Source organism: Nelumbo lutea, chromosome 1, assembly GCF_056320005.1.
Source record: "Nelumbo lutea isolate HS-2025 chromosome 1, American lotus-T2T, whole genome shotgun sequence".
Classification (NCBI taxonomy): domain Eukaryota; kingdom Viridiplantae; phylum Streptophyta; class Magnoliopsida; order Proteales; family Nelumbonaceae; genus Nelumbo; species Nelumbo lutea.
Window position 1 is genome coordinate 191606529 of NC_142684.1, and position 72089 is coordinate 191678617.

At 38.8% G+C, this 72089-nt stretch overlaps 1 protein-coding gene across 6 annotated transcripts; it reads right to left on the bottom strand.

The window, feature by feature from the left end:
- Positions 1–21547: 21547 nt before the first annotated feature.
- On the bottom strand, positions 21548–59374 carry LOC148880051 (peroxisomal membrane protein 11C-like). 6 transcript variants are annotated; one of them, XM_088961859.1, is made up of 10 exons: positions 58764–58902; positions 58552–58683; positions 56954–56971; positions 23095–23304; positions 22801–22875; positions 22651–22725; positions 22493–22573; positions 22302–22376; positions 22007–22180; positions 21548–21813 (listed from the first exon to the last, which is right to left on the bottom strand). In XM_088961859.1, the coding sequence occupies exons 4-10, from the start codon at positions 23284–23286 to the stop codon at positions 21778–21780; spliced, it is 708 nt and encodes a 235-aa protein (XP_088817985.1). In that variant the 5' UTR covers positions 23287–23304; positions 56954–56971; positions 58552–58683; positions 58764–58902; the 3' UTR covers positions 21548–21777. The 6 variants fall into 6 exon arrangements, with proteins under 6 accessions (XP_088817985.1, XP_088817983.1, XP_088817984.1 ...); XM_088961857.1 differs by lacking the exon at positions 56954–56971 and having other exon boundaries at positions 58764–59374; XM_088961858.1 differs by lacking the exon at positions 56954–56971 and having other exon boundaries at positions 58749–59374.
- Between the last annotated feature and the right edge of the window lie 12715 nt (positions 59375–72089).

Consider the following 72089-nt stretch of genomic DNA (forward strand, 5'->3'; position numbering starts at 1 on the left):
GACCTGGGCTGATATGATCACCCACTTAAAGGGACGTATCTGGGATTAGGGTTAGCTAAAGGATTAGGGTTCTAAACCTATCCACTCTTGGAGACCAAATTCAAATGTGATTTGAATCTAGTAACCTCCAGATAAGATCAAGAGTGGACTGACCTAATCTGCAGATAGGATTAAGATTACCCCCTGTCCAAATGTGGATTTGGATTGGAATAATTCCTAATAGGATTAGGAGGTTTCTTAATCACTAAGAAAGAAGGAAATCCTAATCTTGAATTACAAGAATTCGGCCTAGGGTTTTGCAATAACAACTTCTGCAATCTAAGATAGGATCTCACCTTCCCTAGAGTGAAATCAGCATTCACGCCACTTTCAGCTCTAGGGTTCTTCTCCAGTCGCTACCGCCTTACTGCTTGGTTCGAACTCCTCTGAAGGGATGATCAAGAAGCTGGTTCTTTAGATCAGTCTTTGCTGAAAGATTGATTTGGTTCGATGCTCTAAGCCTCCAATGGATTCTTGTGAAGAGTTCGGTACGTGGGACATACACTGTTGGTTCTGCCCCACTATCGCTGTGTCATCTTCAGCTGGAGCAAATCTTGGATCTTTTTTTGGGTGTGAACATCGACGTTGAGAGATCTTGACTCTCCGTTTTAGGTATATTTCTTCCCTTTGTTTTTGGTTCAGATCTGGTTTGGTTTGGTCCGAGTATGATACTTGAATCTTGATTCTAAAATTAGGGAATACGATTCCCAATTGGAAGAAAAGTAGAAAATTTTTGAAATTCGCCCACCCATTCCGCAACCTTTTTGGCATCCATACGATGGATCCTACCATTCTTTCAGTTTTGTTATGGATTTCTGGAGTGAGATAAGAGATATAAATAACAGAGTTAAGAGAGAGATTTGGTGTTTTGGGCGCTAATGGGACTTGCTGCTATCAAGTTCTCTCACAAACGTCTAAACAGGTTAGTGTTTGTTGAACCCAAAAATCACTACAAAAGATGATAAAGGGTATTTTATGAATTTTTGAAAAATATATAAGCCATGTGATGCCACATGTGACAGAATGTAATGGAAAGTTAACAGCAAGGGAGGTTTTAGACAATTGTCAGAAAACTTAACGGAACTTTAAGACAATATGTAAACAGTAAGGGTAGAGTTAGTTAATTTCCTAAACGTTAGGGATACTTTAAGAAATTTGCCTAAATTAGTAAAATCTCTCGCCAAAATCTTTACCCGAATAAGTGTCGGTGCAACAAAACAGTGGCACCGCAATTTGTTGAATAACTCTTGCCTAGAAATCATTTGCCCAAGTAAGCATGTTATGCACGTAACAAAAAATGAACAAGGCTAGGTTTGATTTGGAAGGAGTACAAATACACATATGTAGAGTATAAAACCTTGCATTTTATATTATTTAGTATGTATTTACACTGTACGTATTTGTATATGTAGTCTTTCTAAATTGAGCCTTAGTCTTAGTTTGTTTTGGATTTTATTTTATTCTACTCCATGTCTTAATTTACTTCATTTACACTACAATCAAACAAAATAAACTAAAATGTGAAACAAAAATAGGTCAGAATTTACACTCGAATCATTTGCAATGCCATAGTTTTGCATCAATGCAAATAATTTATTTGCATTGCAACCAAACATAGCCTTAGGGCCAGTTTGAAAAGAGTACAAATACAAATATGTTCAGTGCAAATACATACTAAATAATTTAAAATGCATGGTTTAAAACTCTACATATTTATATTTATATTCCATCCAAATTGAGCTTTAAGTTGTATTTGGTTGCAATGCAAATTTATTTGCATTAATGCAAGCCATGGCAATGCAAATGATGATTTATTTTTATTTCAAAAATACCTTAGGGTAAATTACAGACCCCTAATACTATGTGTTCAATGACAAAGACCCCTTGCACTTTTTTTAGGGCAAAGACCCCCTATACTTCTGTTAGCCTTTTGTCAGTTATTTAAAAAAAATATATTTTCCTTTAATTATTTAAAAATTTAAATCCCTAAATTACCATTTGCTTATTTATTTGAACGGTGAGAAGATATTGGCACTAGAATAGCTTACCATAACTTTAGAAGGCCCGTTTTTCACCAAAGAAAATAGAGAAAGTTTAATGGGACATTTTAGTAATTTAACACCTTCCATTATCTAACTTAACGGCCGAGGGGGTATTTGTCACAATGTAGGAGGGCTTTTGTTGCAAAAAAAAGTGTAAGGGGGTCTTTGTCACTAACACCATAATATAAGGGGGGTTGGTATAATTTACCCTTTACCTTAAATTAAAACTCAAAACAAATTTAAACCAAAATTTGCATTGTTTTCATTTGCACTACCATGCATTTATACTAATGCAAATAAAATGGCACTTTAACCAAACACGGCCTGAATTTGATGTGAACCATCTTTTTACATGAATTCATCTTATTTAAGTGGTCTGTGGTGGACATTGAGGTATAGATGAAGTACAAATATTATCCAGGTTGTTGGTTTTCTTAGTCGACTTTTCAACGCCATGTGCTCCCTATTATTATTATTATTATTATTATTATTATTATTAATAAACGTGATAAATAGACTTTGTCAAGTCAAAAATAAGAAATAGTTGAGATTTTGAGACTGCACGAGTGATTTTGATTGGTCCTGCGTGTGGGACCAGGACTGCGACGCCAGGGCCAGCCGCGATGGATCCACAAATTCGACATCATCTACTTCCTCGTGTTTCTTACCATTTATTTTACCAATTTATTTTTTCTTTTTTTTTTGATTGTTTGAAACCAATTATTGATAAAATCACAAAATACGGCAGGATTCTCACGTTGTTATTCACAGAACGCGTTTATCCTAAGGCTGTGTTTGGTAAGAATATCAAACCAAATATGCTCAATACAAATGTAAAACTATTAAGTTCACCAAAACACAAATTTGGTTTGGTTCTGTATTAATAAATTCTGTAGTGTGTTGGATTGTGAAGTTACGAACACCAATTTTAACACTACATATAATCTTTTATACATTAACCAAATTTGAGTGCATTTCCATTTTTGGAAGTAAATTTTAATCCTATTTTTAAATGCCAAAATGTCAGAAAAGTTTATTATTATTATTATTATTATTTTCTATGCAAAAATAATAATTATGGGGAAGTGACATGATGCCTGGGAAGTTTGAGCTTGCGAAGGGCTCCCAGCCAAACAAGAAAGTAACATAATAAAGAAGATCTTCCTGATTATGGGGAATTCATTGGTCGGTTAGTTTTGAGGCAAGAAGTTCACGAGTAGGGTTTTGTCACATGTCTTTACGGGGATTTTTGGAGATGAAAAGCTTACACCTTCTCTCTCAAGGCCCACATGTGAGCATGAACTTAGGGCCAATTGTTTGCTCTGAAGCCTAACATCTGAAAATGTAATAATTACATTAAGAGGAAATGAACAACAATTTTTCTCTTAAAATTAAAAAATTCATCTTAAAAGATAAGAGTTAAGAGGAAACAAATAGGCCCTTAGCTACAACCCTACTTTTAGAATCTAAAAACCTTTTCCTGCCTTGGGTGTAGCCACATTTGTTTAGGCATGGTAAGTTACGTGACAGAATCTGCTCTCACAAATGGGCACCTCATAGGTACATCCACCATGCATTAGGAACATCTCCCATGAATAATAACTAATAAGTATGGGAGATATTCCCAATGCATGATAGGATGTGCCTATGAGGTGCTAGGTGTGAGGAGAAGATCCGGTCTCGTAAGTTAATACACTGCATTATTTCTAGTATTATCATAGGGAAATGTTCCCAATACACGACCGAGATGTGCTGTGGGACGTTATGGGAGGCAATCTTGTGGGGGTTGATTTGATCTTGCATTATTTGGACAATGTCGTGTTTGCAACTTATGCTGGCGCCATACAATTGCACAGAAATGCTGCAACAATATGGTGTGCAAGGTAGTTGTTGTGGTGCTGTGGATCACAATAAGATGATTGCACCAAGTAGTAGGGATGGATTCGAGCCGAGTCGAGCCGAGCTGAATAGTACGAGGCCCAAGCTCAGCTCAAGACTGTTCTACATGGCGCTCGATCTCGAGCTCAAGCTCAATTCGAGCCAGAACCTTGAGCTCGAGCTCAGCTCGGTTCAAGTTCGATTTTGAGAAAAAAATATTTTTTAATTATATATAAATAAATTATAATAATTTTATTATATATATTATTTTCTATAACATATATATATATATATATATATATATATATATATATATATATATATATATATATTCGAGCCAATTCACAAACTGAACTCAAACAGCTCGTAAAAAGCTCGACTGATTGCCACCCCTACCGAGTAGTATCTCCTCATTTCCGTTGTGGATTTCCCATGCATCATGCTTTTCGGGGTTGATATGAGAAATTGAGAATGCTACGGGGACTTGGGATTCTTCTTGGTCGTTGTGGATGTTATGTGCAATTTTCTTTTTCTTGTTTGCACAGCAATCCCAGTTTGGTTCTGTGGTGGGGATGCGTTGTACGCAATTGCCTCGATGCCTACCTCTATCGCATTAAATCTTCTATGGATTTTGAGTCCTTGTACTTACACACACCAATAACATGAAATCATTTTTCTATTAATCATCCCAAAATTTTTTAATATAAGATTACATAATACAGGAAAGAAGAATAAATTTATCAATATTCATCTCGCAATTGTGAATCTGTTGGTTTGCAATATAAATCTGAACCTGATACAGATTTTTCTTCTTTTGTTTGTTTTAACTATGAATTAAACTTCTACATAATACAATATTTGTATTTTTTTCGTTTCAATTGCACTTAATAGCAATGCAAATTTTGCATCCCAAACAAATAACCATCCTCCTACCTTCACTGTTTTTCATAAAGTTGGGATTACTTCATCTTACTTCTTATTTTACTTTAGAAAGACAAAGTCAACTTTGTACCAAAAGAAAACCAAAATTTACACTCAGCCTATTTGTAATCCCATTCACTTACTCCAGTATATATGAAATTTGCACTGCAAATAAATTTTGCCTTTTTTGTTTGTAAGAAATATTTCATTTGCACTAGTATAAATACATGGAGTGCAAATTAATAGGATGGATGTAAAATTTAGTTTTCTTTGCTTCAGATTTGGCTTTGCCTTATTTGTTTATGAGAAGTAAAATAGGAATCTAAAAAAATGTAGTCCTCATCTTATATGAAAGAGATTAGAGGTGTGAGCCTTAGTTTTCTTTTCATTTACTCATTTTTTTTTTATTGTAAGAGTGAGACAATTTCTTATATTCATGTTCTTTTGAACCAACCACATTTTCGGGCAGTTTAGTTGTTTTTCCTCTATTACCACTTTTAACCTTGGGCCAAAATCAATAATTTTGGTTTTTTTGTTGAATCTGGTTAAAGGGTCTAAAATGGCTCTACTATGAGTTTGCATATGATAGGGCTTACAAAAGAATGAGATCTGTGTAAGAAGCAAGATGATATATAGGGATGGTAATTTCTACCCCACCCGGTGGATACCTGCCCCAACCCTCCCAAATAGAGGTTTAAATCAGGCTGTGCCGCTCGCTGACCCGAATTTAGGCCGGACCGGCATGATGGCATGTGGGTCATGCTAGGCCCAACATGATGGCCTGGGCCATTCTAGGCTTGGGGTTCTAGGTCCATGGGTTGGTATGGTAACGGTATGACACGACATAACTATGCATGTCGTGCCACCTGCGACCCACGTACCAACACGACCCAGCCCACAACATGGCTTGTGGGCCCATAGTGGGTCGTGCTTAGCCCATCCAATGAACTAGCCATTGGTTTTTTTTTTTTTTTTTTTTTTTTTTTTTTTACAGAAATACTTCCAATAGCTATAAACAATTATATAGGGGGTATTTATGTATTTTGATTTTGGGGGAGAAAGAATGACACAAATGCCCCACAACAGCTATATAGCAACTAGTTTGGGGGCATTTTGGGTAAAGTGATTAATAACTTTACAATGAACAAAATACCCTTCCCAATAACTAAAATACAACTACTTTTTAAGGTATTTTTGGCAACTGAATTATTTTCAATTCTTATAAATAGCCCTATCCTTCACCATTCCCATCACACCGATTCAACAATTCTCTTAATTTCTTCTTTTATTCTCATACTCTCTCAAGTCTCAATCTTTCAATCTCTCATACATTCTTTGACTCTCCAATTCTCAACTTTATTAAAATTTCAACAAGAAAAAGGCTTGCTCAACAACTCAAGTATCTCAACTCTCAAATTAGCAATTTGGGAGGCTTGGACTATTTGATTTGAAAGGCTTCAACCATTGAAATCAAGTTGGGATTCCGAACTGACAATCCGAGTAAATGCAATCAAATTAAGTTTTATTTTTTTATAATTAAAAAAAAAATTGACGGCTCCTCCCAAAACCAATTCCCTAATATGTTCAATGTCAACGATATTCAGTCGTAACATGGTAGTATTAGCACCGATATAGATGCTATTGATATTGATGGAACTTCCACCCCTAGTACTGATACTAGGGGAAAGAAAAAGAAGGCCATTAAGTTGAACATGTTGAACAAAATAATCTCAATAAAAAATGAGGCAAAAATTAGCAAAATACATTATAATTGCTGAACAATCATTTTTGTTAGTTGAAGATACTAAATTTGAAAAGTGGTTACGTAATTCTGTAAATCCATAATTTAAAAAAGTTTCTAGGAATACTATTAGATTAGATGCTTTAAGAAAATTTTATTCATATAAATAAAATTTAATTTATACGTTTTCAAATCTTAATTCTAAAGTTGCAATTACTTTTGATATTTAGACTCCTAAATTTAACATAAGTTTTATTTGTGATACCGGTCATTTTATTGATGAAAATTGATTTTTAAATAAAAGAATTTTAAGTTTTACTAGGCTTGAATGGCCACATACTATTGGCTCAACTATTGCTACAAGTATTTAAATATTTTACATGCTTATGGAATTGACAATAAATTGTTTTTTATTAATTTTGATAATGCTAGTAATAATAATTCAATAATAAATATTTTAAAATCTCAATTAAAACCATGTTTAAATGATAAATTATTTCATATCAAATGTGCATGTCACATCTAAAATTTATGTATTCAGGATTTTAAATATTATTTCTACCCATATTTCTAAAATTAGAAATTATACTATTTATATATTAAAAGTTCTAGAGCAAGAAAACAAGAATTTAAATATTTATGTCAAAATTATGATTTAAAATATAAACATTTTATATTAAATGTTAAACATAGATGAAATTCTACCTATGCTATATGAGAAAGTTGTATTTGTCACAATCAAATTCTCAGTGATTTTTATAATGAAAAAAATGCCTACTAATATTACATTTGATGAAGAATGGGAAATGACAATTTGTAGAAGAGATTGTTTTGCAAAATATAAAAAGAATCCACAATGTAAAAGTATTGTTGAAATAATGGAAAATTAGTTTAAAAAATATTGGGAGAACATTTCTCCTCTTTATTGCTTATCTACAATATTAGATCCTATGATTAGGAAAAATGGTTCAGATACTTTACTTGAAATATATTGTGGAAATATGAATATTGAAATTGGAAACAAAAAAGAAGAAATTAATAGTTTTTTATTTGAAATGTATAGTTTATATGAATCTGAATTAACAGGGAATAATAAAAATTTTACAACTTATACAACTGCATCTTCCACTTTTGAACCTGAGACCAATAGTGGAAGAGAAAATCTTTTTTATTTAATAAGTAAGAGGCAGAAATCCATTTCCTCGACAATAAGTTCATTTACTGAACTTAATTTTTATTTACAAACAAATTTTTCTACTTTAGGTGATTCTTCCTTCACCTCAGAGGGAACAAATAATTTTGATATTTTAGCCTGGTGGACTGAACATGCAAAACCTTATCCAGTTCTCACTGTCATCGCACATAATTTAGGAATGGCAATTTCCGATGTCTACAGTTCCATTGGAATCTTGTTTTAGTGTAAGTACTAGGGATGACAATTTTCCCATTTCCTCGATCCCCGTGGGGATCTGCCCCGAATGGGAGATAATCAAAGTCACCTGAAGTAGATAAGCAAAGTCAAGAACAATAAGAGAAAATGATGAAGTTAATATTTTTTGTATACTCAATAGTTGTATCAAATTATTGTAAATCTTGTTTTAATTATATTTAATTTATTTTATATTTTTTAATAATATAATTTTTATTTTTAATTTGTAACTATATTGTATTTTTTATATTTTATTAATTTATTCCATTTTCCAATTTTCATCTAGCCATTGTATGCTTTGTATCATTCAAATTTAAATGAAATAAAATTGTTATTTTTATTTCAATTTATTATTCACTTTGAGTCTTTGTCTCTTTGACTTCTTATTTGGTTAAGTTTTTTTTTTTTTCATTTATTTGTTACATTCCTTATTTTTCAAATAGTTCCTAAAGGAAAGTTAAACACTTTAGTTTTACTTGGCAAAAAAAAATATAAAATATAAAATATAAAAAAAAGAACAATCTAGCCCGGTTCGACACATGCGCCCATGCCCAAGGCTCGGCCTGTGGCCCAACCCATGCCCACGACATGGCACAGGCCAACATGAGCTTGGGCCATGGGCCGGGCCGGGCCAACCCCAAAATTATCCTTGAAGTGGATAGCACGATTGGAATTTTTTATTGTTTATTTGTGTTATTTTACTTATTTATATTTATATATGACAAGAAATAATAGAAAATTAAATATAGGTTCTAAATCCAACCCGCCCCGACACTTCAATGCGAGGAGGGTAGAGTCATGGAGGGTTATCATACCTAACCGGATTTAAAAACAACCATTTAAATTGTATTTTAAAAAAGAAATTCATTTCAGTATAAGAAAAACGTTAGCGTCTTCACTATTAAACGTCACCCGAAAGCCGCTCTGGCGGATGGGGGAGCACGATGACCGGAAAAGCTCACTTTTGAAGGTGAAGAATGGCTGCCTCGAACGGCTGGTACAGGGGGCCTCTGACAAACAAAGACGGTCAGGAGCAAGAGAAATCGTCTACCGGATGGCGGCTAAAGGAGCACGGGGAAGAAGACAGTCGGGAGCAACATAGAAGTCGTCGTTTTCGAACAGAGTTCGTTTCTCCTTTTTTTTTAGAACGAGGAAGAAGATGACAAGGAGCAATCTACCGGATGGCTAATGGAGGAGCACAGGGATGAAGACTATCGTCGTTTACAAACAGAGGAATAGAGAAGGTGTCGATTTTTTAACAAAGTTCTTCTCCTGTTGTTGCGTTCAGGGGTATAGCGGTAATAACTTTATGACGGTGGGGAATAATCTACTGGACGACGAATGGAGGAGCACGGGGAAGAAGACAGTCGTTTTTGAATGGAAGAACTGAGAAATCATCGATTTTCGAACAGAGTTCTTCTTCTCCTTTTTTTGAGCATGGGGAAGAAGATAGTGGGGAATAATCTATCGGACGACAAATGGAGGAACACGAGAAAGAAGACAATCGTTGTTTTTGAACGGAAGAACTGAGAAGTCGTCGATTTTCGAACAGAGTTCTTCTCCTGTTTCGATTTTTTTTGAACTACCAAAAAGAGCCTTCATTTCATTATTATTTCATAGGTGGTGAGAAAAACTAGAAAGCAAAACCTCTCACTCATTTGTTTTCTTTCTACAAAAAGGATCGCAGTTGATGTTTACTCACTCTAGCCAGACTCTAGTACGTACAAAGTAGCAGCAACAGTAGTAGTAGGTCCATCTCCTACATCCTACAAATTACAGTTTATCTAAAACCGGCGGAATCCAAGATGGAGAACAGTCGTCCGCCATTATCGTGTTTGTGGCGCAACTTCTGCTTCAGGGGACAAGGAACAAAGAACGACTTCTCCCATGTCAAAAGCCAGCTCCTTTGCCTCGTTGTCTATCTGTTTCCTCACGTTGTGTTCTTTCCCAACGATGAAGTTCCTCTTGTTATCCTAGGTGTTTATCCTAAATACAATTATCTGTAGATTCTCTTTCTCAGAAGCAACGACGGTGAACACATGCCCCAGTGGAATTATGAAACCTGTATTTGAAGACACACAGGAACTGACCTTCTCATACTATACCCCATCACCTTCTCCTTCTCTTCCTCTCTGGTTCTGACCGGAGATGTGTGGGCACGCCATCTCCCACCATCCACTCCCTTTCACTACAAAAGCTATCTCGGTCGACCTCGAGTTGTACAAGGGAGCTAGAATTGTTCCGACTTCCTTGGCTGATGTTGCTAAATATGACAGAGACATCGAGATCTTTGAGCTACTGGTAGTCGTTAGGTTGTGTTAGATAGTTTTGTATGCCATTAGCTTCAATCAGAATGATGTACATTATGAGTTTATTGTAAATGAATAAAAAAATATATTTGATTCATGTTCCCTTAGTATGTTTCTGTGCAATACCCTTAAACTGAATACTTAGTGAAACTCGTGTTAGTTTAGAATGTTCACAGCCAGTGGGTCGGTATAGGGAGACATATCCTAATAATGCTAAGAGTGTTGTGCCACTAAGTCAATTGGGGTGGCCTGTCTCAACTACCAAGGTGAGACCCTAAGCACATACAGTGTATGATTAATTGAATTTTTGAACTGAACTAGATTTCCAGTATTGCCCTGGACCTTGGAGATTAATGGGCAAAACTGGAAATTTACACCCGATCCCTAAACTCGATTATGATACTGCACTAGGTGTCGGATTGGATTGTCTTTGATGTACCAATCAGTGAGATCCTTAGCGGGGGTCAAAACTTGGGTATGTTGGGATAGTTTGAGAATTCATCTGAGTGGGTGACCATAGTGACAAGATCAGCCCCTTTATCGGACAAAGGTAATGAACGGGGATGCAATCTCACTGATGGAAACCAAGACTGCCGGTAGCCGATTTCAAACGTTAAGATTTGTTTTGCAAAGTATTTATTATATGAGATATAAAAGTATATATATTATGGTTTCTAAAATGTTTGCAAAAGGTTTTAATTCCCGGGATCCATATAAGCAGAGAGTGCAACACTGTTCCTTGCAGTCGAGGGAGATGTAATCTCTTGTTGGGTAGTGTTTGATCATTATGGGCTGAGAGGTTGAGTGTAAAACCACTGAGGGCAATACTTGATGGGCAAATCTTGCATCTTCCCACAGTCATTGGGTGTTACAAGGTGGCTTGGCCCAGGGACCACTTAGGGTAAGTGTTGGGCCCATAAAGCCCATTTGATTGGTTTCAGGGGGTGCACTGTCCATAGCAGTGTATTCAGCCAGACCTTGTAACAAAGGCTAGGCCAAACCCATGTGGCTGATGCGTAGATCAATGTTTGGGTCTCATGCCATACAAGGAAGCCCAACTGGGCAGCAATTTGGAATGCTAAGTGAGCACACAACCTTAATGGGCCTAAAGCCCATTTCAAACTGAGCTGATTTGATAAGTTTAAATGAGGGGCGGATCTGGGATTAAATCAGTTGATAGGATTGGGCCTTGACCCTATCCACTCAGAGAGTCCAAGATCTAAATAAGATTTAGATCTAGGAGCCTCCTAATAGGATTAGGAGATGACTGATCTAATCTACAGATAAGATAAGGGTTCTTCCTTATCACTTATTGGGACTTCTAATCCAAATATGATTTGAATCAACAACTCCTAATGGGATTAGGAGCTGATCCCTTTAAGCCTATAAAAAGAGGAGGGGGCGACAGCCTTTAGACACAACAGACAACCCAAGAGAGAAAAAGGTCTCTAATCTTTAGAGCTGAAATCACAAAAGAAAGATTTCTGCAATCTCTGCAAAAACTCTTTCTTGTCGCCTTCTTCCTGTCGCCGCCAGACCTCCAGTTCGATATCCAACTTTGTGGGAGAGATCAAGATTCGATCTTGATATCAGCCCTTTGGGAAATGACTAATTGGAAGCAATGCTCACGTGCCATCCAGCCATTCTTACGAAGGATCAGGTTCTTGGAGAACACTGCTGATTCTGCTCCATCCTGCATTGCACCATCTTCAGTGGGAGCGGTCTTTGGATCCTTCCTTGGGCGTGAACACCTCCATTGAGAGATAATATTTCTCTATATTAGGTATACATCTCTCCTACTTCTTTTGGTTCAAATCTGGTTCAGTTCATGGTTCAAGATTGGTCATTGAAAATATGATTTTCTAAATAGGGAATGCGATTCCCAATTGAAGGGAGAGAAAAATTTTTGAAATTCGCCCCCTTCATTCCGCAAGATTTGGGCATCCATACGATGGATCTCTCATTCCTTCATGTTGGGCCTTGTAGAGTTGTCCATAGCTGTTAGAATAGATGGGGCATTTCTTCAACATGTTGAGCAGGCCCCTTTTCTCACTTTTGTGTATGCTCCACCGACGTCTGCCCTCTGATGATGAAGAAGCCTATTCACTTATGGCCTTAATATGTTCCTTTGACGCCTCCCTCATCTCTTCCTTCTTTTTCTCTCCCAACATCCTCTTTAGTTTGTCTTTTAGAGTATTTAGAGCGACTTCCAGGATTTCATTGCTAAATGCAGTGTAGAATGATTCCCCATCTTCGCTGTTGGCACTGAAGAATTTTGAGACGTGGCCGAGAGTTGAGATGGTCCTGAAGAGTGTGACTATCTAGAGGTTTTCGTTGTCGTCTCTATTCACCAAGTAGATCATCGTTCCAATAGGAATCCTAGCTACATCTCTACACTCAAGATTGTATGATTCCCTGTTATCATTGTGCACCAAGTTGATTGTTGCCTTCCCCTTAACAACGATGACAACAACATCTGCATCCCAGTGGTGGGGGATTAGGAAAGTGTTAGGTTTGGCTTCTAGGATAGCCAAACGGTAGTTATATAGACCACTCAAAAGCTTGAATCGGGAGTTGAATCTCTACTCATTGAAGAAGTTTCTCTTCTGCCCTGAGGGCTTTTATTGGGGCGTTCATGTCAAGTCGGGCATAACCGCCACTGGGCTCCTACCACAGCCATTACCTGCTAGGGCTACGCAGGTGGCCGTTGTGATGTACTTCTCGCCCGAGAGAGTGACACATCTCCAAAGTGGCAGGCACGCCTCCGCCTACTGAGAGACATGGATGCAGATTGTCAAAAGGACAGGGATTGCGCCGTCAGTAAGGAACGTGGCGCAATCTGATCGGTACGGCCTATCAGATAGAAGCTTCCTGAGGAGTGCTCACGCGGCTCATTCGCGAGCTTGGAATACTTTAGGATTACCCTTAATAGAATTAGTCCTTGGGATGACTTGTCTGCTTGGGAGCTCAAGCAAGCTAAAGTCGACTCGGAGTATCCCTTCAAATGTAGCTCGGGAAACCCAGAGCTCGCGTTGTGGCGAGCTCCTCCTTTTGTGAGCTACAATGTAGCGAGTTGCTTTATGGGCCCCTCACTTGGTCGCACTAGGCTACAATGCTGACATTTTGCTCATGCTGAGTCAGTGTCCACATATCACTGTTTCATAGGTCGGGTCAAATCGTCCTCCATCAGATATGTATCGTCACATCACATATTACACATAAGAGAGTTATCTCAACTATATAAAATGATAGTGGATACCTATTAGATTTTAATCTCATTAAATATTAAATTCAATGACATTTGATTGATCAATTATATGAAAAATACACTTGTATACATATTTTAAAAAATAGTTTTTTCTCTTATTAAAATCAATTTTTAACTTATTCTACATAAAAAAATTACTAAAATTGTTTTAAGTTTTTAAATTGGAGCTTATTTACACTCCTTAGAAATATAAGAGGAGAGTATGGAGGCTTGCTACTATGTAATGTGCGCTCGCGCGTGTGTGCACGTATGTGGTGCAATGAGGCGCTTTAGAGGCGCACTTTGCTCATAAGGTGACTTTGACTGTTGATGCGAAGCTGACCGTTAAAACATCAATAGCTATGATTTGATCAGGTGTGATCAAGAGGTACTATTCAAAGTTAACATTCATTAACTGTTAACTACTTTTTTATAAGTCACAATGTTTGAAATTATGAGTGTTCAATGAGCCTTTTTCTGAACTAATACTTGTTCTATGACTCTTCAGAAATTATTTAAGGAGCGTGAATCAAGTAAATGCACACACAAGTTTTTCGAAATCACTCATGTCTCTCTTAATTCGATCTGCCACTATAAGATTTTTTTCGGAGATTCTTCAACTTTGTTGGTTGTAGATTCTCGCCCAAGACTCTGTTGTATCCTGAGAATAGATTTGCTTGTAACCTAACAACAAAATCAATGGAACTGAGTGAGAGTAAATAACATTATAAAGACAATATCTTCAGACACATCTTAGAGATTTTCCTCCAAATTTCAGTGACCCCAATTTTCCAACAATATCAAACTACTAATACCTTTTAGGAGTAATAGTATATGTCATTTTCAAGTTTCAACTATAAATATAGCCTGAAATGACAGATTTGATAATTTGTATTAATCAAACCAGAACGTTTAAGAGCAATGTATACCAAACACAACCCAAGTAGGTAAGTTGTGGTTCAATTATTTGCTTTCCTAATACCAGAACCTCGTCACCTCGTTGCACTGCACAAATTAATTCTTCACGCCCAGTGGTTTCAATATTGTTTTCCATTTATGCCTGTGACAGTGCCACACCACACTGACAACGTGGTAACATGCACGACCATAATTAGGTTTAAAAAAACTATTGACGCTTTGTTTGGATTGGAAACTAGAAATTAGAAGATATTTGCTACAGCTTGCGATCGACCAACTTTCTATTCCTTACGATAAAGATAAGCCATCAGATGGGGCTAGCTGGGGGTCAATCATCACCATTCATCAATGAGTTGGGTAGCTACTACTAGGTAATTAAAATTGAGATCAGCAATTTTGCTAACCAAGTTCATATATAGCATCAACATTTTCAAAGCTTACTGTTTGCCATATTGGATTTGAAATTGAGAGAGAGAGAGAGAGAGAGGTTCTTTGAACGATGACTGTGTTCAAAAAAGAGGAAGGAAACCATGTATCGACGATGGAAACTTTTCTCTTTCAGCTAGCTTGTTAATTATCATACTTTGTTTAGAGTTTATGCTGAAGTCTTAGTCCCAAGTGGGGCACTACTAATATTGAAGGGAGAATGACAGACAATTGCATCTTTTCGATTGCATCCATCCAGTGTAACAGTGTAATGTGTCCCCACATTACCAGGTTGAACGTCAGTTCCATATGCTTACCAAACAGATTATTGGGAGGATTATACTGGACAAAGAATACCAGATAGGCTATCAGTACTGTCATCTTCTATCAAGCTTGTAAACTTTATGAACCCAACTAGCTAGCTAGCTAGCTAGCAGCTAAGAGGGCCATGAATTATTAGTGTTTGGTTCGTTGCACCAGTTGGCCAAAGTACTGTTTGGCTAGCTAGAAACTACCAGAGATTTCAAATGCACTCCAGTACTCCTCCCAAGAAACGACCTCTATCATACCCCATCCCAACTAGTCTATACATACTAATCTGTGGTTAGAAACTTGCTTCATCACCTTCGCAATTATCGCATTCTACTGCTGAGCTACGTCTCATTTGATCAGAACATTGGGACCTACCTAATAGATCCATCCAAGTCTGCTAATAAATAAAGAAGCAGTTTGTAATAAGATAAATTCCAGCCTTGTATTATTTATTTGTTTAGTGCTTTGAACAGTGGAAGATTTATGTTATTGCCAGATGTATTGCTATATATATTTCTACTTCTTCTTCTTTTTTTTTATCTCTTCATGCTCCCAGAGATAAAATTCTTCTATGATAATATGGAAACAGAAATCATTGTGTGCCTCTACTAAGCTCATCAAATAATGTCATACATTGTATATAGAATATAATGATGAACATTACAATAATATAGAGCTGTCATCCGTCAATAAGCCACAATCTACATGCATTCATATATAGCTCAACTCCTACAAGGCTATATAAGCCTGAGTTTAGTGTTCAAGCTTGTGAACTAACTGACACCAAGCCTCAACTCCAGCTCGTTAACTAGCTAAATGAGTAGTTTAACAATTTTAATAGGATCAGAAGCCTATATATGTACCATGTAGAGTTTATTTAATGTGTTTTAATAATTAATTAATTAATGAGTAGCTAGCAGTACTACAATCTACAGTGGGTACTGTAACTTGATAATACCAAATTAATTATATCATCTTAAAGATAAATTGCAAGATGATGTAGAGCATACTAGATAGCTTATCTTGATCAGGTTAGGTCATGGTCTCATGGAGGAGATCGAGGACTGTTTGGTCAGAAGAAGATATTAATTAATATGAAGATAATGGTGAACATGCATGTGAGAATCAATTTATTCCAGTTCCAGATAGGATAACAATAACTCTATAGCTCTGTGACTCTGTCTGTGGATTTGATTCTAGTGCGGCTATTGTGTCTTTTGGACCTCCCCAAGAGGTGCCAATCGATTGGGTGTCAAGTCAATTAATGGGAATTGTTGATGTTAGACATTTAGGTTAACAAATGCTTGCACCACTGCTCTGGTCCAGGCCAATGGCAACGTGCAACCTCGATTTAATGTGCTGCATTAAATAAGCTCACAATAATGGGGGGAATCTCATCTACTCTCTCTCTCTCTTTCTCTTTGTGTCTCTTATGACAACGATTCTTTATTCTTATTCTTATCATATCCACGTGGCAAATGGTCTCCCAAGGGTGGTTCCATTGAATGCAGAACTGAATATATACGGTTTCCTTTTGGGTGGTTCAAATTCAATTAAACACATCATAAGTTGCAACTCTTCACGAAAGACTTGACTGGTACTGGTTAAGACCTAAGAGTTGGCCAGTTGGGGGTAGAATGGAATTAATTAATTGATCCAAATCCAATGACAGCGAGGGAAGCTCCACGTACAAGTGGCTTTAGTTTTCTTTTATTTTTTTAATTTGAAAGCTGACTGACAATTAACTCAACAAACAACGAACGAATGAATGTCCTATAACACCCGTCACCAGTCACCACTGATAAATATCAAGTACCCCTCCTACCCTTTCTTTCCTCTTTTGCCGCCATCATTTCAACTCGCCCAAGTCTTATAATTAAGTGTAACTATGTTGTATTTATGAATATTTGCTATATATTGGGGTTTTTGTTAATTTCCTATATTTAAATCAATTACTGGGTGCATTCAGATGTTATAAGATATAATAATTTAACACCTCAAACTCACATTCAGATGCAACGGAGTTTGTATGGATAGATAGATGGATAGCAAGCCAAGAAAAGGGGGAAAGGAAGATGGTGGTACATCATATGTGCTATTCAAAAAACAAATAGATGTAAAAAAGGTATTGAAAACATAGTAATATTAACCTTTTTTTTTTTTGTTCTTTTAAAATTTTTTTTTTTTTGAAGGCGTATACTAACCTTAAGGTTATGTTTGGTTTGATGGAAAAGGTAAGGAAAGGAAAGAAAATGTAGAGAAACTTATACAAGGTTTATAAAAGTCTACATTTCCTTTCCTTTCCCTACTTTTCCCTTTAAACCAAACACAGCCTAAGAGACATCACATTCTTTTTGTCTATATATCAGATTATTAATTATATATTAATATATATGTTACCAAAAAATTATATACTAGTGTGAGATCATGCCAAACAATAAATCGAACCATAACAAAAATCTGGTAAGAGGCTTATATAATAAGGGTACGTGGATGTACTTTTAATAAAATAGAATGTTAAATAGAGTTAAGAGAATTTTTATCGTGGTCCTTTACATTTTTATTAGTTCGAAAAATGAAATAAACAAATCAGATATTAGAAAAAGAAGTGAAGGAAATAGTGTTGTACATTCAGGGAAATCATCAAAACCAAGGGTCTCATATGCGTATCTGCACATAAGATTTACACACAAGAGATATAGACAATTTATAACTCAAAAGTTTAACCTATTAAGTTATGGGCCACTCTTGTATATAAGTATATTACTTTCCAATATGCGACTCTCTTCATTCCATATACTGTTTACATGTGAATTCCAACAATCTCTGCCTCATATGTGTGTCTTTTCTACATTGGGAACTCTATAATCCCTCTTGAATTGAAATCTTGATGTGACCAACTAAGAGCCCTTTGCTTATAACCATGGGGGACCAACCATAGGAATACATTTCCATGGGTGGAAACATCATAAGAGATCAATTAGTCTTACTAACTACTCAACCATGGGAAAGACAGCAAAGCCATGAGAATCACCATGTGCATCTGTCAACACTTGTGCCTAGTTAAACTTTCAAATCTAATACCACTATTATTCATCGAGGAGAGTCACCAAAATCAAAAGGGCTCGTGTGTATATATATATATATATATATAGACTTACACACACGAGATGAACACCAGTTTTAACCCAAAAGTCTAAGCCATTGGGTTATGGGTCATTCTTGTATATAATCCCTTACACTTCTCATTCCTTTTCAATGTATAACTTTCTTCATTCTATACGTTATTCTCATGTGAATCCCAACAAATAGAGACTCTATCTTTTGATGATAAGCTTTTCTAAATAATTTAAATGAAAAGCTCCAATGGAAAGAATAACAGTCATGATCAAAGAATTGCCAACTAAACAAGACTAATGAAGAAACGCCAAGATTTCTAAAAGCCACTAGTACATGTCAATAAGAGACTCCATTTATCAAAAGAAAATTCAAAGGACTACGAGTGAAAAACCTAAGAAGTAGATCTTCATTAGATTTAGAAAATGAGAAACAGTATTATACACAAATATTCCTTAGTGAAATTAATACTTAAAACTGTGATCTTAGAAAAAAACAATCAAATGGAAGTAGAACGACAACCTATAGAAGGCTAGAAGAAGATCATACAAGAAGGAACTGGCATCCCAAAAAGGGACCTCACTTTTCTTTGAAGATAAGTTCATTTATGGAAATTGATATTCAGACCAGGTATACTGCCACCTAGCTTGTATGTTACAATGGTTTTGTGGGCACTTACGTACTTATTGAGATTACACAATTTATCAAGCTATGTCTGTGAGATAGGTGCAAGTTCAGGTTCGTTGTAAGAATGATAGTTTTTCCCATAATATCAGGACCCTGCCCCAAATGGGGCAGTTTTTTCCCGGTCTTAAATGGGGATGGAGAAAATATTTTTTTCTCTGAACTGGATATGGGGAGGGGATGGGATTTGCATATGATTTCTCGAACCTGATTGTAAATTAGTAAAATATCCATAGGTTTAATATTAATTTTTAAAATATTTCTAAGTTTTTCCTAAATTCCTAAAATCTTAGGCCTGTTTGGCAACGTTCCCAGTTGTTCCTATTCTTTTAGAAATTCCTGTAAGAAGAAGAATTTTATTCCTTACTCTTCAAGAATAGCAAAGGCGTTTGGCAAATTGTTCTTTGAGAATGAATTTTTTGTTCTACATAAATAGAAACAATGTTTAGATAATGAAACTATTTCCTAACATCAGTTATACAATTCCACCCCTATTAAACCTAAAATTAACAAAAAAAAAAACGTGTCAAGTGGCGGGAGGACATGACATCTAGAAGAACACTCTCCATCGAGGGAGGAGAGGGATGAAAGTCAAGGATTGTCTTGTGACTGTAACAACAGGTTCTAGGTGGTTAGCGAGTACGGCACCAAGAGCTAAGGGCGATTCAAATCATACACCGAGTGCTACAACCTGGCTCTTGGCTCTTGGTCCAAGCTGGAGGAGGTGTGGCCCTTCCCTGGTGCCAGCCCAAGGGCCACCATTGCTACTCCCGGCGAACGGTGGTGCTTCGTGGGTGACGGTAATGGAGGAGAGCAGAGAGGTGGACGATTGTGCCAGCCCAAGGGCCACCGTTGCTACTCCCTGCTTGTTCTCAAGCAGCTTCTCTGACTTAGCTCTGACAACCCCTTTTGTTGCCTTGCCGAAGATGTGTTCCAGCCGATCGTTGTCTAGTTCTTGACACAACATGAGTTCAACTCTGTTCTGGGTTGTGCATCACAACATGAGGACTGCTATATAGGGCTTGAGTTTATATTTTTGCGTGAAATAACAATGGCACCCTTTCTCTCACGTAGGAACGTTCCACATGTGTTCGATATTAGACAAGGACGTTGTGGGAACCACGCGTTCTCAGAGAACGTGTTCTTTGAGAACGTCAATTGGTCACTCCCAAAGAACACATTACCAAACAGGGCCTTAGGATCCCAAAGTTCCATTTCTAAAATACCTCCAAATTGTCATAATGCAATCCCTAAAATACTCCAAATTCCTATAATCTTATTTCTAAAATATCTTAACAATTAAATGTATTTTCAGGTGATTACCTTGAGACGAGAAAAATTTGGGAATCCCCCATCCCTAATGAGGAGTGGGTGCCCCACCCTACAACCGGGGATGGGGCAGGAATGGGGTAGAGTATCTTGGTTTTTGTATTACCAAGGAGCCCCCAAAAAACACAAGAATATTTGAAAATTTTGATTTTTAAGCCCGTTTTTACTTCATGTGACATTTCATAAAAACTTTGGGATTATGAGTGAATGTTGAAAATGAGTTTCTTTCAAACATGATATAGTATAGGTATTATGATAATTAGGTGGGAGTTACAACGAGCCAGAAATGCAATAAGAACTATTTCAAAACAGGCTTGTTCTCTTAAAAAAGAAAAAGCATTTAGTGGAGCTTTTTTTATCAAATACCCATAAGGGCTTTTTTAGGTGTTTTTGTAATCTTTTAAGCACTTTTCCCAATAAGCGCTCTAAAGAAGCACTCCCAAACAGGTGCTTAGGCTTTGGAACTTTGGGATTTCAAGAAAAGGGGTCAAAATAGGACGCGATAAAACTTTGCATAAAGAATTAGGTTGGAGGGTTATAGAAGTTGATTTTGCACCGCAGAACAAAAACTTTCAAAAAAAAAAGTCAAGGTTAGAAAATTCAGAAAAGTACGCCTAAATGTGGAAATTTTGAAATTTGTTAAAGGAAAAAAAAAGGAACTTAAAATTTAAAATGGAGAAACTTGAATAGAAACCTATTTTAATCAAGGTTGGACACTTTGACGGCTAGAAAGGCTGAATTTTAGAAGAATGGGCTTTACTTGGGAGTAATATCAGCCCATTAATGAGGTCATTTGATGATGTTCGTAAATGGCAATGAGGGGCCTGGGGACTGGGGAGGGATAGAGGTACGCAGCCTTTACTTACCCTCGAGAGACTGTTTCTAAGATTTAAACCCTGATCACCCAGGTCGCAATGGAACGATCCAACCGTTGCACTAAGGCCCACTCTCAGAGAGAAAAGAAAGAAGAGAAAAATCCTAAAATCACTCTTCTGGGGTTTATAATGATCTGTCTTACTATTCTCCGATCAAAATACTCCTCAAAGCACAGGTACTTCCCTCGTACTGGAGCATAGACGCATGCCTCTTCATGCTCATGCAGATGTCAATGTCCAAAGTATTGACATATGTGCATCAAAATGCAACAATTGATAATGACCATTCAATCAACTGAGACAGTGGGATATATATTTTCATGATATAAGAAAGCAAGAACAAATCAGGATCATATGTTTAAGCAGGTAAAACATCAATTATCTCTTCACCATTCAACATCTAGTAAACTTCCAAAAAAGAAACATCTTGTAAACTAGCGTACACCAACATCGTCCCTACCAATATGTAGAGTTATTGTGATGCAGGCTGAGCAACATGGTCTTCCTTTCTCAGGGTGCCTTACTCTTCGGTGGGGAAGGAAGCAACTGCATAAAAGTAAAAAAATAAAATAAAATAAAATTAGCAGAAGGATTAAAAATACTGTTCATTATACTTTTCTCTTACGTGGCAAAAGAAATAGGGTTCCCCTTCCATGAATAAAATGGACCTTTCTTTCAAAAAATAAAAAAGAAAAAGAATAAATGAACCTTCATAACAAATAGTTTTACTAGCAAGCACCTGATAACAAGAGATTAGTGAGCTGACAAACCCAAAGCTTCCTGTCACACGAGGAGTGACCTTCTTAGGTGCCAGTTGAAGCAGTCCAACTGCGACCACTGCATCCATGATCGCTTTTACAAGAGCTAATGATCTGTCATTTGATTGTTTGAGCTTAGTGCGGTACTGCTCATTCTGCATCCACCAACAGAAAAAGAACCGTCTTAAGAATGAATGGGAACAGGGGAAAGACTGATACGGTCAGCTCCTTCAAGAAATTTGTACCATATACTGAAAAGAAAAAAAAAAAACGTACTTCGTATTTATCAGTGTTCTTGAGTTCCTTTTCCAACTTCTTCATTGATGCAGACAGTCTTGCAAGCTCCGCAAGCTTCAAAAGATGAAAAAGTGGACCAATTTTGTAAGTTAACTTTCAGGACCATATGCCTAGAGTTCAAAAAAAGGAACATATATCAATTGGCACTATTGGGAGCAAAGAGGACAAACCTCAACTAGAGTGGTACAAATTGAGGAACCCATCCAACAGAAAAGAGATATCCTGCCAACCAGCTCTACACGTTCTTTGTTCTAAAACAACCAATAACTGTCTAAGTTACTAATTTCTAATGCCTCATTGTATATAAATATAGTAAAGAAACCCTCACCTTATAAATGCCTGTTCTTCCAAGCCAGACAATTTGATCCAGAAACAAGAAAGTTGACAACAATGCATTTTTTGACTGAAAGATGTATCAGGTTAACATCACAAAATGTAAAAGGAAAGGAAAATGATTCAATCTGCAATCAACATGTACCTTTCCAAGTAAAATAATTGGAAGAGGAGTTCCTTTAGGAGTTGGACTAATAAGAGCATGCAAATCATTGACAAACTGCAAATTCGTGAATAAAATTAGATAATATTCCAAATAAATTTGTAGAAATATGTCTCACTTTCAGATAAGTTTTCAGTAATAGAGACAAAATTAAGCATATGACACTCTTGATACAAGTTAAAACATTGATGCCCAACCCAGAGGGACCAATTGTACAAGTAGAACTAGAAATGATGCTGCAAAACTTCATGGTGTTAATGTTCCAAAAAAACTAACCTTAAAAAGGCGAAAAACTTTGCGAGCCAAACTAGTTGATTTATCAACATTTTGAGCTGTACCAGGCTCTCCATTGCTCAAGAATTTTGAACCATATTGTATCGCCCTGCAAATCTTATCCCTGGCTTCAGATTTGCTCAAGTACAAGACAACAAGAGCAAGTTCTGCTCTGGTTGCATCTAATGTACTCATCTTTTTCCCTCAATGCACCTGCTCAGTAATGGCAGCTAGTTTCAATATAAGCCACCCACTAAAGATCCAACACTAAGAGAAGCAGTCAGCATTTCAATGAACATAGATATTTGATCCATAAAATCTGCAGAAGGATAATTGATATAGGAATTAAGGAGTCAAATATGGAATTTCCATATTTCTTAATGCATTTTTCTTTTGTTGGGTGACAGGGATATTTTGGTTATTTGATATATTTTCTGCAGTATGGCATTGAACAGAATGGCATGGAAAAACAGGATTCATGTAGCAAGCCCAATATGGATGGGACAAGGCTTAGATGATATGATGATATGTTTTCTGCAGTCCAGCCTAAGAGTTTTCTTTGTCTAGTCATAGTTAACTTGTCTAAAATTTTGTAAACATAAGATGATTAGTTAGAGAGTAATAGCAGTTCCCTTAAGTTGAAGTAGTGATAGCAATGTAATTTAATTTCTGTTTTCCTTGGTTTTGGTAAGAGCCACCAATCTCAAGGGTCTGATCTTGTGAATGCAAAACACTGATTGGTCTTTTGAGTAAGGTTTTGCCTCTTGCTTCTATGGTGAGTAATTCCCATGAACTTTAGTGACTCGTGGTGCCTGTTAAACACCAGTAACTCTGGGCTTTTCCTTTTCTCTCTTTTGCTTTCTCTACAAGTTTTCTGATTCCCGTATCAATCATTCAAAAACAGCCAAGGAGAACATCAACAAATTACATCAATAAAAAACTGAAATTGATCCCATGTGTGCTCTTGATCAATTTCCCCATAAAAACTAATGTTGTGCTGAACAGGTTTTTTATGTAGCTCTTCACCAACCTGTAAAGATTTGTGAAACAGAATGGAATGACAAAACAGCATTCATGTAGCCAACTCCATAAAATTGGGCTAAGGCTTGGATGATGATGATGTGACCAAATCTGTAAAGATTTGGAAGCAATTTTACATATCACTGCTCAAGAGAGAAGAAAACTCACACTGAAGGGAGAATGACACTTGGAAAAAGAAAATATTCAGGAATCGAGATACATTGTTCTTCATTGTTCTCAGTTTTATTACAACCCACAACTTCCATAATTAAAAAAAGTCAACCCAGTAATAACTCCTGATTACATCAATTACACTGAAGAGAAGCCCGTTAATCATGCGACTCATGTCCAGTGCATGTCAATATGGGAATAGGTTCAACCAAGAATGATTTCATTACTCTCTTTCGCTCTCTATCTTTTTTCTTCTAAAGCTGCAATATGTTTTTCTCTTTCTTTTCTCTACCCAGATCTGAATCTCATTTTCATGTACCTCAGATCTTTAATTTCTCTTTTGTTACCTACCACATCCAATCTTGTAGGACATTCTCCTTCTTGCCTTGCATCACCAGTCCTACCAAATTCCATCCAAAAACTCCACATAAACCTCCAATTTCCAAACTTTCAAACTTTCATGGAGAATCTATAGTTGCTAATCCCCAACCTCGTACACCCTCCTAGCCCTAATCGCCTCATTTCATTAGGCCTAAAACCAACCCTAAACCTAAATTGAATCCATAGCCACCACCTCAGATATGTTCCTTATCCCTACAAAGAATTATTCTTTAATTTACCAGTTCTAGGTCATAGCAGCCCAACAACAATTTAATGTCAGGCCACCTATATTTTAAAATTCTCCTACCATCCTACATCAGTAATTCTCTAACAAAAGATGATTTTTCTGAGTTTGTTAATGATCATGATAATTCAAAAATGAAAAACTTCAATTATGAAATTGAAAATAAAAAGCATTTCCTCGAAGAACAGCATAAAAAAACAAATATGCAATAGTAATTAGTAAGTAAAATACTTCAGCAAATTATGCCAACATGTATATCCTAGTCATAGGTCGAAAAGACGATTATTTTCTTACTACCTTATTTGTGGTCAGAGAAATATTGTTAGATCTACATGTCATATTCAGCCTATGGACAGCAGCAACATAGTATATATTTTCTTTCATATGCCCAATCCCCTTCCCCCTTCCCACCACCCAGAAGAAGAGGGCCAAATGTAAGATAGAATAGCTTCTTTATAATTATTTTTCATCTTTTTATCTGTGCCTTCTTATTTTTGGTTCTTTTATGATCTATTGCAACTAAACTTTGCCATCCATCCATCTTATATTCTACTGTTGTTTCCTGTGGGTAAAACCATTAATCCCTTTTATTTACTGATAAATCCCTTGGGAAACTACTTGGTGTAAAGGTAACATGTTGGGTGAGTCTGACTATCTGAGAGCATCCACTTTATGCAAAAAAAAATACCAAAGGTTAGGACCTTATCCAGTCTATCCGTCCCAATACTCCAGATAGCTGGGACCAACATTGGATTATCCCTTATTTACTGATAAATCCCTGTTTTATTCACCTAACATTTGTCAACTCTTATTTCCTTTTCTTTCCCCTGTGAACGTAACTGATTAAATTCAATTAAGAGAATGTATTAACATGTAGTTGAGAGGATGTACATATTTTACAAGAAGCCTTATGCATTAAACTCTCATAGTTTTTTGTAATTTTACTTAATTTATATTCTATCTATATCAAGCTTACTTTCTTTCCGTTCATTAGGGGAAGCCTGAAACTTTATTGCACAATTTGTAACCATTAATATGATGACTCAATCCTAATCCTTGCAAATGCAAATAATCCATTGCCTCAAAGTTGGGGTGAATGCTTCAGTCAAATAATTGGGAGTTACAAGTCAAGGCAAGTTGCTCCACATGAAACAAATTACTAATTCTGGAAAAAAGTGATCTCAGCCTTGAGATTTATAAATTTATAATAGTGTAGAGGGGAACAAGTCATTGTTGATATGCACTAGGCTAGGCTAGTATTTGTATCCACCAAACACTTCCCTAGTTCCCTTTGATGCTTCCACCACAAGGAGAAAAACAAAATTATTTCTCCCAAGAAGTTTCATAACTGTTGTGTTTCCCTCCTCATGAGGAAGATGAGTTAATTATCCGCAATATTGCAGCCTCGCAATCTCGTGGATCTGCGGCCTCACTAGCTCTGCCAGATGACGACCTAACAACACCTTAGATGATGGTCTCACTAGCTCTCCCTCATTGGTCCTAGAACCTCATTGGTTGTTCGACCATGCATGGCATCTAGCCTTGCAGCTCTCCTTTGTTCTTGCCAGCCAGCCTTGCCCTCCAAATCTTGTTTCTTCTCTAGGCCTCACTAATGGTGATCCGTGACCTCACACCTCTTGGCATTCCACAGGCCTGTGACCTTTGGTTTTCCAAGGGCTTCATGACTCTACAATGGGGTGACTAAATTGTTTTCTGGTACACTGAATATCTTCAGTGATTGAACCATTGGAAGATATACCACCACCATTACCTCTTTATTTATGTACCCTGTTCATTTAGAAAGGAGAGCGTGAAGTGAGCTTTTATCAGCAGCTGCTTGTAATCAGTGTAATGAGTGAACACCAAGGCCACCCTCTATAACAAAGAACAAGAAGAATTCATCTTCATGCCGCATTATCCTTTGGCAGAGACTAGAGAAGCTGTAATCCCACAATGACAAATAGTGGAAGTTTACCTAGACTACTGCCATGGTTTTTCCCTTCAAGTTTCAGAAGGGTTTTCCACATTAAAAATCCATGTGTATGCTTGTTTTCTATTCTTATTCTGCTTTTTTATCTTCCCCATCTCACTAGTTCATTGTTTGCTTTCAGTATCACACACTCCCAACAAACTAGTATCAGAGCCTAGGTTCATTGTTGTGTGATTTTTGTCAGTATCTAGTGAGATGGAAGAGAGCTCTTGCATGGTGTTCAAGCTTACATCTTCAAAATACATAGTCTAGAAGATCAAAATAGAAGATATTCTCTAGTGTAAAGAGATGTTTCAGCCCATCAAGCTGAAAAATGTCAAACCCTGGACCAAGTTCAACGATGACTGAGTACTGCTGAATAGGAAAGTTGTTAGACCAATAAGGCAATGGATAAACCAAAGTGTCTTCTACCATGTTGCACAGGAAGTCCATGCATACAAGCTATGGCTGAAGCTAGAGAGTCTATGAGCACAAGACCTCGCAAAACAATACTTACATGAATCGAAAGCTAGTAAACATGAAGTATAAAGGAAGGGGGTTGGGTAAGTTGTGATACTAGTTTGTTGGTGAGATGCTGAGACAACGGAAGATAAATAAGCAGAATAAGAAATTGCGACTCTTCCTTTGTACTGTACTGTAGTGAAGCTGGAAGAAGAAGACACAGGTTGGGTAAGTTGCGACTCTTCAGAGGACGATGCTGAAACAGACTTGGAAGCTGAAAATCAAGTTAAGGATGGGATAGAAATGCTGGAAGACACCTTCAACACAGACATTATTTTTGCTGAGAATGTGGAAGATGCTTCATCTATGCTAAGACCCGCCGCTGAGAAGGGGGAAGACATTACCTCCACGCTGAGAATCCCTGCTGATGGTGAGCTGACAAATGATGCTGCGTGCTACTTGGAGGCTGGGGGGATAACCGAACCTTGGGAAGGAAACAATCAAACAAGATAATGAACAGGGGGCTGGGAATAAATGAGATGGTAATGACTGAACACCAGAATTCAGACTTTGATATATCAGGACGGGACGAACGACAGAGCCCCAGAAGCACCAGCAAGGGTGAATCATGCCTAGGGTGTGACCAGCATAAGCATACTCTGCCACTGAATTGTGAAACCCAGATTGTTGTTGAACAACCTCTTCTTTCAGACCCAGGCATGCTTGTGGTTTTGGGTTTTGAACTAATCCTTGCTCTGCTCTTGATGGTTGTCTCCCAGATTCCAGGCCTGCCTCACTTCCAATTACTCATGACAGGTGTGGGGGGTGGGGAGACGCAGAATAAGGGTGAGAAGGAGGAGGGGGTATGCAATTTAGTCTTGGAAGAACTTGGGAAAACAAATAGGGTGGAATTAGAAAGGGATAAGGCAAATGAGGGTGAGGTTGGTGGGTCTAAAGAAGACAGAGGAGGAATGGAACAGGAAGGGGTGTACGGGAGGCATAGAGAGGACGGAAATAAAGGTGTTGAAAAAGGAATTGAAAGAGAGGATTCCTTAGCCGAATTTGTAGGAAAGCTAGGCTGCAAGATTAAAAATCTGAATGAGCTGAAAGTGCATCTGAAGAATAAGAAAGAGGAAAGAAAAGTCAGAAAAAGAAGGTTAAGTGAGGTTGAAAGACTGAAAAAGGATGTAGAAGGGGACAAGGAATTTAGTGAGAGGAAGGGTAGGGGAAGGGGAGAAGATTAAGGGAAAAGTTTAGGGGTAGGGTGGATGTTTTCCGGTACAATGAAGATTGTGAGTTGGAATGTGAGAGGATTGGGGAAAGCAAGTAAGAGAGCACTAATAAAGGAGGTCCTAAGGAAAGAAAACCCAGATATTTTTTTTAATCCAGGAATCTAAACTTGTGACTTTTGACAAGAGTTAGGCTAGAAGTGTGTGGAGGTCAAACGGTCTCAGCTGGGCTATGAACCCTTCTTGGGGCTCATCAGGAGGATTAGTCACTATGTGGAAGAATGAAGTGGTAGAGGGAGTTGAAGAATTAGTTGGAAGATTATCAGTGTCTGTTAAATTCAAACAAGTGGGAGATGGTTTTGAATGGGTCTTAACTAATGTTTATGGTCCCACTGGATACAGACAAAGGAAGGAACAGTGGGAAGAATGGGAAGATATTAGAGGATTAAGGGATGGACCTTGGTGCCTAGGAGGGGATTTCAATGTGATTAGATTTAGTGAAGAGTGCAGTAAGGTACAACAAAGGAGTACCATCAGTATGAGGAAATTCAATGACTTTATAAATGTTTTTGAACTCAAGAAACTTGAACTCCAACATAACAGATTCACATGGTCAAATCTCCAAGCTGATCCAATTTGTTCCAAATTAGACAGATTCCTTTTCACTGCAGATTGGGAAGAGCATTGGGGAGACATAGTGTCAAGGGCCCTTCCAAGAGTAACTTCTGATCATTGGCCAATCTCACTCTTCAAGTCTGAATTTAGAAATAGAGAACCTTCCCCATTCAGATTTGAGAATATGTGGTTGCTTCATCCGGATTTTAAAAATAACATGAAGAAATGGTGGAATGCAAGTAACCCAGAGGTAAATTGGACAGGTATGAGATTCCATTGGAAGTTAAAAGAGATTAAAGGTAAAAGTAAAGAGTGGAACATTCGTCACTTTGGGAGATTAGAAGAAAAGAAGCAACAGTTGATTAACCAGTTAGAAGAGCTAGATGCAAAGGAAGACCAAGGCTGCTTTGGGGAAAGAGACAGAGAGTTGAGGTGGGAATTGAGGAAAAATTTGGAGGATCTTCTTTTTAAAGAAGAGATCAGTTGGAAGCAAAAATCCAGACACAAATGGGTGAAGGAGAGGGACAGGAACACAAAAATCTTCCATGCTATAGCTAATGGTAGAAGGAAGAAGAATTGCATTTCTAAATTGGAGATTGATGGTATAACTTTAACCCAACAAAATGAGATTGAAGGGGCTTTTGTGAATCATTTCAAATCTATTTTCAAGAGACCCTTAAATGAGAAATTAAGGATTGAAGGCTTGGATTGGCCTAGGCTCCCTGGCAAGCTGATTGATTGGTTGGAAAGAGAGTTTGAGGTTGAGGAAATAAGGGATGCCATCTTCTCTATGGATAGAGCTAAAGTCCCAAGACCCGATGGTTTTATAATGGCCTTTTATCAAGACTGCTGGGAGATTATTAAGGATGACATCCAGAAGGTGTTTTCAGAATTCTTTGAAAGAGGGGTGATTAACCCTGGTCTGAACTCTACTTTCATTGCATTAGTCCCAAAAAAGGAGGGTGCTTGCCACCCAAAGGAGTTCAGACCCATCAGCTTGGTTAATAGCCTATGCAAAATCATTGCCAAGGTTCTCTCGTGCAGAATTAGAGAGGTTCTCCCCACAATTGTCTCCCCTAACCAAGGTGCATTTGTGAAAAATAGGCAAATTGTGGATCAAATACTAATAGCAAACGAGAGTGTGCAAGATTTCAAAAGAAATGGGAAGAAAGGGTTGGTATGTAAATTGAATATAGAAAAGGCTTATGACCTGGTTGATTGGTCTGTGTTGTTGGAAGTGCTTGGGTCCTTTGGTTTTGGGAAAAGGTGGTGTAAGTGGATAAAAGGGTGCATTAGGACTTGTCACTATTCCATTTTGGTGAATGGTAGGGTGGTGGACCATTTTCCAGCTACTAGGGGTATTAGGCAAGGGGACCCCCTATCCCCCTTTCTTTTTACCCTAATTGTTGAACTTTTGGGGAGGATTATGGAGAGGGCAGATTCTAGGGGTCTAGTAAGTGGTTGGAAAGTTGGGAGGGATGGAATTCAGATCACTCATTTACAGTTTGCAGATGACACGATTCTATTTTGTGGAGGGGAGGAGATAAAGTGGGTTAGAAACTTGTTGTGTTGGTCCGGTTTGTTTTTATTTAGTTACGAAGTTGTTGGGCTTTAGGCCCATTAGTTTATGTTTTTTTAAGTTGCGACTTTTCAGCTATTTTAGTAGCCGCCCTACTAAGGGCATCCTTGTTGTTAGAGTGAGCCGAATAAGGGTAATTTAGTAATCTTATGTCAGTTAAGTACTTTGCTTATGTGGCTGTTTTATTAGAGTACTCTGCCCCACACTTAAGTGAGGGCAGTTTAGTCTTTGTAAGTGTAATTAGAACCTAATAAACACAAGGGGGTCGACTGAATGGGAGACTAATCAGTTCGACTAAACCCTCCTGTTCTCTCTTTCTCTTGTCTTCTTCCTCATCTTCTTCTTCCTTCTTCACTGGTTCGGACTACTGTAGCTGCTCCAAAACATGGTATCAGAGCAAGGTTTCTGACCTGCTTCCGCTTGCAAAGCATCTCAGCTGTGTTCGTGACACCCTCCTCTTCGTTTCTAGTTGGTTAATGGAGAGAGCTGGTTCGCCCTAGGTCTGAGACATCACAGTTCGTTGCTCTCTGCTGCGCACTGTTTTCTTCATCAAGGAAGGTGATTTCAACAGTGAATGGTTGGCTGATACTCTCAAAGGAAGGTTGGTTATTTAGTCCTCTTGTGTTGCTGGTATTTCTAGGTAGGAACCCTTCAAGAATCAGTTAGTACTGATTAGAACCTAGAGAACTAGGTTCATTGTTGCCCTAAAAAGGGCTGTGTGTGCAGTAGCCCAATGGTGTAGGGCTGCTGTGAGTTGTTGAGTGGTGTTAGGGCTGCTGTAGGTGGCCGAGTGGTGTAAGGTGGAATGCAGTGACCTTGCCAAGCTCCTTGTGGTCGTGTAATGCCCTCTTAAGTGTGTTAAACAAATCTGAACTAGGTGTAGCAGTTTGACTGTGTTGTGGTGCTTGTGATGCGCAATTTTTTTATTGAGTGGTTGTAAGAGGGCCTACTGTTGTGTTGTGGTGCTTGTGATGCTTATGTGGGTCGTAGGTGTGTGAAGTCAGCAGTAGTGTAAAGAAGAACAAGTGTGTGCTCCCACTGTTATGTTTAGGGGCTGCAATAGGTGCTGAAGTATCAAACTGTGAACAACATCAATCAGCTTGTGGCTGAGAAGTAAGGTTAGAGGCAACTGTGAAAGAGTACAATGGCAGCAATAGGAGATGGCTACAATGATCAGAAACCTAATGTGGTAATTTCCTCCGACTACCTAGGGGTACAAATGACCTCAATTAAGCTGAATGGGGAGAACTATGTTCCATGGGCCAAATCAGTGGAAGTGTTTCTCAAGGCAAAGAAGAAAGTAAAGCATGTAAGAGATGAAAAGCCATCGGAGGACTCTCCAGGGTTTGATGATTGGGAGCAAGAAGATGCTCAAATCATGACTTGGCTGTGGAATAGTATGGAACCTAAAATTAGTGCCAACTTCATGTTTCTTGATACGGCTAAGGATATATGGGAGCATGCTAAGAAGCTATATTCTGGACAAGATAACACAACAAGAGTGTATCAGCTTTATCAGGAGTATTTTGATTTACAACAAGGAACCAAAACACTAGAAGAGTACTATGCCGACATGAAGAATATAAGGAATGAACTCAATGTCTATCACCCCCTTACTCCAGATATTAAAGTTCAGCAACAGCAAAGGGAGCAACTAGATGTTACAAGATTTTTAGTGGGGCTGAAGTCGGAATATGAACCAGTTAGAGCCCAAATATTGGGGGGCTCTACTCTTCCTACACTTGAGGAAGTATTCTCAAGGCTTCGTAGAATCTCTTTGGGACAGACAGAGAACTCCACACAGTCTGATAGATCAGCACTTGTGACAGCTCGAGGGGTTGGATATAGTACAAGAAGGGGAGGTCATGCTCCCCGAGGAGGCCGTGGCAGTTCCATGATTAGTCGGGGTGGTCGTGACTCAGGGGGAGGTCGTGGCAGAGGGAAGAATAACTCTACAAGGAAATGCACTCATTGTGGTAGAGAGGGACACACAGTGAATTTCTGTTATGATCTACATGGCCCTCCCTCTAAATGGGCTAATCATGCTGTAGCGGGTGAGGTTGATATCAGTGACAGTAAACCGGCAGACCGAACTCATCCCACATCTACATCTACCTCTGGGAGGGAAATGGTGAGCGTACCGCGTGATGAGTATGAACGGTTCCTTCAAACTACTTCACAGCATACCACTGCCACACTTGCCCAATCAGGTATTGCTTGCATGTCATCTAAAACCTCTCCCTGGATTATTGACTCTGGAGCCTCAGATCATATGACCGGGACTCCAGGTGTGTTCTCTTCTCTCTCTGAAACCTCCACATCACAAACTGTTACACTTGCCAATGGGTCCTCATCTCCCATATGTGGTGTTGGTAATATTGACATGGCTCCTGTGCCCTTATCATCTGTTTTATATGTCCCTAAGTTTCCATTCAATCTTATGTCTGTTAGTAAAATAACCAAAGCTCTTAACTGTTCCGTTACCTTCTTTCCTTCCACCTGTGTTTTTCAGGATCTCAAGACGGGGAAGAAGATTGGTGGGGGGCATGAAGCTGGTGGACTGTACTATCTTGACGGTGGTGGATCTTCAATTGCTCTTCAGACTTCGCTTACTCCTCTACAATGGCATTGTTGACTGGGACATCCATCTCTCAAGGCTCTCAAGATTTTGGTCCCGTCATTGAGTCATTTGTCAGTTTTGCAATGTGAGTCATGTCAGTTTGGGAAACATCGTCGTGTGTCCTTCAGTCCAAGAGTTGAGAGTCGTATGTTGAGTCCTTTTTCTTTGGTTCATTCAGATGTTTGGGGTCCAATCAAAATAGAGTCATATAATGGGTACAAGTATTTTGTCTCCTTTATTGATGATTGTTCAAGAATGACATGGATTTACTTAATGAAAGAAAGAAGTGAATTGTTTTCTATTTTTCAAAAATTCCATGCTGAAATATGCACACAATTTGGTGTTCCAATCAAAATTCTCCGTTCAGATAATGGTCGTGAATACTTTCTTACTTCATTTCAACAGTATTTAGAACAGCATGGCATTATTCATCAGACATCATGTGCATACACCCCTCAACAAAATGGGGTAGCTGAACGGAAGAACCGTCAACTTCTTGAAACTGCTCGGTCTATTCTTCACCACATGAATGTTCCTAAACGTTTTTGGAGTGATGCTGTACTCACTGCATGTTTTCTCATTAATCGGATGCCCTCCTTCATTCTTCATGGTCGGTCCCCCTTCTCTATCTTGTTTCCCACTTTATCTCCATTCCCATTAATTCCTCGTGTCTTTGGTTGTGTGTGCTTTGTCCACAATCTGTGCCCTGGAATAGACAAGCTAGATGCATGCTCAATTAAATGTGTCTTCCTTGGCTACTCACGGACTCAGAAAGGGTACAAGTGTTATAATCCCATTACCTGGAAGTGCTATGTCTGTCCTGATGTCACCTTTTTTGAGTCAGTCCCCTTCTTCTCAAGTCCTGAAGCACCCTCGTCTCCACCCGCACTTCCTCTTCCTCTCCCTGTCAGTGATCCAGTTCCAGATGTTGTTGTTGGAGTAGACTCATCACCTCATCCCATGCAGATCACCACCGAACGTCCACCAATCTGGCAAGTGTATACTCGTCGAACGGCACCGGCCCCTCCTCCAGCTTCTACCTCATCTACGGATCCTCTCATGGCTCCTATTGTTGAACCCTCAAACCTTGATCTACCCATTGCCTTACAGAAAGGTAAACGCAGTTCTACCCTCCATCCCATTTCCAATTTCGTTTCATTATCTCGTCTTTCTACATCACATCGCCAGTTTGTTTCCCTTTTATCCTCTATTTCCATACCTAACAATGTCCAAGAAGCTCTCAGTTCACCTGATTGGCGGCAGGCAATGGAGGAGGAACTTTCTGCTCTTCAACATACTCAAACGTGGGAACTTACTACTCTCCCACCTGGTAAGCATGTTGTGGGATGTAAATGGGTGTATACTGTGAAATACTTGCCAGATGGTAGTGTAGAGCGTCTGAAGGCCAGACTTGTTGCTAAAGGTTACTCCCAGTTGTATGGAGTAGAATACATGGAGACATTCTCTCCGGTGGCTAAGATTGGTTCTGTTCGTGTACTAATTTCCCTGGCAGTTATGTATGATTAGCCTCTGTTTCAGCTTGATATCAAGAATGCCTTTCTCCATGGTGATCTTGTGGAGGAGGTATATATGGAGCAACCACCTGGGTTTGTTGCTCAGGGGGAGGATGGTAAGGTATGCAGATTGAAAAAGGCAATTTATGGGTTGAAACAATCGTCGCGTGCTTGGTTTGGGAAGTTCAGTGAAGTGGTGAAGAGTTTTGGAATGAAGCAGTGCCAGGTAGATCACTCAGTGTTCAGCCATGACTCAGAAGCTGGGAAGATTCTATTAGTGGTCTATGTGGATGATATTGTCATTACTGGCAGTGATAAATTGGGGATTGGCAAATTAAAGGTATTTTTGCAAAACCATTTCCAAACAAAAGATCTTGGAACATTGAAATATTTCTTGGGAATAGAGGTTGCCATGTCAAAACAATGTGTAAATCTGTGCCAAAGAAAATATGTTCTTGATCTATTGGAAGAAACAGGACTGTTAGGTGCAAAACCGGCTGAGACCCCTATGGAACCAAATGTTAAGTTGAGCAGTGATACAGGAGAAGTATTTGAAGATCCTGGAAGGTATAGACGACTAGTGGGGAAGCTGAACTATCTAACTATCACGAGACCCGACATATCCTTTGCAGTCAGTGTGGTGAGCCAATTCATGCAGGACCCTCGTATACCTCACTGGGATGCAATTCTTAGAATTGTGAGGTATCTAAAAGGAGCTCCAGGCCGTGGACTATTGTATAAACCAGGAGGAAAACTTGAAGTAGTGGGGTATACAGATGTAGACTGGGCAGGCTCAGTGAATGATAGAAGATCTACTACGGGCTATTGCACATTTCTTGGAGGAAATCTTGTGACGTGGAAGAGTAAAAAGCAGACGGTTGTGGCCAGAAGTAGTGCTGAAGCTGAGTATAGGGACATAGCACATACTACCTGTGAATTAGTGTGGTTGAGGAATCTTCTACAAGAAATTGGGTTTCACATGGATAAACCTATGAGACTGTATTGTGACAACCAAGCTGCACTCCATATCTCATCCAATCCTGTATTTCATGAGAGAACAAAGCACATAGAGATTGATTGCCACTTTGTGAGGGAGAAGGTCCTTGCTGGAGAGATAAACACAGAACATGTGGGCTCGAATGATCAATGGGCAGATTTGTTTACAAAAGCTCTAAACTCAGGGAAAGTGAACCATCTATGTAACAAGCTGGGATTATATGACATATATTCTCCAGCTTGAGGGGGAGTGTTAGAGTGAGCCGAATAAGGGTAATTTAGTAATCTTATGTCAGTTAAGTACTTTGCTTATGTGGCTGTTTTATTAGAGTACTCTGCCCCACACTTAAGTGAGGGCAGTTTAGTCTTTGTAAGTGTAATTAGAACCTAATAAACACAAGGGGGTCGACTGAATGGGAGACTAATCAGTTCGACTAAACCCTCCTGTTCTCTCTTTCTCTTATCTTCTTCCTCATCTTCTTCTTCCTTCTTCACTGGTTCGAACTACTGTAGCTGCTCCAAAACACTTGTAATATCTCATCCTTTAAATTAAGTATAAATATAATGAGAGGTAGGCGGCTAGGGTTACTTTTACAATCCCGGTTGACTTCTTACTCTTTTCTTCTTCTCCTTTCTTCTCTACTACTGAAATCTTCATCTTCCCCCTCTTTCCTTTCACAAGAAACTCGACTAAATCTGCAGTTAGTGATTTCTACTTGGTATCAGAGCGGGCCGAAGGTTCCTTGAAGTTGTTCTCTAATGCAGCCCTAGATCGGACGACTGCATGGTGATTTAAGAGGTTGATCGAAGCTCTCAGGTAAGCCCAGTTTTTGGATTTTTTTGGTGGATCTATGTGCCCTATAGCTGGTCTAGGGTTTCTCATCAAAATCAAGAAAAACTGGAGAAAGGGGAAGAGTCTTGTTTCTGTTGGACTCTTCAATTTTGACCTAGGAAGTAGCGCCCTAATTTTTTAGGGTTCCTTGGAGTTTTTTGTAAGGGTCGATTTAAGTCCTGCCTGATTTTGAGGTTTCTTGAGAGAATGGCTGCCTCTTCTCTCTCTTCTCCCGTCCCACAGAAAATAAATCTTGTGGGAGGACCATTGAGGGCACCAGAAAGATGTCGTTGGTTCCAAAAGTGTTTCATTTGATCTTCTTGCATATTACATTAATTTTCTTTGCATCTTTTGAGAAGTATGGATGGTCACGGAGTTGAAAACAAGCTCGGGAGTGAAATGGGACCAATGGGAGGAGGTGCTAGAGACCTTTTCGGGCTAGGACCATTACTAGTTAAGTTGGATGGTTCGAATTACTTAGAATGGTCACAATCTGCAAAGATGGCCATTGGTGCTCGTGGGAAGTTAGGGTATACCATTGGTGAAGAAGTGAAACCCCAAACTAACAGCTCCTGGTGGGTATAGGAGAACTATATAGTGATGACTTGGCTGTGTAATTCCATGCTGCCCCATATAAGTAAAAACCATTTATGGGAAAATACAGCTAAGAAAATATGGGATGGGGTTGCAAAAACCTATTCATAGAGGGAGAATGTTGCTAGGGCTTATCAGTTGAGAAATCAGATTATTTCTACAAGGCAGGGAGATAGATCTGTTGCAGCCTATTTTTCAGCCCTTAAAACCCTATGGCAGGAGATTGACCATTTAGAGACATTTACTTGGGAAACCACTAAGGATGCAACTACCTATCAAAAACATCTAGAGAAGTATAGGGTGTTTGAATTTCTTGTTGGCCTTAATCTTGAGTATGATATTGCATGACAGCACCTTCTTTCCAAGGACAGTGTTACTCTCTCCTAGGCATATGCCTTTGTGTCAGGGGAGGAGTGCAGGAGAGATGTGATGATGAAAAACCTTATTCCTGATCAGTCTGCCATGGTAAGTGCTGTAAAACCTAAACAAAGTAGAGATTGGGGTACCAGTGAAATCAAGAAGGAAGATAAAAGAGATTTGATCTGTGACTACTGTAAGAAGCCTAAACACACAAGAGATACTTGTTGGAAGCTTCACCCACATCTTGTGTCGACTAGATTGATAAATAAGAAGGGAAATGCACACATGGTAGTTACTGGTGACATTCCGGCCCCTCCTACTACAGCTGCTCTGGAGTCTGTTGTAGCTGCTGCAGTAAGGGCCGAACTTGAGAGGTATGGGCTACTTCTGAACCAGCAAGATACAGCTAGTTCCAGTTCAGCCGCAAGCGGACAGCAAGGTACAAGTGGCACTAGTGGAGTCCACTCTACTTCCTTTGCTCATACAAGTAGTTCACACGATGAAGTACCATCCTTGGTGAGGCAATTTCATCAGATGGTACTAACATAGTTTGGAACAAGCATAAAGGTGTTCAGATCCGATAATGCTAGGGAATATTTTAAAAGACACCTTGCCTCATATCTGTTAGGATATGGCGTTGTCCATCAGAGCAGTTGTCCCTACAATCCACAGTAGAATGGGATTGCAGAAAGGAAGAACAAACACATTGTTAAGATTGCAAAAAGCATGATAATCACATCTACAGTTCCAGTTTGGTTTTGGGGTGATGCAGTTCTCACAGCAGTATATCTGATTAACAGGGTGCCCTCTCGTATACTTGGATTTGGCACCCTATTCAGTCTCCTTTTTCCTTAGGGGGAGATGTTTCATATTCCTCTCAAGGTGTTTGGGTGTGTCTGCTTTGCACATATCCTTGGTCCTCACTGCTCGAAGCTTGATCCCAAGGCAAAGAAGTGTCTTCCTTGAATATGCAGAGAATCAAAAAGGGTACTACTGCTATGATCCAGTCTCTGGGAGCCGGTATATTTCCATGGATGTCACCTTTTTTGAATCCACGTACTTCTTCTCAAAGAATCCTTCTCAGGGGGAGTGTTTTGAGGAAGTGAGTCAGTAGTCTATTCCTCTCCCAGTTCCAGTCTCTATGTCTACTCCTGTGCTTGACCACCACCCTGTGTCACCTACCTTGCCACATACCTTGCCACCTCCTTTGCGTTCTGCTTCTCAGCATTACTTACGACAGAAACTTCGCAAGGAGGTTGATTCCACTATAGCAGAATTCACATCACTTCCTGTCGATTCCTTTGAGACTCCAGATTCGGCTGACATGGATTCAGGTATTCCTCTTGGTCCCGTTACTATTTCAGTTCCCAATGATCCTACTAACATTATTACAGATAACCTTGATCTCCCTATTACTCTCAGAAAAGGGAAGAGAAAGTGTATTGCTCATTGTATTTCACAGTACTTATCCTATAGTGGACTTTCTCCTTCCTACCGTGCTTTTCTTTCCTCTCTTGATTCAGTGTCTATACCCAAGGGTGTTAGTGAGGCTCTCTCCAAACCTGAGTGAAAGAAGGCTATGCAGGAAGAGATGGCAGCTTTGATTAAGAATCAGACATGGAACATTGTAGATCTACTAGAAGGCAAGGAGACAGTTGGATGCAGATGGATTTACACAGTAAAATATAAGGCAGATAGAAGTATAGAAAGGTACAAGGAAAGACTTGTTGCAAAAGGGTACACACAGACCTATGGCATTGATTACTTAGAGACCTTTGCACCAATTGCAAAGATGACCTCTGTTCGAATACTTCTTTCTCTTGATGCCTCATACTCTTGGCCCTTGTTTCAACTTGATGTGAAGAATGCTTTCCTAAATGGGGATCTGCAAGAAGTGTATATGGATCTTCCTGCTGGCTTTTACAATGATACTAAAAAGGGAAAGGTATGCAGGCTTAAGAAGTCACTTTATGGCTTGAAACAATCTCCTAGAGCATGGTTTGACAAATTCAAAAAGGCCTTGATTGCTTTTGGCTACACTCAGACTCAATCCGATCACACCTTGTTTGTGAAGCAAAGGGAATCTTTGGTGTCAGTTCTAATTGTTTATGTGAATGATATTATTCACCGGGAATGATCTGAGTGAGATTGATGGTTTGAAAAGGAACCTACATAAAGAATTTGAAATTAAGGATCTTCGAGAATTGAGATACTTCTTAGGCATTGAAGTTGCAAGATCAAAACATGGAATTTTTATCTCTCAAAGTATGTCTTGGATCTTCTACAAGGGACAAGGAAGCTTGGAACAAAGGCAATCAACACCCTTATTTATCAGAACCATAAAATCAATGCATCAGAAGATGAACCAGTAAAGGACATTAGGAGATATCAAAGACTTGTGGGTCGGCTGCTATACTTGTGTATGACAAGACCAGACATTTCCTATGCAGTAAGTGTAGTAAGTCGATACATGCATGCTCCACGAGTCCAGCATTGGGAGGCAGTTGACAGCATTCTTGCTTATCTGAAGGGACACCCGGGCAGAGGCATATTGTTTACTGAACAAGGGCAGGATCCCTTGTTGGGGGTAACCTTGTCTCATGGAAGAGTAAGAAACAAACAATGGTGGCAAGATCAAGTGCTGAAGCCGAATACAGGGCCATGGCACATGGAGTTTCAAAACTTCTCTAGATTCGTTCCCTGTTATAAGAAATTGGTGTACAGGCAGAAGAACCTATGATGCTATACTATGATAACCAGGCAGCAATTAACATTGCCCATAACCTAGTCCAGTATGGCCGAACTAAGCACATTGAAGTGGATAGACATTTTATCAGAGAAAGGGTAACTTCTGGAGAAGTTTGTCTTCCATACATTGCTTATGATCTGCAACTCGCTGATGTTCTCACAAAAGGTGTTGCAAAGAACAAGCTGGAGCATGATCTACGCAAGTTGGGAATGTGTGACATTTACTCCCAACTTGAGGGGGAGTGTTGAGTTGGTCCGGTTTGTTTTTATTTAGTTAGGAAGTTGTTGGGCTTTAGGCCCATTAGTTTATGTTTTTTTAAGTTGTGACTGTTCAACTATATTAGTAGCCACCCTACTAAGGGCATCCTTGTAATATCTCATCCTTTAAGTTAAGTATAAATATAATGAGAGGTAGGCGGCTAGGGTTAATTTTACAATCCTGGTTGACTTCCTACTCTTTTCTTCTTCTCTTTTCTTCTTCTCCTTTCTTCTCTACTGCTGAAATCTTCATCTTTCCCCTCTTTCCTTTCACAAGAAACTCGACTAAATATGCAGTTAGTGATTTCTGCTAAACTTAAAACGGGTGATTAATGTCTTTGAACATGTGACCAACCTCAAAGTCAACTTTGATAAGAGTTGTGTGATTGGTGTTAATATGAGGGCCAAAGAGGTGGAAGAAAGGGCCCAAATATTGGGATGCAAGATTGCACGGTGGCCTCTGAAATATCTGGGACTTCCCTTAGGGGATAATCCTAGGATAAGGGACTTTTGGAATCCAGTGATTGAGAAATTCACAAAAAGGCTAGCTTCATGGAAGAAAAACTATCTATCTTTGGGTGGTAGGATAACATTGATTAAAGCAACCTTGGCGAACCTCCCAATATATTTTCTGTCTGTGTTTAAGATTCCTGAGGGAGTGTGTAAGATGTTGGAGAAATTCATGAGAGATTTCCTATGGGAACCTGGGGAGGAGAAAAAGGATCATAAAGTTAAGTGGGATTTGGTAAATAGAGCTAAAAAGGATGGTGGTCTTGGCTTAGGTAACTTGTAGAAGAAGAATGAAGCCTTGTTAGGGAAATGGTTATGGAGACTAGCGAAGGAAAAGGATAATCTGTGGGCTAAAATAGTCCTAAGTATTCATGGGCAAGAGGCAAATGGCTAGGACACGGGTGTTTCATCTAGGGCTACAAGAGCTTCTCCCTAGAAGTCGATTCATACTATTCTTCCATCCTTCCTTTTATCAGGTATGACCTTTGCTCTAGTAATTCTGTAAGATTTTGGGAACACATCTGGGTGGGCAACTCACCTTTGAAAGAGTAGTTTCCTTCATTGTTCTCTCTCTCAAGGTTTAAAAATGAGCCTATTGCTACTTTCCTAACCTATTCTACTTTTGGCCCTGTTTGGAACTTGGGCTTCCGGAGGCCACTTAGAGACTCTGAATTGGATTCCATTTCTAATTTGATTAAGATTTTGGAGGAGGTAGTTGTTGACCCCTCTAGATTGGATAGTAGGATTTGGGCTCCTACTCCTTCAGGTATTTTTTCATGCTCTTCCTTCTTCAAGGAATTCACCCATTCCCATTCGGTCCTTGATCCTCCTTTCCTGGCTCCGGAAGTTTGGGGTAGACCAATTCCTCCCAAAGTAGGTGCTTTATGCTGGGAAGCTATCCTAGGAAAGTGTAACACTTGTGACTTACTTCAAAAGAAAAGGCCAAGATGGTGTTTATCCCCGCACTGGTGTATCTTATGTAAGAGGAATGGTGAGAGCTGTTATCACTTATTTGTTTCCTGTCCTTTTGTTTCAGAAATCTGGTGTTGGTTTTTCTCTCTTTTTGGTTGCAGGTGGCCCACTCCCCCAAGTGAACTAAGCTTGTTTAACTCTGTTCCAGTGAGGGGTTTAAAAAAGAGAGGTAAGATATTGTGGAGATGTGTAAGAGCAGTTGTATGTTGGTCAGTGTGGGAGGAAAGAAATCAACGAACCTTCCAGGAAAAAGAAAGGAACAAAGAAGCCATCATTGATTTAATCTACATTAGGGTGGTTCATTGGGTCAAGTCTACGAAGCTTTTTGAAGGTATCTCAGCAGGAGACATCATTAGAAATTGGAAAGAAGCTGCCTGGTCTGCTCAGCTGTTTAATGCTACTGTTCCAACTTGGTCTCCTCCAATTATGGGGTTCACTAAATTGAATTTTGATGGTAGCAGCAAAGGGAACCCAGACCTTTCATGTATTGGAGGAGCATTCAGGGATGAAGAAGGTCGAATTATGGCTATGTTTTCAGGGCCTATAGGCTGGGGAGATTCTCTGAGAGCTGAAATTTCAGTAGTATTAGAAGGAATTAAAAGAGCCAAACAACTGAATATTAGGAAGCTGTTGGAGGGTGATTCTAAACTGGCTATTAACTGGCTGCAGAAGGAAGAGGCTAGTTTATGGAAGTTCTCGAATGAAAAAAAAAAATTCCAGCTCACTCAAGACATGCAAATTCAGTTTCAGTGGTCCAAGAGGAGTGCCAATTCTTTTGCAGATTATCTAGCTAAACAAGGGGTGGGAAGAACTAGTTTCTTCTGGGCTGTATTGTAATGTGATGTTTTTTGGGTGGGGTAAGAGATTTTACCCCCTCCTTGTTGTATCTTTTCCATATCCTTTTAATTAATAAAAGTTTCTGTTATTGATAAAAAAAAAAGTACAAAGATGGTTGCAATGTTGCTGAGCAAGTTCCAAGAAGTATTGAACAAGCTGTCCAATATGAAGATAGTGTTTGATGATGAAGTTCAAGCACTGCTACTTCTGAGTTCATTATACAATAGTTGGGAATCCTTGGTGGTTTTGTTCAGCAACTCGGCTCCCAATGCTATACTAACCATGAACATGGTAAAGGACCACATGTTCAATGAAGAGACAAGGAGGAAGAAGAATGGAACCTCACTCAATCTAAAGCTCTTGTTGTTGAAAAACGAGGCAGGAGCAAAATCAGGAAATCTAATGACAACGACAAAGATAAGCCCCAAGAAAGATCCAAGTCCAAAAATAGGGTCAAGTGCTACTATTGTGGCAAACCTGGCCACATCAAGAAAGAACACAGAAAGCTCAAGAGGGAGCAATCCAAAGGAAAAGGTGAAGACAAAAGGGAAGAAAAGGATGTTGTGGCTATTACAACTGATGGCAAGGTTGTTATCATCTATAGTTATGGAGCTGTGAACCTTGCATGCCATGACTCCAACTGGGCAATAGACAGGTGCCTCATTCCATGTCACCTCACAGCGGGACTTCTTCTCTTCCTACAGTAGTAGAGACAATGGCTATGTCAGATTGGGAAATTATGGTGTTTCTAAGATTGTCAGCGTAGGTGACGTTTGTTTGAAGACTAATAACCATGGTTGCAAGTTGTTGCTGAAAAATGTCAGACATGTTCCTAAAATCCACCTCAACCTTATCTCTATCAGTTGCCTTGATGATGCTAGATATTCCAGCTACTTTGGTGAAACGAAATGGAAGCTCACCATAGGATCTCTAATAGTGTCCAGGTGAACACTCCCTATGTGACACAAACCACAATCTGCAAATGGAGAAGTGAATGTTGTGGAAGATCCCTCATAGAGCTATGGCACAAGAGGCTCGGTCACATGAGTAAGAAGGGACTTGAGACCCTTGCAAAGAATGAAGTGTTGCTCATTGTCAAAGGTATGCAACTGAAAACTTGTTTTGATTTATTAGCTGCCAAACAACAAAAATTTTCATTTCAAAGAACTCCTTCACATAAAAGCCAAAATATTCTCAACCTTATACATACTGATGTGTGTTCTATGAGTGTTAAAACACTAGGTGGTGCTTTGTATTTTGTCACATTTATTGATGATCAATCCAGGAAGGTATGGGCTTATGCTCTAAAATCCAAAGATCCAGTGCTGACAGTATTCAAGCACTTTCATTCCAAAGTAGAAAGAGAAACTAATAGAAAATTAAAGTATGTAAGAGCTAACAATGATGGTAAGTACCAAGGTCCATTCGATAACTACTGGAGAGAGTATGGCATCAAACTTGAGAAGACTATTCCCAAGACCCCCAGCAGATCAGAATAGCATAGAGGATGAATTGCACCATAGTTGAAAGGATCATGTGTATGCTCTTTCACTCCAAGTTACCCAAGCCTTTCTAGGGAGAAGCCATGAGGACCACGGTAGACTTAACCAATTTGTTGCCCTCCATTCCATTGAATGGTGATGTCCCTAAAAGAACTTGGAGAGGGAAGGATGTTCCCTACATATTCCTAAGGATGAAAGGTCCAAGCTTGACAGCAAGGCCAAGCAATTATCTTTATGGGATATGGTTATGAAGATTTCAGCTACAGGTTGTGAGATCTTGTAGACAAGAAGATCATCTGGAGTAGAAATGTTATGTTCTTCAAGGATCAGACTACTGAAGACTTTGAGGTGGAAAAGCCAAGGTCTGAGCAAGAAAGCTTTATGGTTAGGTTCAAGTCCTCCTCCCGTGGTGAATGATGAAAATAAGGGAGAAATTAAAAGGAATCCGAAATCTCATAGGGAAGCACTTCAAGTGATAGCACATTTCAAGATGCGCAACCACCCTCTGATCCTCCAGTAGAACAACAATTAAGAAGATCTATCCAACAGAGGCAATCCTCTAGAATGTATTCTCTGAATGAGTATCTACTTATCATTAATGGAGATGAAACAAAAAGTTTTGAGGAGGTTGCGTCACATAAGCACAAGGAGGAATGGTTGAAAGCAATGCAAGAAGAGTTGAAATCCTTGTAGGACAACCACACCTATGATCTAGTGAAACTACTTGAAGAGCAAGATAGCACTAAAAAATAGGTGGGTGTTTAGAGTTAATGCTGAAGGAAGTGATGCTTAGACAAGATACAAGGCTAGACTAGTTGTGAAGGGTCTTGGTCCAAAGAAAGGAGTTGACTTTGAAGAATTTTTGTCACCAATTGTTAAAAGGTCTTCCATCCACGTGGTTCTTTACTATGGCAGAGAGCATGGATTTAGAAGTTGAACATATTGATGTTAAGACTACCTTTTTGCATGGAGACTTAGAAGAGGAGATTACATGGAGCAGCCCGATGAGCACATGGTATGTAGATTAAAGAATAGTCTTTATGGACTCAACAAGCTCCAAGGCAGTGGTACAAGAAATTTGAATCCTTTATGACAGATCATGGATTCAGTAAAACCTCATCCAACCATTGTGTGTTTGTAAAGCATCTTTTAAACAATGATTTCATCACTATTTATATTAATAGTTGCCGCCCCACTTAGCAATTTATATTAATAGTTTAAAACATGGTAAAATTCCAATACTGCCCCTACTGCTTACCTAAGCTAAAAGATAACTGAAATAACCAACCAACTAACACAACTAACACACTAACAACAACATAAATAACACAAAGAAACATGCAGCAGTGGGGACCACAAATAATCATATTATTGTTCCACATCTCCACACTCCCCCTCAAGTTGGGAGTAGATATTATTCATTCGCAACTTGCATAAACCTGTCTCCAACTTGGTCTTTGTAGCTGCCTTGGTGAAGAGACCAACAAGCTGCATATTGGAGATAATATATGGAAGACACACTTCTTGGGAAGCAACTCTCTCTGATAAAGTGTTAATCCACTTCAATATGCTTAGTTCTATCATGTTGTACCGGATTATGGGCAATGTTAATAACTGCTTGATTATTACAATACAGCATCAGGGGCTTCTCATAAGCAATGCCCAATTCCTCAAATAGGGATCTCAACTATAACACTTCAGCCACACCATTCACCATAGATTTGTATTCGGCTTCAGTACTGGAGCAAGCAACAAAATTTTGCTCCTTACTTCTCCAAGAGACAATACAGACCGCATAAGAGATATAACCTTGTCTTCAAGGGGCTCTCCACCTTCTGCACTTATCCTATGATTTTGTTCAATAGGTGTGTCAATAAGTTTAACACCTTGCTTCCCAATTTCTTCTAAAAGATAGTTGAAAAACAGCCCTTCAAAGTATGGGACTGTGTAAGATTAGATGAAACCAGAAAAAGGCAAATAGATGAGAAGGTTGGTGAAGATGAAGAGAGAGATTGGCAGCAAGGAGAGTTATGGGATGAGAGGTTCAAAACTAAACCCTCCCTCTAACACTCTAATACAATTTTATTAAGTTAATTCTTGAGTAAATTACAAGAGAGGCCCTTGGTTGGGCAAGAAATTACAAAAACACAGTATAGAAGAGGATGGGCCCATAATAAGGCCCATTATAGACAAGAATATAAATATAACATAGAATAACAGCCTATGGGCCATTTGGCCCATCTTCTCTACACTCCCCCTCAAGCTGAGCATAGATGTTAATCATGCCCAGCTTGCTAGTGTCATGCTGAAGCCATGCCTTGGGAATGCCCTTAGTGAGAAAATCTGCCAATTGTCCTTCAGAAGTGATGAAGGGAAGACACACTTCACCCGAAGAAACTCTTTCTCGAATAAAGTGTCTATCAACCTCAATATGCTTAGTTCTATCATGTTGTACTAGGTTGCGGGCAATGTTGACAGCGGCCTGATTATCACAGTACAACATCATTGGCTTGTCATGATCAATCCCAAGTTCCTCCATCAATGACCTTAGCCACAACAGTTCAAAGACTCCATATGCCATGGCCCTATATTCTGCTTTTGCTGAGGATCGGGCCACAACTGATTGTTTCTTGCTCCTCCAAGAGACAACATTACCAGCTACCAGACTGCAATACCTTGAAGTAGATCTTCTGTCATTAAGATTTCCAGCCTAGTCAGCATCAATATAAGCTTCAAGTTTCAGATGACCATGCTTGGTAAACAGAATTCCTTTTCTTGGAGAGCCTTTCGAATAACACAAAATTCATTATGTGGCTGCCATATGAGTATCTCGGGGAGCATGCATGAACTGGCTAATACAACTGACAGCATATGCAATATTTGGCCGAGTCATGCACAAGTACAAGAGTTTCCCAAGAAGTCTTTGAAAGACCCCTTTGTCTTCCAACAATGTTCCATCTGAAGCAGAAAGTTTGTTACTCATATCAATAGGAGTTGCAGCTGGTCTAGAACCCATCTTCCCAGTTTCAGAGAGCAAGTCAAGGACATACTTCATTTGGGAGATAAGAATCCCATCCTTGGATCTAGCAACTTCTATACCAAGGAAGTATCTCAACTCTCCCAGGTCCTTAATCTCAAATTTTGTACGAAGGAAAGACTTAAGAGCACGAATTCCTGAGGCATCATTACCAGTCACAACAATATCATCAACGTACACAATGAAATATACTGCCAAAGATCCACTTCTCTTCACAAAAAGGGTATGATCAGACTGTGTCTGAGCATAGCCGAATTTAACAAGTGCTACTCTAAATCTCTCAAACCATGCCCTAGGAGACTGTTTGAGTCCATAAAGGGATTTCTTCAATTTGCATACATTTCCTTGCATATCACTTCCATACATTCCTAGAGGGAGAGACATATAAACCTCCTCATGTAAGTCACCATTCAGAAACGCATTCTTTACATCCAACTGATAAAGGGGCCAGTCAAAGTGAGCTGCCAGAGATAAGAGAACCCTCACAGATGTCATCTTAGCAGCAGGTGCAAAGGTCTCCAGATAATCAATCCCATACGTCTGTGTGTAGCCTTTTGCAACTAGTCTGGCCTTGTGCCTCTCAATAGTCCCATCAGCCCGGTATTTAATAGTAAAGACCCATTTGAAACCAATTGGATCCTTCCCTTCAGGAAAATCCACCACTTACCAAGTATCGTTCTTGTGTAGAGCATCCATTTCAGATTCCATGGCATCTCTCCATTCTGGAATCTGAAGAGCTTCTGACACAGATCTAGGAATAGGATTAGAAGCAACTGAAGAGAGATAAGCAAAGTATGAAGGAGAAAGCAGACCATAAGAAAGGTGTTTGGAAATGCAGTTTGCAGTGCACTTCCGTTTTCCTTTCCTAACAGCAATGGGAACATCAAGATCCAAGAAAGATGGTTCCAAAGGGGTTGAAACAGCACCTATTGTCTCATCTGTGATTGGAAGTGCATGAGGCTCACTTGTTGTAAGGGAAACAATCTGCTCATTCCTTGATCTTTGCCTTTGATACACCTTGGGATTGTGGGTAGGACGAGGAGGTAAAGAGATAGGAGCACTAAAACAAGGAGAATGGAGTGATTGATCCTCCCTTGATTCATTTGGAGAGGACACATGCTCATCAAGAGACTCAACTGGGACAAGGAGAGGAAGAGCAAACACTTGTGACAAACTCTCCCCCTGTGGATAATGTCCTTCCTGAGAGGAACCATAAAAAGGAGAAAGTTCATCAAAGGTAACATCCATTGAGACATATCGGGTGCCAATCTTTGGATCAAAACAACAGTAACCCTTCTATGTGGGGGAATAACCAAGGAAGATACACTTGTGGGCTTTTGGTTCAAAGTTGTCTCTGGGCACTTGGAATGTGTACATAACAGGTGCAGCCAAACACACGAAGAGGAATAGGGAAGAGGTCCTTGTCTGGATGAAGAAGACTGAAGGGGGATTTAAACCCTAAAACCCTGGATGGAATACGGTTTATGAGGTAGGTAGTAGTGAGAACAGCATCACCCCAAAATCTTGTAGGAACATGTGAGGCAAACAAAAGGCTCCTTGCAATTTCAACAATATGCCTATTTTTCCTTTTAGCAACTCCATTCTGTTCAGAGGTTCTAACACAGGAACTTTGATGAATAACCCCCATGTCAGAGAGATACAAGGATAAGTTCTTCTCAAAATATTCTTTTGCATTATCAGATCTGATAAATTTAATCATGGTATCAAACTGGGTTAAAACAAATTCATGAAACTGCCTCACAAGTCTTGGAACTTCATCACGAGATTTCATTAGGAATATCCAAGTGAATCGAGAAAAATCATCAATAAACAGGATGAAGTATCTATAGCCCCCCATAGAGGATAAGTGGTATGGCCCCCACACATCAGAGTGCACAATATTAAAAGGAAAATAAGATCTTTTATTGCTCAAAGGTAATTGTCTCTACAATGCTTTGATAACTGACACGATTCACAATTAAGAATGGACACACTGATTCCCTTGAACAATTCAGGGAATAGATGACTTAAAGCAGAAAAAGGCAAATGACCCAAACGACAATGACTCAACATAATTCGATTGGCTGACTCTGAAGAGGTAGAACCAAAAGCAGCATTCCTAGGTTGATCAAGGCATTGTCCAGGAGTGTCAAGCAAGTATATTCCATTCGCTTCATGGCTACTCCCAATCACCTTCCGAGACTCCAAATCCTGAAAAACACAGTGGGAAGGAAATAATGTTACACAACAATTTAATGGCTTGGTTAAGCTACTTACACATAACAAATTTGTATTTAATCTAGGTAAATGAAGAGTGGAAGATAGGAGTAAGGAGTCTGTAGCCTTGACAGTTCCCTTGCCAGAAATAGAAGCAAGAGAGCCATTGGCTAAGGTGATTTTATCACGACCAGGAAGCAAATCATATGAAACAAACAAAGTGGAAAGGTTGGTCATGTGATCAGAAGCACCCGAGTCTATGATCCAAGGGGTCTTAAGATTACCTGAAGTGGTTGAATAATTAGCAGAAGCTCTTATACCTGAGTGAGCAAATGAAAAGGTGGCTGGACTTCCTAAAGGGTTGGAAGATGAAGTTACACCTTCGAGATGACTGATCATCGCCCCAAACTTTTCATACTCAACTTTCATGGCCACCAACTATGCACAGGAAGACTCAACTTCAACATCTGTACCAGTGGCTGCATTTGCACTCATTGTCTTTTTACCATCATGTTTCTTCTGGAATCGAACAGGAACAAGACTGGGATGTAATTTCCAGCACTTGTCTTTGGTGTGCTTTGGCTTTTTGCAATATTCACGTACAACCTCCTTCTTTCCATAGCCACTAGGAGCCCCTACAACTCCTTTGGGTTTAACCCCCATATTTGCAAGGTGATCATTAGTGCCAACCCCTTGAACCTGTACCTGTCTTTTGCTTTCTTCACTACTGACCAAAGCATATGCTTGTGACAATGAAACACTTTCCTTGGATAAAATATTTTGTTTTGTGATGTCATATTCAGGGTTTAGTCCAGTTAGGAACTCAAAAACCTTGTTTCTTTCAAATAATTTCCTGTAGGTTTCTGCATCATTGGAAATATCCCAAGTCACAGCCTCTATCAAATCAATTTCTTGCCACAGAGATTTCAAGGTTGAGAAGTATACCGCAAGGGATTTCTCCCCATGTCTTAAATTCTTCACATCACTCCTCAATTTATAGGCTTTGGCTACATTTAGTTTCTAGGAATAGGTTTCTACGACACTATCCCAGATTTCCTTAGTTGAATTAATCCACAGATAATGTTGATTAATCTGTGACTGCATTGAATTCACGAGCCACCCAATAACAGTGTAATTCTCTTGCATCCATTTCTCATAAGAGGGATCATCCACTGGGGGAGCCTTCTTGCTCCCGGAGATAAACCCTCACTTTCCTCTACTACAAATATAAATTTTCACAGATTGTGACCATGCCAGATAGTTGGTTTCATCCAGTTTAACTGTGGTCACAGTCAACAAATAATCAATTGGGGTTCCCAAAGCATGTCCATATTCAGCAACACCCTTACTCTCAATATCTAAGGAGTCCATCATGTAAAAGCTTCAATTGGGGTTTCGGTCAGCTTCCACTAGTGTACTGATTGTTGATGAACTCAAATTAAGTTAAATTGGCAACAAACACAGCAACTCACAAGGCCAGTTCAAACCTGACAGACGTGAAAACCAAGCTCTGTGGCATCTCTTGGTTCAGCCTTCAAGAGATAACCAACAGACCTCCAAACACTGTGTACCCGATTGGAGTACCTTTCTAGTTAGGGATTCTAAGTTCCCAACAATAAGTTCCCTAAAGAGAGCAAGAACACAGTCCACAGTACTTAAGAGGCCTTTTTACGAACACTATGTATGCAGCAGCAAACACCCCACTGTCACCTAGTAAGAACCACTTCAGGAGCAGTCCGTATAGGTCCAAGAAGCAATTGAACTGAAGTAGAGACTCGTACCACCGAGTCCAAACAAGTTCCGGCCACTTGACAATCCAACAAGATGAGAAACCAACCCGAAATCTCTGAGTTAAATCAAGTCACCAACAGCCGAACAGCTGAACAAATTTAGAGGGTTTCGAACTCTTTAACAGCCTTTAGAGGGTTTCGAACTCTTTAACAGCCCCCCCCCCCCAAAATCAGAAATATAACCCAGTAATAACTGAAGCAACTTACAGTTTTATCAATCTCTGATTTGAGCTTCAAATCAGGCCGAAAGTCCTCTTTGATTCTTCCTAGTCATCGAACTATTCTCCACGCGATTAGAGTCTTGGGCACCCTCCAATGACCTCCAAGAATCAGGCGAATGAGTCTAAACTTCCAGCCCTAGAACACCCTCATGCAGTCAGTTGGACTATACCCACATAAGAGCCACGCCAAGCCCAAGCCTGCTCTGATACCAAGTTGAAAAACAGCCCTTCGAAGTATGGGACTGTGTAAGATTAGATGAAACCAGAAAAAGGCAAACAGATGAAAAGGTTGGTGAAGATGAAGAGAGAGAGCTGGCGGCAAGGAGAGTTAGAGGATGAGAGGTTCAAAACTAAACTCTCCCTCTAACACTCTAATACAATTTTATTAAGCTAATTCTTGAGTAATTACAAGAGAGGCCCTTCCCTTTGTGGACTATTACTGGAAGATCAAGATCATCCAAAGGAAGTAGAAAAGGCTCAACAACTGGAGGTATCTCATCTGTAGTGAAAAATAAAGGAACTGTGGTACCTAGATCTAGAACCGTAAAGGAAATTAGAGTTGGCCTAGACTGTTGATGACCGAAATCAACCTGCCTCCACCACCTATGACACACCCTCAAATCTCAGCACCTTTGACAATCCTCCTCACTACACTCCCCTTTAGTGATAGGGATAGGTAATGGATTTTTCGATGAATGAGAACCCATCTCACTACTCTCCCCCTAAGAAGAAACTCTATGATAGTAGGGTACATCCTCAAAGAAAGTAACATCCATAAAAACAAACTGTTTCCCAAAAATATGTTCTTAGCAGCAATGTCTCTTTTAAGTTTATGCATACTCAAGAAAAATACATTTTGAAACTTTATGATCAAATTTGAAATGATAAGGCCCAAGAATTTGAATAAAGCAAGTACATCCAAAAGTCTTTATGGGAATAGTAAACAAATCCTTATCGGAATATAATAGATTAAATGGAACTTTCATGTCTAAGACCCGTGAAAGAACTTGGTTGATGAGATACACAACTGTATGAATAGCATCTCCCCAGAAACGTGTAAGAACATTGGAGTTCAGCCTAATGCTTCTAGCCACCTCCAATATATGCCTATTCTTCCTCTCAGCAACCCCATTTTGCTAAGGTGTATGGGGAAAGGTGCTTTAATGGATAACCCCATGGTTAAGGAAATATGAAGCCAATGGTTTTGCAAAATACTATTTAGCATTATTGGATCTGAAAATTTTGATTTTGACCCCAAATTGGGTTAAAATCATCTGATGGAAGATCCGAGTCAAGGTAGGGACCTCATCTCGAGAACGCATAAGATAAAACCATGAGAAGCGAGTATAGTCATCAACAAACAACAAAAAATATTAGTATCCCCCCATAGAAGTGATGTGATATGGTCCCCAAATATCAGTATACACAAATTCAAAAGGAATACTACTTATTTTATTGCTCAAAGAATAGGTTGTTTTACAATGCTTTGCAAGTTAACAAGTTTCACATTTTAAACTAGACATCTAAACTGACTCAAATAAACTGGGAAACAAACTCTTCAAAGACCTAAATTACAAATGACCTGACCAATTATGCCAAAGCATAATCTGGCTCACAAACTAAGAAACAAATGACCTCTCAAATTGTTTATCTTCCCCATATGAATGCCCTCCAAGAAGGTACATTCCATTTGTTTCACAGCTAACCCCAATCACCTTCCTTGTCAATAGATCCTAAAAAAACATACCAATCAAGAAAGAAAATCATGGAACAGTTTTGATTTTTAGTGATAGCATTAGACAATCTAATGTCTCCCTTGGCAGAGATGGGAACAAGGGAACTATCAACAATGGACACTTTGTCTCTGCTAGAGGATAAGCAATAAGTAGTAAACAGTGAGGACAATCCAGTTATATGGTCAGATGCACTTGAATCTATAACCCAACAAGGTTCATTGTTACTTGGGGTTGAACAGCTAAAGCATGATATGCTAAAGCCCTTGTACCTAAATGAGAAAATGTTGAAGTAGGAGTAGTAGATGTTGTAACTGGTGGCTAAGATGAGGATGCTGAAGTGCCAACTTCACTTTCTAACTGAGTCAGAGCAGCTCGGACAACGATTAAAGTGTCTAGGAATTTGGCTTTTGTACTGGATGAGGATGCACCATCAGTAGTGATAGCCATATTGGCATTCCCCATTTTGTTTCTGAGCTTTGCTGGAGTTAGATGTGGATATAACTTCCAATAGGTGTCCTTGGTATGCTTTACTTTCTTGCAATGATCACACACCAACTCCCTCTTATCGTCCTTCTACATATCCTTCTCCTTGTCACCCCTAAACTTCGGTTTCACTACTGCTAAGGTTGATTGCAAAGGCTGATATTGCAACATAACCTTTCTTCTACTTTCTTCATTGTGCATTAAAGAATAGGCTTGAGACAAGGCCACACTTTCTCTAGTGAGGAGTTTTGCCTCACAATATCATATTCTAAATTCAGACCAGCTAGGAATTCAAGAACCCTATTGGTCTCAACCTGTTTTCTATAGGTTTGTGCATCCTTCTAACTTTCCCACTCAATTATCACTAGGTGATCAATTTCATGCCACAAGGATTTCAAAGTGGAGAAGTAAAACGAGACCAGTTTCTCTCCTTGCTTAAGATTGTTTACTTCACATTTAATCTCATAAGCCCTAGCAACATTAAATGGTTGGGAGTAGGTGTCTTTCATGATGTCCCAAATCTCCTTAGCAGTTTTTGCCCACAAGTAATTTTGGTTGATCCGAGGTTGCATGGAATTGCATAGCCAAGCCATGACCAAATAGTTCTCCTGAACCCATTTGGCATATGTTGGGTCTTCCTTGGCTGGTTCCTTTACATCCCCCATCACATAGCCTAGTTTCCCTCTACCCCTAATAGCCATCATGGCTGATTGACCCCATTCCAAGTAATTTGATCCATCAAATTTGACAGTGGTAATCTGAAAAGTGTTTTCAATCATGTTTTCAGTACCACCAGCCCCCAAAACACTTTTACCTTGATTCTTTAACCCAATTCCTGCCATCTCTATTAAGAAATTTATCAAAAAGAACCCTTTTATGCTGAAACAAATGTAATTATCAGCCAAAAATTGCTAACAGACAACTTGGAATGTTGAAATAGGTCTAACAATCACCCAGAAATGTTGAAACAGATCTAATAATCTCCCAGAAATTATTATCACTCAATCTGGAATGTTGAAACAAGTCTAACCGTTACCCAGAAACTGATAACAGTCAGAATACTAGGGTTTAAATCTGAGAACTGATCGTAGGGTCAGAAAAACCCTAAAAAAGATCCAGAGAAATTAGAAAACTTCCAACCGCTCCATCTAGATGACTCTAATCAGATTCTGATTGATGTCGATCTCAAAAACAAACCAAAACTTACCCAGAACAGGCTGACGCCACCTCCAATCCTCAGTCTGAACCCTAATCTTGAATGTCCTTCCTTTTCTCTGATTCTTCCTAATCACTAGACACTTTCCAAGGCTCTACAATCCCTTGGGCATCTTCTGCACTCTACTAGCAATCTCCAAGAACCAGCCGATTGACCAATCTTTGCTAAAACTTCCAACCCTAGGAAGTTCTCATGCAGTCAGCCTGAATAGACTCAAATGAGAAGCCCTAGGTTGGCTCTGATACCAACTTGTCTAGTAAAGACTGTAATCAGTCTTAATTTAGATGTGAATTCAAGAAGAAAGTATACAAAGAATAGAAGAGTAATAAGAGAATAAGAAGAGAGAAAACAAAAAGGAGAGAAATCAGAAAAGAGTGTGGGTCGTAACAAGAGTTGCCGCTCCACTCGGCTATTTATATTAATACTTCAAAACATGGTAAAATTCCAATACTGCCCCTACTGCTTACATAAGCTAAAAGATAACTGAAATAACCAACCAACTAACACAGCTAACATACTAACAGCAACATAAATAACATAAAGAAATATGCAGCAATGGGGACCACAAATAATCATATTATTATTCAACATCTCTACACAAGACATTTCAAATTAAGCTCACAACATTGTCCTACAAGTGAAAGAAAAGGAAGAAATAAAAGGTGCGCCTTTTGTATCAGCGTGGGAAGTCTGATGTATGCCATGGTATGCACAAGGCTTATCTTCGCTCATGTTGTTGGAGTTGTAAGCAAATTTCTCTCAAACCCTGGCAAAGAACACTGGGTTGTGGTGAAATGGATTCTCAAATACCTCCAAGGCACTAAAGGCAAGCCTCTATTGGATGGTTACACAGATGCAAACATGGGTGGTGGCATTGACTCAAGGAAATTAACTATAGGCTATCTAGTTACTGTTACAAGAGGACCAGTCTTGTGGCAATCCAAGCTTACTACCAAAGTTGAATTCATTGCCATCACTGAGGCAAGCAAGGAGTTGTTGTGGACAAAGAGATCCTTACAAAAATTGGTCTGAAGCAAGAAAAAAATCATTCTTCACTTACATAGTTAGAGTACCATCCATCTCAACAAGAACTCCACTTTTCCATTCAAGGTCCAAGCACATTGACGTTGGATATCATTGGATTCACAATGCTCTAGAAACGAAGCAACTGGAACCTAAGAAAATTCATACTAATGAGAATGGATCAAATGCAATGACCAAGACCATGATTGTTGAGAAGTTTGTCATTTGTAGGAACAAGGCAGGTTTGGTAAAGCCTTCCTCATGAGTCAAGAGGGAGAGATTTATTGGGTTTTCCCTCCTCATAAGATGAGTTAATTATTTGCAATCTCATGGCCTTTCAACCTCGCAGCCTCACGAGGTGGTGATTTCGTGGCCTCACTAGCTCCATGGGACAACGACCATGCAGCCCCTCGGGTGATGCCATGACAGTATTGCTAGCTCCACCCCGTTGCTCCTCAAACCTCACTAGTTGTTCGACCTCGCATGGCATTCGGCCTCGCACCTCTCCTTTGATCTTGCAAGCTAGCCTTGCCCTCCAAAACCTATTTTCTTTTTGGGCTTTGCTGATGGTGATTCATGACCTCAGGATTCTTGGCACTCTGCGGGTCCACAACCTTTGGTATTCCGAGGACCTCATAACTCTATGACGGGATGATTAAAATTGTTTTTTGGCACACTAAGTATCTTCAATGATTGAAACATTTGAAGATGAATCATTACCCTCACCTATTTATTGATGCATCCCTGTTCATTTAGAAAAGAAAGTGTGAGGTGAGCTTGTATCAACTACTTGTAATAAACATAACAAGTGAACGCCAAGGTCACCCGCTATAACAAAGAAAAAAAAAGAATTCATCTTGTTATGTTATCTTCTGGTAGAGACTAGAGAAGTTGTAATCCAACATTGACAAATAGTGGAAGTTTGTGTCTCGTGCTTTTTCCCTTCAAGTTTCAGAAAGGTTTTCCATGTTAAAAATTCGTGTGTGTGTGTGTGTGCTTGTTTTCTGTATTTGTTCTACTTATTTATCCTCTCCATCTCGCTAAGTTCATTATTTGCTTTCGAAATCACTCACTAACTCCCACCAACAACAAAGGACCTCCATTATCTCAAATTTGTTTTCTTTGTATATAGTACCATAACCATGTTTCAGGCACATGCTGACACGTCTGCAATGATAAATCTATTCCAGGTTTTCTAAAGTCAGGTCAGACAAAGAGGAGTATTGCTAGAAATCACAACATGTCTTTGTGCTTGTTAAATAAAACTATTTACAATATTAGTGAAATTACCAGTTACTCAAAAAAAAAAATGTAGACAAGAAAGTTTGGGAAGGGAAAAAATGTGAAAGGTGGGATTTGTCTTGTTCTAAACTAAGATGGCTTCGTCTAATTTTAAACTAACAGCATTATTGATTGAACACTTTTATGGAACCAAGGCCATGACCCAGATGGGGGTGTTGAAAAAGAGGGCTCATATACATATATACACTAAAACAACAAAATGGGATGAAGAAGACACGAATCTTCTGAAGAAACCATAAAAAACAAAGAACTGGGAAACAGTTATGCAATCTCAACTTTTGCATGCTTTAGGTCATGCAACCGGGTCCTCGGATAGCGTGTTGTGAAATTTTGTCATTCCAATTCTAAATTTTAGCAAGTAAGATGCCCCAGGGAAACCATTACTCACTAACCGGCGCCCGAGATTGACAATCAATAACCTAGATCAATTTTAGAGAGTCAATACTTTCTTTTCTCGTTTCAATGTTAGCAAGTCAATACTAGGAACTTACAATTAAATGCTTCAATATATTGGTGGGGTAAGAACAACTGTAACAAATAGAGAGCAGGCAAAGAAATCTAACAACCAAACGAAATCCCACTGAAACCTAAAGCTACGAACAATTCAACAAAAATAGAAGTTAAGCAGCAGTAAGCAAGTGCCGGGCGGAAAATACAAATCCAGATAGACAGTAAGAGAAAGACAAATTCACATTTAGTAATGCACAAACGATATTATTAAGGCGAATTCAATTGAAAATCACAGAACAGATCAAGATCGAAAAGAAAACGTTAGATAAAAGGCTAGACAGAGAAAGAGAAAAGATCTGAAGTATAACTACAGGCAGTAAAAGAAGAGACCTTATGGAAATTATACAAGAAAAAACTATAAGAAGGGAAATGATGGAATAATTAGAGAGTAGTAGCAGTAGTAGTAGTAGCAGTAGTAGAGTAGTAGTAGTGGTATACTGGTATGAGATATCTACAAAATTGCAAATGATTGTAACGTAAATGATTGGTATGTGGATCTTCAAAATCTCTACCTGTCGACTCGAACCCACCAGTTACCAGATGTGCTTTTTCTCTCTCTCTCTCTCTCTTTTTCTCCCCCTCTCTCGCAGCTCGCCTTGACAGATTCTGGGTTCTGACGGGGGCTTGTTGGTCCGTCGTGTGCTCTGAAAAACAAATATAAATAAGCAACCAGAATCAAAAGGGTAAACGGAAGAATCAATTATAGTACTTCAGTTTCAAATACGTGTACGAAAGCTGATTTCTCCACCCGATCCTGCGTTGAAGCGTTGAAGCGTTGAATCGATTCATCGTCAGAAAAGCAGTAGGCAGTAGCAGCTGCATTTTAAAACTAACTTGACCATCTTGACCTACCTAGTTTTTCAGAGTTTCCAACAAATGGACCGCTAGGATTATCCGATGGATGTAGATAATTTCTGTTGAAAACATGCGAGTGGGACCCTAATCAAATGGCAACCATTTTTTTTTTTATATTGCCACTTGTCAGAGTGACGAAGATGCTTAGCAAAGAAAGGAGTGAAAAAAATAAATTTAAATAAGGCTTCTGCTACGGACTATTTCTTATTTTTATAATTCATACACAAGGTCCAAACACCACAACCTGGTTATGGGTTATTGAGTTGGTGACAAATGTCCTACTTAGGAGGACAAAGAAGCTGTCCTCCTTAGTTTTGTAAGACCATTGGATTAGGACTGCTTTTTTATCTTGATTGTTGACGGGTATATATTGACTACTAGACTGTTGGGCTGGGCCCCCTTCATCCGGTCGCTATTTGTATACTGGTGTATTTGGGTTGACAAAGTGGTATCGACTCAATTGGATCAGGAGAGTGCCTTGAGAAAATGAGTTAATAACCATCCTTTTATAGTCTCCAGACTCTCCAGATGTAAAATGTAAAGTCGAATTTCGTGGAGAGTTGTTGGACGTGTGCAATGACGTAGTAAGGAGTAGGGTAGAGAGCTCATGGGCCTAAAATATATAAGGTTCAATAAACTAAATTACCTGGTCCACTATTTTCACCAAGTGAGACAAGAATAATACGTCGGTGTGTCGTTTTTGTTTTTGAGACAATAAACTACGGAAAAGTACGGATTTGTCTAATGCAGATTTCTAATTTACACGGGAGAGCTATAAACATTCAAATGGATCAATACCCACATTCTATGCACTCACGCGATTGGCATCAATTTCAAGCTAACACATATCCCAACCGTATATTGAACCTATAAATTCTGACACTGGGGGTATCCGTCATTCTCCCAATAAACTATTAGTACAAGTGTACAATGCAGAATAAGAGTCTGTTTGATTCTTAATCAGAACCGGAATCGAAATTCATTGAAATCGTAATCGCTTATTCCTTCATTTATTTGTTTGGCACAAATAAGAATAGGAATTGGTTGGAATGGGATTCTCATTTTCTCAAATGGGAGAATGCCACTCTATCAAGAATGGGAATTCAATTCCACTTCCATTCAATGGTCGGAAATTAAAATTAAAATGTAGTATTTCAATTTCAATTTCAGACCCTTATTACCACAAACCAAATACACCCTAAATGTTTTAATGAGATGGAAATATGGGATAAAGCCAAAGCCATAAAGTGTATCCTAGTAATAAATTTTCAGCCCAGTCCAACCCACTTGTCAGTTGGAGAATTAGCCATCATCGGCCAGCACTCGGTAGGGGCACCATTTACCACTTTCCAAAGATTGTGATATGAACTGAAAGTCCGAAGTGAAATCAGCAAACTTCAAATATTTGCTTGGTACGTTTTCCTACTGCCTCCCTGAATATATTTGAAACTATTATAGAATAATATCAAAGAGTTTGCAGAGAGGTATTCTTGGTTTGCAATGGCATTTTTTAGGAGGTTGCATGAATGAAATGAGTTTGCATAGAGGTATTCTTGGTTAATTTGCAATGGCATTTGATGTTGTAATAGTAAGAATTTACCATTGCAAGCTGAGAATGACTTCTAAGTGGATTAAAGAAGACTAACAAGTTCTAGTAACAAGGCAAATGCTGATGGTCTGCTCTTGGATGTTTATCTTAAAATGGCCCAAAGATGGTGGAAATGATGGGATTCCTAAGAGCTGAGAGTTAAAACTTTGTTTAGGCTCGGTTTGGAAGGAGTACAAATGCATACAAAATAATATAAAATGTAATGTTTTGTACTCTACAAATTTGTATTTGTATTTGTACTCCTTCCAAACTGAGCCTTAAGGCTATGTTTGGTTTGAAGGAAAAGGTAGGGCTTGAAGGGAAATATATCAAAAACTATACGAAGTTTGTAAAGGTTTCCTTGACTTTCCTTTCCTTTCCTTTCCCTACTTTTTTCTTCAAACCAAACATAGCCTAAGAATAAGGACCTTGCTTGTAGATTTCTACATAAGGATATTATATAGCATGCACTTTTCTTTTCTTTTCTTTTACGAAGCAAATAGAGCTGCCTATTGGCCCCTATATTCAATTCATCCACTTCTTCTGTAAAAGTAAACATTTCAATTCATCTACTTCTACTGTAGTCTCTATATTCAGTTCAGCCACAGTAGTGACAACTCAGAACTCATATGTTCATATTTAGCTGTAATGGGTTTAGCACTGATGGCCTAAAATCTGAATTTTTATTCAGTAAATCTCATTTTTAGAACCCATTAAATGAGAAGGCACACTTATCCTCTGTGTTTTCACAAGGATATGCATTGATTTATCCTCTATAGGCTCCAAGAATGGTAAAGAGTCAGGTTGAATTAGTTGCAGGAGTGGACCTAAGTACTCCAAAATGGGTAGCTTTGAATTGTTAGGAATGCCCAAAATGGGTGCCGGTTTAAAAAGGATTCCACCTTTACCTGAAGAGTTGCAGCATTGCAACACATTTCTTGTGCAGGGCATTTTATTTTCCCCTAGATTTGTCTTTTGTCATTTACCTTCTTCTTCTGACAATTGACCTAAATTCAGAGCTTGAGTGGTCTTAAACTGACCCAATTTATATCTGCTTTATGAAATTCAGGAGGTTACCTGAACAAGATAAAGAACAAATCCAATAAGACATTGAATTGAACTAGTCCAATCCAATCCAGATTGGACCAATATTCGATCCATTGAATTGGACCAGTCCAAGTTGGAGAAATATTCAGTCCATTGAATTGGGACCATCCAATCCAGTCCAGGAAGAACAAAGTTAATTCAGAATAAATTCAGTGGCCTTTAAAAGGATTGGTTACATTGCCTCAACCTGTGGATAAGCATGAAGTGTTGTGTTGCTTGGGTTTCTTACGTAGATCTATGATGCTTTCTATGAAGAGTGCAATTCCATTATGAGAACATTTATAATTAGTTTACATTTTCATAAGCTATCCGTTTTGTATTTTACAGGTACTAGTTGACAGAGCATATATGGTGGAAATTTTGCATGAAAAAAGCTTCTTGCTAAGATCAAGAAGATTGATTATCTCTAAAGTTGTAATTGTAAATATGATTCAGCCATCTTGACAAAGTACTATTTGATAAGTGAGGGATCTCCATCTGTAGTTATGAAAATCCTTGCTCAGGTCCTCAATATCCACTATTTGTATTAAAACAAATTACAGTGTTGATATGTAGAAAGAACAAATTTAAGCAAACATTTTGCCAAAAAGTTTTGATTCCAATGTTTCAGATTCTCTTCATTCTAATATGTTTTTGTGAAATTTTTAATACATTTTTGTATTTTTTATATTTTCTGGGTTTTTTATATATTTTTTGTCTTTTGGTATTTCATTCAGCTTGTATTGAATTGGATCCAGCATGCTCCACTTACATTTAAATGGATTGGATTGGGTCCAGTCTATTTGTAAATGGACTTGTGTTTGATTTGATCGGATTTGACCAAATCCAATCCTATTGACGGTTTCAACCTGAAACTGAACCTGAAATGTTTTGGGTTAAGACCCCGTCTATACTTACACAAGTACCATCTTTTTATGCTTGAATCCTATATAGTGAAAAATGTGTTTCTTGAACACCCCTGACATTAACACCCTTATAGCAATTTCCACGCTAAGTGTAAATAACTGTTTTGACTCTAACAATTTCCAACCACAAAGACAATTGCCTATAAAACTCTTCAAGAGCTATGTGGCATTATTAACGTAGGATTATTTCTGATGAGGGGTGGTTTGGCCTTCCAGTGACATCATGATACATGATACCCTAGAATTGTCATATGACACCCTAGTGCCATGTAGATAATGACTTTGAAAGCACTTCAAACACATTGCACCTGCTTCAACTATCTCAACCCCACCTTGGCAGGCCGACTTGTGGGTGCCCCAAAAAGGTTCAAGTCAGCATAAGAGGCGACCTGCTTCCACCCACCTGACTGAGACCCAGCTGGCAACCTACATGGTAGGTGTCGAATCCAACCAAAGATAAAAAGTCTTGCTCGAAGTGAATAATTTGTATATAGTGATGAACAAGGTCGTCTCCACAGGGATTTGGTGGATTTATTTCCAAGTATACGAAATAGGAGTTGTTGAATTAAGGAAAATAAGATGAAATAAAAGAAAATAACAGAAAACAATGATCAAATCGATGGGAGATAGCTTCCGATTAAATGGACAAGTTCAGCTTTGATTCTTATCATTGATCCTTGATGCAAGAATGAATTCGTAGGATATGAATAAATTGGTTATAGCCATTAACAAGCTCTAACAGCAGCCTCTACTCATATTATTCAACAACCAAAACAAACTCTTTGATTGCTTCTCTTATTAATAGGCAGTCATAAACAAGATCTTAGGATTTAATCTATTAATAGCATTAAGAGGGGAGAGACCCAATTCTGGTTAGCGATCTCACAAGCTCTGACCGTTTAAACCAGATCATATATTTTCCTAACATAGATCAAAAACATTTTTGCAATCAATTTATGTTAGTTGCCACCATGATTAAACCTACTAATCATTTACGAAATTGGAGGTTCAATCGGCCATAGATTATTCTCATTGAATGAGCAAGAGGCTCTTCTTGCTTAATCAATAAGAGTAATATTAATAGGAAATCGCAGAAAACATATGAATACCCATAAATAGTGAGCTAAAATAAAATCAATTAGATCTCACAATGTTATAGAACCAAAGCTTCCCTAACCTTCAACCAGAAAATAAAACCTTATAGATACTTCATGATGAAATCACAGCTTCCAAATGAGAGGGGGTGAACTTTGCTTCTTCCTTCTTGGTTGTTGATTGCTCTCTCTCAAGGCTGAAGCTCTCTTAGAGGATTTGAAGATGCCCTTGGGTGCTAGTTCGCCCCCTTTATATAGACTTAGGAGGAAGTTGTCTCCTACTCCTCTAAGGAGTTCTTTCTTCATTGGGATTTTAGTTCTCTAATAGATAATGCCTAGATTAGATCTAATCTACTCCTATCTCTTAATTGGTAATCTTAATCTCTTTTACCTTTCTAGAAATACAGAAGAAAATTGAATCTGATAGGACTCTTTGATGATTCTTATTCATGCATGTTAAATTCATATTGGGATTTCTCAACAAATTAGGCCACTGTAAGGCTTCTCTGTGAATTGGGCTTCTCTACAAATTGGGCTTCTCTACGAACTGGGCTTCTGTTGTGAACTAGGTTTCTGCTGCGAACTGGGCTTCTCTATGAATTGGCTTAGAATTCGGGCTCGATTTTGACCTTGATGCAGTTAGAATATATCAAAACTCAAAACAGGAAAGTTGTAGAGTTTTTCCTTATCTTTCCAATGCATCTTGAATCATCTCAATCGGAGTCTGGATAGAAGAGTTAAGCCCAGATTACCGCATGGCACCGAAACTATGTAAAATTACCCAATTAGCCTTATTTTTTACCTAACACCTTCTTTCGTGCCCTAAATCGAAATACAAGAATAGTGAGTCCAATTAGGTACTAAATAAGTGTAAAAGACTGAATATTAAGGGATAAAAATATGATAATTTTTATTTTCATCACTACACGACGTGACAGGCGACCTCCTTCAGGATCACGTCGCCTCATCAACATAACTAACTCACATTCCGCCTGTTTCGAAGTCAACCAGACAAGTTCTATCACTTTACGCAGAATCTGACTCCGAGCACGAAACCACCTTCAAACGAGATGGGCTGGTGATCTCAGAGGCACTATGTAAGGCCCATGGAACATCTATATAAAGGCACCCCATTGAGCAGAGAAGGTACGCGTGATTTAGTATTCATAGATCTCTTACTTTCTCGCTCTCTAGAATCTAAAGCTCTTCACTAACTTAAGCATCAAAGTACCCATCTGGGTACTTTGACCATTGTTTTATAGCTTGGTCAGCCGACCTAGTCAACCCGTCATCCGAGTTGCCCTCCAACAGGGAGCACCAGATTGTGCACCATCAAATAACATTGTCTATGGGAACCACTACATCAAAGCTAAGTTCTCACTAATTCACTGAGCAGTCAGCAATGGCATCCTCTAGCAACCACAATGCCAACAATGTTGACAATGTCCAGATGGATGGCATGACAACTAGGGAGCAGAATAAGCCTGTGCAAAAGGTAGAGAATCCATCTATCACAATCGAGCAGATCACAATCCCCCTGATGTTACCAAGCATTTCGGATGCCTCTTCCTCCCCTACTCGCTTTAACTGCGCATCTCTTGGCAATTGAGCCCTCGGTGGTTCCTATTGGGATTGACGGTCACCAATTTTATGAGCTAGTGCAATACATCCGCGGCATCGATCTATGGATGCAGAACTAGGAAGGCTACTTCATAACAATGGCCAAACTGTAGTCGTACTTCATGCTCGATATGCAAATGCCACAAGCACCCCAATAACAGCAACAATAGTAGGTCATCGGTCGGGTCTCAGCGTTGGTAGTGAATCAGAACCAACAACCCAGAAACATAAATCGGAACCAGAATAAGGTGTCAAGTCTCCCAACCATTAGAATGACCAGAATTAGAATTCAAGAGGGAACCCACACATCAGAAGCCTGGGGCTCTACTTACGTCCATTAGAAGAAACTAGACGAGCTACCTCTTTGGTCAGGCCCACTAACACTGACTCAACCAAGGGGTCTCAAAGGAGGCGTCGTAGACTTACCCGCTACACCACAAGAAAAAGTTGCTTCGCCTCAAAGGACAAGGAAGAGGTGAAGAAGGAAGAAGCAAGAAAGGAAGAGGCAAGTCAGATTGCCATGTCATCCATGCCACATATGTCCTGCACATCCCTACTAGCGGCCGAGTCTTATGATGGAACCCAAGGACTTCAAGGCCCCCTGTCTCGAGTCTTATGATGGAACCACTAACCCAGTTGACCACCTCAATAGCTTTCAAGCCTTAATGCAACTTCATAGGGCATCAGATACGAGCTTGTTCATGGCCTTCCCAACCAATTTCTGAGGCACAGATTGGATGTGGTACTCAGGGTTGGTTGCGGGCTCAATCAAGACAGGGAGGCAATTCATGAATCTGTTTACAACCCACTTTGCAATTAGCAAGCAGTGCCCAAAGTCCGCAACTAGTCTCTTAAATGTGGTCCAACATCACAATGAGAAGCTCAAGGGATATATTAAGGGGTTTAACCTAGAACGACTATAGATCTTGAACCTAGATTCCATCATCCAGCTCACCGCAACAGTTAACAGCAGCTAGCACCTTGACTTGCGTTGGGAGGTCTAGTTGAACCCTCCTAATTCCATGGAGGAGTTCCTTGATCAGGCGGCCAAGTATATAAAGGTCAAGGAAGCACTCGAATCCCGTACTGAGTTGAGCGGGAAGAGGAAGAGGAAGAGGCTGGAGGACGACCAAGGCAATAGTAAGCAGAGGAAGAAGAGTAGGTCCCCCAAGCATAGCAAGCCACCTCACAGACTCAACAGATCACCCCACCATAGAACCAGGTCACCCCAAAGAAGCAACAAATTGCCAGGTCAATGCTCCCGAACTCCCCTAGTCAAAACAAAGAACTATACTCCTCTTAATTCCATTCCAAAAGGGGGGATTCTAATGGAGACAAAATTAGTTGAGTACCTGAAGTGGCCACCTCGCCTCAAGGGAGATCCAACTAACCATAACCAGGACAAGTACTGCCACTTCCATAGGGAGAGAGGGCATGACACTAAGAATTGTCGGAACCTCAAGGACGAGATCAAGGAGTTTATCATGAGAGGTTATCTAAAGAAGTTCATTAAAAGAGATGACTGTGATCGCCCCATCGATCAGCTGAGAAGAGATAAGCCTCCACCGAGTTGAAAACGGCCTCCAAGTGACCCACCGTAAGACAACCGCCCAATTCGAGGTGTCATTAACATGATCTCGGGTGGGTCAATAGTTGTAAGCTTCAACACCTCAACCGACCAAAACTCAATCTAGGAGTTGGTCCATGAAGAGGAGAACCCATCGAAGCGGCCACGCATTGAGGAGGTGATATTTAGTGTCCACCACCCCCATGATGACACTCTCATTGTCAAACTCATAATACATGACTTCAAGGTTAAACGAATTCTTGTGGACTCTGGCAACTCGTTCGACAGTCTGTTCCTAGGGAGCGCTCGAGTAGATAAAGTTTTAAAAGAATGACCTTGCTCCAACAGATGAACCCCTAGTCAGCTTCAACGGAGAAGTGGTGCAACTTCTTGGCAGAATAAATTTATTAGTGACAACGGGCTCTACACCGAACAAAGTCCATTTCAATCATGACTTCCTAGTGGTGGCAACTTCCTCTCCCTACAATGCAATTTTGGGCCAGCCTATTCTACATGCCCTCAAAGCAGTAGTATCGACCATGGTTCAAAGTATCGATTCGATATGCCCGATACGGGGCGTATCGTATGGTATCTTTTGAAAAAGTTACGGTTGGACCCCCAATTTTTTTAATAATAAAAAATATCTTATAAATTTCCCAAAAAAAATAAACTTAAAAAAAAAGTATGTATTGGTCGTTTCTAAGTACCGATACAATACAACCGAAAATCGTACGTATCGATACTTTGAACCTTGGTATCAACCTACCACCTAGCAATGAAGTTCCCTAGCAACTAAAGAGTGGGAATAGTACATGGAGATCAGTTGGAGTCGAGCAAGTGCTACATAACGGCCCTGAAGGGAAAAGGGAAGTAGGTAATGGACGTCGACCTGGAGCTGCCCTAGAAAAACTGTGAGGAAAGATCTTGACCCATGGAAGACACTGTCCTAATGTTGGTCTCAAAAACAACACCTAGACCAAGCAATAAAGCATAGAAACGTTGTATGAAAAAAAAAAAGAAGTGGTAATAATACCAAACAAGAATACAAGTCTCTAGAAAGAACAAAATATTCATAGTGGATAAAAGAGAAAATGAAAAAAAATTCTGCAACAGACAAAAGGTGAGGCAGAATCACCAACATAATAGATAAATGAGCACATCTCCAACCACCAAAAGAGAGGGATAGATACATTAGCGATTCATCATAACTTTAATCATTCAGAACCATAATTGTCGGAACTTTAACGAACTGGAACTAAATAGAACTTTAAAAGTCTAGAACCATAACCACCGAGACTGAAACCAAGTGAAAGTTTAACCACCCGAAAAAAGTAACTATCGGAAGTGAAACCACTAGAAACTTTAATCATCCAAAACTGAGACTATCAAAATTGTTATTACCGAAAGTGGAATCAACTGGAACTTTAACCACTTGGAACTGTTATCACCAGAACTAGAACCAGCTGGAACATTAACCACCTGGAATTGTAGTCACCAGATTTGTTAACATCATAACGAGATCCACCCGAAACTGTAAGTGCTGGTGAAGTAGAATAAAGAAACAGTCACCAACAGTGAAATTCAAAGTAGTGGTTATGGCCACCACCCAACACTCTGCCTCCTGTACTAAAATCCTTGTGAAAAAAGAACAAAAAAACAAGGAAAAAGAAAAAAGGAGAAGAAACAAAAGAGAGTGGAGGATTGGACCGAATTAATCAAGAAGAAGAGAGAGGAGTAAGGGAAAGGGAAAAGGAAAGAAGAAAACAAAGAAGAATGAGAGAGAGTGGTAAGAAAATGAAAGACTAAAATGGAAAGAAGAGAAGAACACGACGACAACCACGAGATAGACTCTCTAAGAGAAGAGATAGAGGAAACCTCTAGAAATCCAAAGACAGAGACTCTCCTAGAGAAGAGAGAGAGGGAACCTCGGGGAAAAACCCAAAGACAAATTAGAGTCTCCCGCCTATGTGGCATTATTAACGTAGCACCATTTCTACTCAAAACATCCACGGTGCCAAAAAATTCTCAGATCTAGTTAAGAAATAGCCGATTATTGTGCACATTGCTAGTCTAGAATAATAAATTTCTAACCCATGGCGCAAAATAGGGACGAATTGGTGGGTCAATCTGCACTATGAATACAACTTATCTAATTGTGTAACAAACACATAGTTATCATGAATATTCACACCGAATGGACCATAAACAAGTCTGTAAAAAGTGATCATCAAAACCATTGTTACCAACAAGTATGATTTGATTTGGGGAAACTATAATTTACTGGTCTGTCCAAGAGTTTCTCCAAATCGAACCGAACCAAACTATGAACACCCCTAGTAGGTTATGTCAGTTTTTATTCTCTAACACACCCCTCAAATTAAAAGTAAAGGTCCAGTAATAACTTGTGCTGAATTTTAATTAATTATTATGGTCCAACAAAATAATGGTTCAACAAAATATGTTTTTATTCTCTAACAGAATCTTTACAAATTTATCCATGCAACTTGGTGTTACAATCCCAAGTAGGATGCAACATGGGATTTCGTCAAACAAACTAACCATTTGGCACGTCTTTCCGCATGATCTATTGGTTATTTTCAAGCTTGACAGACCATGATTTGATTTTTTCCCGTTTGGTTCGCAGTAGATAGGGGTCTCCATGAAAAACCGAAAGACCGAACCAAATCAAGAAAACCAAACCAGAAAATGCGATTAACCGAACTGACCGGTATATATATTTATATGTATATTTTATATATATTTTAAATATATGTCACATTTTTTTATATATTATATATAAATATATATGCAATATATAAATATATACATATATTATATTTATAATAATCTATTTATAAATATATTATATATCATTTATTATTTATAATGTAATATTATACTTATATTTAATATATATTATAAATATAGAAACCCAAAATCCAAAGAATCAAAGAACCAAACCGGTCAAAATCGAAATCGATGGACCAATTAACCAATGGTACCGATTGGGTTTCAGATTGGAGAAATTGAAAAACCAATAAGACTGGTTCGATTTGCAAAAATTGTCCATGGTTCAGTTAACCAAACCATGGACACCCCTAGAGGTAGATCTAGCCGACACGTCATAAAGACATGCCTTAACCAAGCGAACTTCAGGCTGCTCAGATCTTAATGCAAAAGCTCAGTGTGTCTTTTGACTATTAGAGCTACTAGAAGAACTTCCTAAAAAGACTTGTCAAATGGCCCCTTGAGAAAGGGTAAATTCAAATCATTCCCATCAAGATGATGATTACAATTTAAATGGACTCTTGAACAACAACCGACTCTTAAAGACTAGCCCTTAAAACTAGTAACAATTTGACCCACCTATCCCAGTTCAATCCAACAACTTCCTACAATGATCATGACTAACCCATATGCCACATGGACCCACTATTTACAACTTGTGACCCATTATGCCTCTACCTCGGCCCATGAAACAATGACCCATTGTAACCAACTCCTCACTTGTTCTCACTTCACACATATCCACTATTTATTTACAATTTACAACTCAGCTAACATCATCCTAGTTATATGGACCCACTAATGGGCATGTGAGTCTAGGGGCGGCCACAAGCCAAGCTCTTCATGAGCTACTTGAGCTCGGCTCGACTCAGTTTCAACCGAACTTCGAGCTGCTCTCGAGCCCAATTTATAGGCTCATTTAATAATCGAGCCAAGCTCAAGCCTAATATAGCTCGGCTCGTGAGGCTTGCAAGCCGATCTCGAACAGCTACATATGTGTTTATTTATATATATATATATATATATATATATATATATATATATATATATATATATATATATACATGCATACAGATAATAATAATAATAATAATATATAATATTTTTATTTTTATATATAATAATAACTAATTATTATAATTATTAATTTTTTAAATATCAAATAAAAAATATTTTTATATATAAGTTTTTTTATAAAATTTTTTTCTCAAGCCGAGCTCGAGGTCAAGCCTTGCATTAACTACCTTGGCGAGCTAAGCTCAAACCTCGTACTATTCGGCTCGACTCGACTCGAATCCACCCCTACATGTGACAGTTGGCTTCAAATATAATTAGCAGACCACCCACAAGAATAAAACTAAGGTTCATCAGAGGGCTAAGACCATAGAGCATAATGAGTTTGTACCCTATATACCTCATTCAGCTCTTGGTTTCTAATTTTTTAGGTGATGTTTGCAAGTGCTTAAAAATAAATGCTTATTTGAAATAAGTGCCTATTTGGGTTGGGTCCACACCATTAAGCACTTATTGGTGTTTGGGAAATAAGTCCAAAATAAGTGGATATTTCAAAAATAAGAGCATATTTCTAGCTTTTTTTTTAGTGTTCATACAATAAGCACTTATTCAAATTTTTCTCTCAGAATTATCCTCAATAAATTTTTAGAATACCAATTATACCTTTCAATATTGTTACTTTTAGCAACAACATTGTTACTTTTACGAAAGGAAAGTACTTTTACGAAAAAACTTTTATGAAATTATTTTTACATGAAAGCACTTTTACGAAAGCATTTTTATAAAAGTACTTTTATACATGAAAGCACTTATACAAAAGTAATTTTACATGAAAGCACTTTTACCAAAGTACTTTTATAAAAAACACTTCTATAAAAGTATTTTTACAAAGCACTTGTATGAAAGCATTTTTTATAAAAACACTTTTATGAAAGCTCTTTTACAAAAACAATTCTATCAAAGTACCTTTATTCATTCACTTTGGATTGGATATTTTGAAATTTTGAAAGAAAATAAAGGACAAAAGAGTCACAAGTGCTTATTTATATGATTATGGGAGAAAAAGACCACCAAACATCCAATATAAAATAAGTGCTTATTTTTTAAAATAAGCACTTGAAAAAGCTGGGTGCCAAATGTATATAAGTGCTAATTAAAATAAGCACTTATTTTTAAGAACTTATTCAATAAGCACTTATTTATGTTGCTCATTTTTAACATAAACACTCTCAAACATGGCCTTAGCCTGACAGCTGATAAAAAGAGGCGTAATAACAATTGGCACTTTGACAATGCAGTATGAATATAACAAAAACAAAAGCTGGAAATTGTATAATTTGTATCATTGAAAATATCCCCCTACCAGGCAAAGAACACCTCGGGGAACCTTGAACATCTTTCTGCATTCTGACCACCATCTGAAACTAAAACAATGGTCTGGTAACAACATTACTTTCTCCATCGGAACAATAATGCAGAAGCTAGAACACAAAACTTATCTTGGACAGTTTTC

Excerpts from the sequence above, each read along its gene's own strand:
- LOC148880051 (XM_088961857.1), bottom strand. The coding sequence starts at position 23,286 with ATGAGTACATTAGATGCAACCAGAGCAGAACTTGCTCTTGTTGTCTTG. Across the intron at positions 22,726-22,800 it reads CAATTATTTTACTTGGAAAG|TCAAAAAATGCATTGTTGTC; the intron begins GTACATGTTGAT and ends TACATCTTTCAG. Across the intron at positions 22,377-22,492 it reads TTTGTACCACTCTAGTTGAG|CTTGCGGAGCTTGCAAGACT; the intron begins GTTTGTCCTCTT and ends CATCTTTTGAAG.